The following is a 72,089-nucleotide window of genomic DNA, read 5'->3' as shown; positions in this document are numbered from 1 at the left end:
CCAAAAACAAAGATAAGGGGTCACATAGCGATGACGAGGAGGAGCCCCGGCAGCCGAACACCGGACGACAGAAGAGGTTCCCCCCACAAGTGCGGACGGTGAACATGATATACGCAACCCACATCCCCAAGAGGGAACGGGAGCGTGCGCTCAGGGACGTATATGCGTTGGAGCCAGTCGCCCCAAAGTTCAACCCATGGTCTTCCTGTCCGGTCACCTTCAATCACAGGGACCACCCCACTAGTATCTGTCATGGAGGATTCGCCGCATTGGTCCTTGACCCAATCATTGACAGATTTCACCTCACTCGAGTCCTAATGGACGGCGGCGGCGGCCTGAACCTGCTTTATCAAGACACGGTGTGCAAAATGGGTATAGACCCCTCAAGGATCAAACCCACCAAAACGACCTTTAAAGGCGTCATACCATGTGGAGAGGCCCATTGCACAGGCTCAGTAACACTGGAAGTGGTCTTTGGATCTCTGGATAACTTCCAAAGCGAAGAGTTGATCTTCGACATAGTCCCGTTCTGCAGTGGCTATCATGCACTGCTAGGGCGAACCGCATTTGCACGATTCAACGTGGTACCGCATTATGCATATCTCAAGCTCAAGATGCCAGGACCTCGGGGGGTCATCACAGTCAATGGAAACACAGATCGCTCTCTCCGCACGGAGGAGCACACTGCGGCCCTCGCAGCAGAAGCATAAAGCAGCCTCTTAAGGCAATCCACTAGTTCGGCGATTAAGGACCCGGACACCTTCAAGCGTGCCCGGAGTAATCGGCAACAGGACCGCCTGCCACGTTCTGAGCTCGCATAGCAATGCGGCCCCCACCCCGGTCCCAGCCAAACGGCGAAATCTGTGCCACGCATACATAATTACGCATTAAAAATACCATGGGCACAGGCAGGGAGGGGGCCCGACGGCGGCACGCCCCAAGCCACGGCTTAAACCACACTAGGGGCTTCCCGCTTTGTTATTTTTCCCTTTCAGGACTTCAATCTCTGGAAACCCTGTCCGGCAGCGTGACTGCCGAACACATGATGCAGCATACAAGGAGGCAGAAAGCTACGTCACACCACGGAAGTCCCAGGTGGATTACGATAACGAGTGAAATATTTGCTTTAATACTATTCCTCAGCTTGCCCTTGGAAGGGACATGTAAAACAGTCCTACTTTCTGCTTATCGCACTACTTATATCATTCTGCTTTAACGCACCTTTTTCAATAAAAATGCATAGCATTAAGACTATTGTTGCATTATTCTTTTATATATATATGTTCATTTATGATATCCAGCACCCGTACACTCTGGTACGGCCAATACGCTAGGGGCTTAAGCATACCCCATAATACGACGTGAGAAGTCCGAACACTTTCGACAGTGCGGCACCCCGAACTTATAGCATTATATGCATCAGCTCCGAAACATGTCTTGGGTCAATAGTTGGGTTTGCCCGGCTCCCATGTTTTGGTACCTTACGTTCCACTATATCGGCTAAGGTAGCACTGGGAGAACTACTGCGATTGTGCCCCGGTTCTGCTGGGCTAAGCACCTCAGTAGAGAAAGCTAAAAGTGACTGTCATGATAAGGCGAGAGACTGGTCGCTATTCGAGAGGTTTCGAGTCCCTAAAGGCTTATGCCGCTTAGAGCGAGGAGTCGGCCCTGTCCGGCTTAAGTCGTGTATCGCGCCCCGAATTCGACCTTCCGAATACTAGGGGCTTCGCCGAAATTTAAAATTATAGAATTATATGGCTAAGTGAGAGTGATAACGCATTATAGCCCGATTGCCTTGTTCGTTGTGCTGAGCACCTCCCTCGAAGGACCCAACAATGGGAACAAGAGTGCTCAGGTTTATCCCGAACACCCCAGCACTCGTGGCGTGGGGGCAGAAGCCGATGACTAGCCATCTCTCAGATTTGATAAACAACCGAACAGAAGGTAATATTTTAAATTGAAACAAGCGTTGCATAGCGCATATGAACAAGTTTTCATAACTACAGGATTACACAAGCGAGTTTACTCGAATATTATATCTTTCATACACTCGTCCGCTACGAGACGAGCACCCTTTAGGACACCCTCATAGTACATCTCGGGGTGGCGATGCTCCTTGCCCTCCGGCGGCCCTTCCTTAATCAGCTTCACGGCATCCAGCTTGGCCCATTGCACCTTCACACAGGCGAAAGCCCGGCGTGCACCTTTGATGCAGATGGACCACTTGATGACTTCCAGCCGTGGGCAGGCATCCACAAGCCGCCTCACCAGGCCGAAGTAGCTGCTGGGAAGGGTGTCGCCAGGCCACATCCGGACTATAAAGCCCTTCATGGCCTGTTCGGCCTCCTTGTGCAGCTCGACAAGCTGCTTCAGCTGGTCGCTCAGAGGCATCGGGTGTTCGGTCCCAGTATATTGAGACCAGAACAGCTTCTCTATTGAGCTTCCCTCCTCGGCTTGGTAAAACTGTGCGGCATCCGACACGCTCCGGGGCAAATCTGCGAATGCTCCTGGAGAGCTCCGGATTCGGGTAAGTAACAGGTAATTTACTTTCACATGCTTGCTTTGCATATAGGATGCCTTACCCGCCGCTATCTTCTTCATCACATCAATCTCCTGGAGGGCCTTTTGGGCTTCGGCCTTGGCACTCTTTGCGCTCTTGAGGGCCGCGGCAAGCTCAGACTCTCGCGTCTTCAAGTCAAGCTCCAGCGCCTCGTGCTTTGTCATGAGAGCGTGGAGCTCTTGCTGCACCTCGCCCACCCGAACCTCATGCCTTTCCCGCTCGGTGCGCTCCATGGCCGCTTTGTTTTCGGCCTTGGATAGCGCTTGCTTCAGGGTCGCCACCTCGGTCGTGGCCCCTGGCAAATTTACAATGATCCTGTCATTTTGCAATCGCATTCTTTTTATACATATCCATATACTAGGTACTACTTACCTTTGTTCTCCTCGAGCTGCCTCTTGGCAAGGCCGAGCTCGTCCTTGGACCCTTTAAGGTCCTGCTTCAGTGCGGCGACCTCCGCAGTCAGTGCGGCAGAGGCCAGCAGCGAAGCCTGCATACGCATATTGACATACTTATATTAGACTCATGCGATATTGTTTGATCCTTTGTTCGGCTTTTCTTTGTGAACACCGAACAGAGCACCAGGGGCTACTGTCTATGTGGTAATATTTTTACCCATATTCCAAAAACTTACCTCAAGGCATGTTAGAAGGCTAGCACAGGCTTCAGTCAGCCCGCTCTTGGCGGACTGAACCTTCTGGACCACGGCACTCATAATAGTGCGGTGCTCTTCGTCGATGGAAGCATTGTGAAGTGCTCCTAGCAGATTGTCCGGTGCCTCTGGATGGACAGAGGTCACCGGCACAAGCGTCTTGCCCTTTTTGGAAGGAGGCCGCCTGCCCGAGTCCGGAACCACTGGGGGTTCCAGCGCGGTGTTCGCCTGAGGGCCGAACTCGGAGCCCTCGGGAGCCTTGCTCCCTCTGCTCCTGGAGTCCGAAAGGTTGCCTTGAGGCGCCTCCGGGACTGTCCCCCCTCGACCTGGTGCCTCTTGAGACAATACCCCAGTGTTGTCTGTAGGGCAAGGGGAGGTGGCGGTCGGAAGTGGATCGCTATCCATATCCGACGAGCCCAGGGAGCTGTCCAACGATACGTTGATACGGGCTCGTGGCGGTCTGCATAGTCATAATTCGGCGTTAGGAGAGGCAATGCGACAAAGGTATGCTATGAGTTACTCTGGCATCCGAATACTTACGACTTCGCCAGGGGCTTGGCCCTGAGCAGCCACTCGTCTTCGCCTTCGGCGGCGGTGGTGGAGTAGTCCGGAAGGAGAGTCCTTCCCTTCTTGGACCCTTCGCCCCCCCCCCCCCCGGTTGGGGCGGCCTTCCTTTTCTTGTCTCCCCCGACTGGAGGGGGAGCATCTTCATCTTCCTCCTCGTCTTCGGGGGAGGAGTGCATCACGGAGTTATTGGACGATGAGTCCGATAACACCTGGCGTCGGGAACTCTTTCGGGTTCCCTTGGCCTTCTTGGTCTTCTCCGGCACCTTGTAAGGAGCCGGAGTCAGCATCTCCGTCAGGAGAGCATCCGCAGTGTCTTCGGGCAGAGGGGCTGGACAGTTAATCTGCCCCGATGTCTCCACCCAGTCCTATCAAAGGCATGGAGCTCAGACCCCGCACAAGGTTGAGCTAGGGGAAATAAATATCCTACCGGATGTATAGAACTCACCGAATGCGCTCGGTGCTTCATGCTTAGCCCGCGGTCCTCGATGAGGGAGGGAGGGACCTCGGCGCCCTTGAACAGAGCCTTCCAGACGCCCTTGTGCATCGTGTCGAAGAGCTCGCTCAGAGTCTGGTGCTGGGCCGGGTCGAGCTCCCACAAGTTGAAGTCCCGTTGTTGGCATGGGAGGATCCGGTGGATGAGCATGACCTGGACTATGTGGACAAGCTTGAGCTTCTTGCCGGCCATATTCCGGATACATTTCTAGAGTCCGTCCTTCTCTACCGATGAACCCCAAGACAGGCCCTTCTCTTTCCAGGAGGTGAGCCGCGTGGGGATTCCGGATCGAAACTTGGGGGCAGCCACCCATTTGGTGTCGCGCGGCTCGGTGATGTAGAACCACGCCGATTGCCACCCCTTTATGGTCTCCACGAAGGAGCCTTCGAGCCATATAACATTGGGCATCTTGCCCACCATGGCTCCGCCGCATTCTGCTTGTTGGCCGCCCACCACCTTCGGCTTGATATTGAAGGTCTTTAACCATAGGCCGAAGTGGGGCCAGATGCGGAGGGAAGCCTCACACACGACGATGAACGCCAAAATGTTGAGGACGAAGTTCTGGGCCAGATCATGGAAGTCCAGCCCGTAGTAGAACATGAGACCACGGACGAATGGATGGAGGGGAAACCCCAGTCCGCGGAGGAAGTGGTGGAGGAAGAGTACCCTCTCGTGAGGTTCGGGGGTAGGAACGATCTGCCCCGCAGCGGGCAGCCGATGCGCGATATTCACGGCCAAGTATCCGGCTCCGCGCAGCTTCTTGATGTGTCCCTCCATAACGGAGGAAGCCATCCATTTGCCTCCCGCTCCGGACATGATTGGAGAAGGTTGAGGGGAAGGATGAGGGCTTGGGCGTTGGAGCTCGAGTGCGCAAGAGTGGATGAGCAAGGAGGAAGAAGGCGTGGGTAGAAAAAGGTTAAACCTTGTCCCTTTATAAGGGCGGCCGAAACTATGCGCCCCCACTAGCCTGGTGAAACTCGCTTGTCCCCCAAGCCTCGTAATCGATGGCGCGGTTGGGTTACCCACGCACGTATTGATGAGAATCCCGTAATAAGGGGGACACGATCTCTGCTTTGAAAAGACATGTCAAAAAACTGCCTCGCGTTATGTGCGGGGCTAGTTAAAGGAAACGGTTCGAATAATCACCGGGCCATGGCATAATGTCATGTTGCCAAAACAAGTCAGTAGATTAGATTTGTGAAGATATTATTCTCTCTACGGTGGTATGTGGAACTTATTTTGCAGGGTCGGACACTATCCTAGTATTCAAATTCTTCCGTGGTGTATTCGGAGGAGGAACCCGCCTTGCAATGCTAAAGCCAATACTGTGCGCCGGACTCATCGTCATTGAAGCCTGGTTCAGGGGCTACTGAGAGAGTCCTGGATTAGGGGGTCTCCGGACAGCCGGACTATATCCTTTGGCCGGACTGTTAGACTATGAAGATACAAGATTGAAGACTTCGTCTTGTGTTCGGATGGGACTCTACTTGGCGTGGAAGGCAAGCTAGGCAATATGGATATGTATATCTCCTCCTTTGTAACCGACCTTGTGTAACCCTAGCCCCCTCCGGTGTCTATATAAACCAGAGGGTTTTAGTCCGTAGGACAACATACAATCATACCATAGGCTAGCTTCTAGGGTTTAGCCTCTCCGATCTCGTGGTAGATCAACTCTTGTAATACTCATATCATCAAGAATAAATCAAGCAGGACGTAGGGTTTTACCTCCATCAAGAGGGCCCGAACCTGGGTAAAACATCATGTCCCCTGCTTCATGTTACCATCCACCTTAGACGCACAGTTCAGGACCCCCTACCCGAGATCCGCCGGTTTTGACACTGACAGTCATAATGATTAAAGTCCCAAGAACTTTGCAAAGCAACACCACTTGGCACTTGGGGGCTAATGTCTGCCAAAAAAATTCTTAAATGCAGAAATGACTCTTCTAAAAAAGTCCCAAGTGTTTTACAGGTAACAATGCTTGGCACTTGGGGGCTAATGCATGGTATTCAGAAGGTTTTCCTTCTTGAGCCGGATAAAAATATTAGCAGTTTCGACTGGTTCATGAAAGTTATGAAGTTAAGTACCGGCTCATTCATGATGATTAAGCCGGCCCTTGGGGATTACAGTTACTAAATTATGCTATCAGTTAAATCCGGTTAAACAGTTTAAACCGGACTCGGGGAAAATCTAGGTCAGAACATCAAGCTATATCTCAAGTTTACAGATCATTCAGGTTTATCATAATCAGAAGACTTGGGGGCTGGCAGACCATATGAACTTATGAAAGCCGGAGAGCATACCTCATATTTTAGTTGCAGCCGTTTGACCATCTCAATTTTAGAGTCGCGGCTGGAATGCACGTGACTAAGATAGCCAGATAGCACGTCACTAATACTCAGATGAGCATAGTGAGAAACATCAAACCTCGCTTTCTGTTTATCCATAACTTCCTGCTTGGCGGAGTGTCTGGCCAGCACAGTTGGGTTCCCCGGTTCAACAAATCTGGAACCAATAATCAAAACATCATTGATATGGGTCTCTAGCGGCTTAACTGAGCTTGCCAGTTCAACAGTTGAGAAATCACGAGCGGTTTCATCAACAAATGGTTCAGGAAAAACCGGATGAATGTTGACAGCAGGATCCTCTGGTGCTTCAGACTGTTCTGGTACAAGAGGCGGTTGCTCAGATTCAACAGTTTTTGGATCTTTAGCTGGCTTTGACACCTTTGCTTTCTTGGGCTTTGCTTGACCACTAAGGAGAATTTAAAAAGTCAATATACCGATACAAGCATAAAGGTACGGAAGAAAGGATAATTATCTTTACCCGAGGGCGGTCTTAAAAGCCGGCAGCTGAGTTTGGGAGGAATCACCAAAGGAGGAGCGAGCAATCTCCTATAAAGAAAATTGGAATTATGGTTGAGTGATTTATAAAAGTGAGTCATTCATCAGATTTAACAGGTAAAAGAACCTCATTCTGGCATTTCCGAGGAGTTTTCGGTAAGCCGGAGGGCAACTCATTGTCTCCACTGATCTGTGTCTGACGGCGGCTCTCATGTTGCTGCTTTTTCAAAAGAAAATGAGGATCTAAATAAGCCAAGGGGTGTGAAAACCTTACTTTCCGGGTTACCCGCCGAGGTTTCTGCATTGGCAAAGGTTCTGAGTCAGAAGAAGTAATAGTTACCTCTTCTTCTACTGTTTGGATGGCCCTCGTGTCATCCTGGTAATAGTCAATGTCAATAAGGTTGTTAAAAAGCAGGCCAAGAGAGTCAAGGGCTACCTCCGACTCAGAGGTGTCATCCATCTTGAGTAACTCAGAGGCAGTTGGTTTCTTTTTAGATTTTCTGGCTGACTTCTTGGTGGCTATTGCGGTGGCTCTAGCTTTTTTGGCAGCCTCATGATCATATTTGGCCTTCCAAAAGTCAGATTTAGCCTGTAGGAAAATAACAAGTTGAAACTCATGCAAATACTTAACTACTGAAGAAAAAGGAGTCAAGGGGATTTACCTCTGGTGCCGGGTTAAGTTTGCAGAAAGGATTCAATCCTACTTTGTTGCAGTCTTCATATTTGTTGTTGACAAGGGTAGTTGACATTTCAACAATGGCTTCTTCGGTCAGACGAAGGGAGCTATGACGTAATGGATCGTATGTTCCTCCGGTGTAGTTGCACATCAAATAAGATCGGTGGCTCAGAGGGATGATCCGCCATGCGATCCAACAGCGAATCAAGTCAACTCCAGTTAAACCGTTTCCCAGCAAGGCTTGAACTCTTTTGATGGTTGGTTGAAGTTTCTTGCGTTCAGCGGCAGAGAGTTTATCGGGGAGCGAATATTTAGCGTCAAGACGCTCAACACGATAACCCGGCATTGGTTTTTCATCAGTCGGTGACGTATCTTTGCAATAGAACCATGTTTGGTTCCAATCCTTGGGATGGCTTGGCAAGACTACCAGAGGAAAGACAGCATCCCGTCTGCGCTGAATTGAAATCCCGCCAAGTTCTAAACTGGGGCCGTTGGTATACTCATTCTGGCGGTTCAAGTAAAAGTACTCTCTGAAGAGTTCAATAGTAGGTGCTTCTTGAAGATAAACCTAGTAGAAAACTTGGAAATTGCAGATGTTTGATATGGAATTGGGTCCAAGGCCTTGTGGATGAAGCTTGAAAAAATGCAGAACATCTCTAAAGAATTTTGAGCCGGGCGGTAAAAAGCCCCGGTTCATATGATTAGTAAAGACAATGATTTCACCATCTTTTGGCTGAGGCTTTTCTTCGGTCGGGTCAGGGGCGCGGGTAGGACATAATGCTCTTCTCTGGTAAATACCCAACGGTGACAAAATCCTTCAGAGTGTCCTTAGTGACTATGGAAGGGACCCAGTTGCAAATTGTCGACGTCTTTGGCGGCATGGCGAAAGGACAAGCTAAAAAGGAAGTAATTTGCCGGTTCAAGTTAATTGGTGGAATTACATGTTAATGATTGCAATACAGATGCGTAATGGCATCTTAAGTAAGGGCTAATGGTATATGAAGGAAAAATAAGCCAGCATGGTAAGCCGCCATGACTAAGGAGATTCAAAAATTGCCAGCGACAAAAAATTGGTTAAGTACTAAGTTAAACAAGTTTCACGAATGTAGGTATTACTTTGGATCAACGGCAGTTCAGAAAAGAAAAATAAATCTAGACCTAAAAGTCAGTACAGATGAGTTCATGAGCTTGCACAAGAGTTTTCTTCCAAGAAAAGGGGATCTACTGGTATTGAAAGCGGAAGTAAAACAACTACCGCATTGGTTTTACGCCATTTTCAGATCAAGAAGTTCACATCACAGCATGGAAGATGAATTGCGATGAACTACGACAAAATATGAAGAACACGGAGGAGCTCGCAAACCCTAGTGCGGATCTAAGGTATGGAAAGGCCAAAACTTACAGATGCAGCTCTACCGCGGAGGGTCGCCGCCGTTCTCCGGATCAACTCAGGTTGATGCAGCGGCCGAGGTTGAGGAAGATGAGGTGCTCTGCAACGGCAGCGGAGCTCGAGTGGCAGAAGGGTTGCGAGAGGAAGAAGATGCTGGAAAGGGGGAGAATGACGAAGACCTGTTGGGGATATAGCTACCAGGTATGACCTGCCCAGGAGGGGCCGGGTCAACCCCAATGGCGGGTTACGAAAAGAAGCCCAGTAATATTCAAGATGATAGTTTATTAAGATTTATAGAAAGCCTAAGACCGGAGGCGGCTTAAGGCCCAATATTGTGAACCGCCATATGTAGAGAAAGACTTGTAAGGAAAGACATGTAAAAGAAGTCACCGAGTCGGACACGTTTTATGAGCCGGCCAGGACTCTATATGCCGCCAGGCGTCAACCCGTGTATATAAGGGGATGACCCGGCGGCGACTTAGGAGAAGAATCAACAGATCGATAGCCAAGCTAGCGGCTTCGCTCCTTGGTCATCGAAACCTAGCAATACAACATCAACTGGACTAGGCCGTACCTTCACCGTAAGGGGCCAAACCAATATAAACCTCTCGTGTCCTTTGTCCCGATTAACCCCTTTAAGCTTCCTAGTTGCGATGGACCTACGACTAAGTCCTTTCGCTAGGACATCTGCCGTGGCAATTCCATGACAGTTGGCGCCCACCATGGGGCCAGCGCATGGTGGATTTGAGTTCTTGAAGGGTAACTTCGAAGGGCTCAAGGGATACGCTATGGGCCGGATGACCAAGAGTCGTCGCGGCAAGCTCTACATCGACGATGAAGGCTGGGGCCCCGAGGCCGGCTCAATTGAGTATGGGTACCGAGTCCCCTTTGGTGGAATCCATGTCTTCATCGGCCGGATCGGCGAGTCGGGCCCTGAGCCGGACGTCTGCACCGACCTTATCGAGACGGCTCAGCACGCGAGATCCGTACGGGCTTAACCTTCCGTGAAGCATGCCTTCGTGGGTTGCATCCATGGAGGTGAATTCTTTGAAGGATCAGTGGATGGCGGTGATACCGCCATCTGTTCTGATGGTGAGTCGTCCTCGGGCGAGACAGATTCTTTGTATTAGCTACAAGATGGCGTGCTTGGGGGTTGTTCCGATGGCAGCAGTATTCCGGACCTCTCCGAGCCGCCGAATCGAGCCGGAGTCTTCATGGCTGGCACTCAACCCGGGCAGAATTCTATGGCCGCGGCAGCAATAACCATCGGGTCAGTAGCAGCCGGGTCAGGAGACCCTATGCACCCTCCGGCTCAGATACTAATGGACCTCATGGATAAGTTGACGGCTTTGTTAACTACTGTAGTGGAGCCGGCGGATAAGGCTCAGCATGACACGGAGGTGGCACGACTGCGCGAAGAGATGGCACAGGCCAAGGAAAATCTCGCAGCAGAAGAAGTCAAGATGTCTGCGGAGCGGGCAACTTTGGATGCTCGTGCTCAGCAGCTTCAAGTGGAGACTTTCCGGCTCTCGGTGGATCTGAACGCGTCAAACGAGGTCATGAGGAGAAGACACCAGAAAACTCAGTCACGTCTGCCTCTGGCTTACGATCCCAAGAACCTTTTCCACACACCCGGGGCCGGTCCCAACAACCCGCCAGAGGCACACCAGATCACAACACCCGGGGCGGGGGCGCCGGTTCAGCCAAGGGCCATGGAACCACCCTGTGTGAATACAACTCCGCCTCGTTACACACCAGTACCACCAGGTCACTTCTCTAACCCGTTGGAGAATTTAATTGCTGCGTCGGCCCATCTGGCAGCTCTCCCAATGGAAGGCGACTCTCCAACGGCAATCGAAACACAAAGGGTTAGAGAACTTCTTCAGACAGCACTGGTGCAGCAAGATGCGTATTCTTATAGTCGAGACAGGATCCATTCAACCCCTCGCCCAAGCCGGAGCCCGAGCTATAGCAGGCATATGGATTCAGCGGCTATGTCAAGAAATGCCCAACGACGTAACCAACCGCGCATGCATGACCCGGCGCAGGACAGAGCTTTGAACTTAGCGGGTCAGGAGAGGATCCGTCAGGAAGCTAAGCAGGCGGTTCAACTGGCAGCTGAGCAGGCGGCTCATCAAGCTTTTCCAGTTTATCCAGCAACTTCTGTCGAGGCAGGAGTGGCCACAAGGACAGAGGTGTCCCTTGCCTGGTGCCGGCTCTACGTAATGAGCGTTTGCCAAAGGACTTTAAAGGGCCGCGTAAGGTGCCTAATTACACGGCCGACTTGCAGCCTGGGGCATGGATTAAAAATTATGAGATGGCGATGGAGCTGTTGGAGGTCAGCGATGCAGCAATGGCTAAGTATTTCACTATGATGTTGGATGGAACAACTCGCACTTGGTTGAAAGGGTTGCCACCCAACTCCATCGGCTCATGGGTGGAGTTAAAAGCCCGGTTCATTCAGAACTTCAAGGACACATGTAAACAACCTATGTCAATCGTGGACCTGACTAATTGTAAGCAAGAGGATGGTGAGTCCACGACCCATTGGGTGTGCCGGGTCAAAGAGATAATACATTCATCTAATAAGATGGATGTCGGCTCTACGGTCTTAATGTTGGAGAAAAATTGCCGTTTTGAACCTCTAAAACAGAAGCTGGGGCGGCTCAAGCGTGATTGTAATGACATGGGCCAATTGATGGCGGCCCTTGTCAAATATGCTGATTCTGACAGTACCAAGGATCCCGCGTCAGATAAAGAGAAGACAGGGAAGGGAAAGAAGAATGACAACGGCAAGGGTCACCAGCATAACCCGGCGAATCAAGGAGGTAATAAACGTAAGGCTGACGAGTTTGTGGCTAACACCAATACACAGGGCAACAACCAACGGCGCAAGGGTAGGCCACCTCCTCGGTCAGGCGGGTCAGGTCCCACCCTCGAGCAACTACTGAATGAACCTTGTCCAAGACACGGCACCTGGGAGAAGCCAGCTACCCATCTATGGAAGGACTGTATGATCATGAAGGCATTTAAAAATTCCAACATGTTTGATGGTAGCCACGGACCTGGCGGCGGTTTAGGCGGAGGCGGCTTTCATGGCCCGGGCGCCGGTTCAGGCAGAGGTGGTTTTCATAGCCAAGGCCATCCGGGTAACCAGGGTGGCTATAATCAGCAACATGGCCAAAGTAATCGGCAGCAACAGCAACAACAGTCCAAGTATTAGAGTAATCCAAAACAGTTGAATAGTGGGCAGTACCACGTATTTACCACTAGTTTATGCAAGAGGGACCAGAAACTTCATAAGAGGGCTGTAAATGCTGTTGAGCCGGTGATTCCACGTTATTTGAGATGGTCAGAACAGCCTATTGTGTGGAGTAGGGAAGATCGCCCTCCCCGGGTTGATAATCCAGGTCACTTGGCTTTGGTGGTGGCACCTCGGGTTGGTGAATATAAGTTTACTAAGGTGCTCATGGACGGAGGCAGTAGCATCAACATCCTCTATTATGAGATGTTTTGTCGCATGGGATTGACTGACAAGAGTCTTAAATGGTCCAACACTGTTTTTCATGGTGTTGTACCTGGTAAATCGGCATACCCAGTTGGAAAGATTGAGCTAGAAGTAGCCTTTGGGTATGAATACGATTCTAGGGCTGGGAAGTTAACTTTTGAAGTGGTTAAGATCAAAAGCCCATATCATGCCCTGTTTGGACGGCCGGGCTATGCCAAGTTCATGGCCCGGCCGTGTTATGTATATCTGCAGCTCAAGATGCCGGGTTATAAAGGCACCATCACAGTACATGGAAGCCGGAAAATAGCCCTGGAATGTGAAGAAGGTGATGTTGCGTATGTTGAGTCTGTTTGTGCAACAGAGGAATTAAAGTTTTATAAAGATAATGCTGACCCGGCACACATGACATCTTTGAAGAAGCCAACCACGGAACATGACCCGGTGTTGAAATTCAAGTCAGCTGATGACACTAAAACGGTTGATTTTGTGCCTGGCGACTCATCCAAACAGTTCATTATCAGTGCCAACTTGGATCCGAAATAGGAAAGCGCGCTCATCGAGTTCATCCGTGAGAACCGGGACATCTTTGAATGGAAGCCTTCTGACATGCCGGGTGTCCCGAGAGAACTCGCTAAGCACACTCTCAATATTGATCCGAGATTTAAGCCGGTCAGACAGTTTCTTCGACGGTTTAATGAGGAAAGGCGCAAGGCGATTGGAGAAGAGGTGGCCCGGCTCTTCGCGGCCGGGTTCATTGTTGAAGTTTTTCACCCGGAGTGGTTGGCTAACCTGGTGCCTGTGCTCAAAAAGAACGGCACCTGGAGTATGTGTGTGGATTACAACGATTTAAACAAAGCTTGTCCGGCTGACCCTTTTGCTCTCCCTCGTATTGATCAGATCATTGATGCTACGGCGGGTTGCGAGCGTTTGAGTTTTTTGGATGCATATTCGGGTTATCATCAGATCAAGATGGCAGTTAAGGACCAGGAGAAGACAGCTTTCATCACTCCATTTGGAGCCTTCTGCTATGTGTCTATGCCTTTTGGGCTGAAAAGTGCCCAGGCGACTTATCAACGATGTGTACAGAATTGTCTTCACAGTCAGATTGGGTGTAATGTTCATGCTTATGTCGATGACATAGTGGTGAAATCCAGAGAGAAGGAAACCTTGGTAACTGATCTGAAGGAGACCTTTGATAACCTCCGGGTCTACAAGATGATGCTTAACCCGGCCAAATGTGTTTTTGGAGTTCCAGCTAGCAAACTTTTCGGTTTTTTGGTGTCTAACAGAGGTATTGAGGCTAACCCGGAGAAAATTAAGGCAATTACATCTCTGGCTAAGCCGTCGTGCATCAATGACGTTCAGCAATTGGCGGGTCGCATCGCAGCCTTAAGCCGGCTCATAAGCCGGTTAGGGGAAAAGGCGATGCCTTTGTATCAAATGATGAGAAAGGCGGATGACTTTGTCTGGAGTGACACTGCTAACTCTGCTTTTGAGGATCTGAAGAAATAGCTTGCTGAGTCGCCGGTTCTTGCTGCTCTGGTTAAGGAGACATTGTTGTTGTATGTGGCTGCTAACACACGTGCTGTCAATGCGGCCATTATTGTGGAGCGTAAGGAGGCTGGCAAAGAACATCCGGTTCAACGACCGGTTTACTATGTCAGTGAGGTACTCATTGAGTCTAAACAGAGATATCCACATTGGCAGAAGCTTGTTTATGGGGTGTTCATGGCAAGTCAGAAGCTCAAGCATTACTTTCAGGGTCACCCAATTACTGTGGTTAGCTCTGCTCCTCTAGGAGACATTATTCAAAATAGAGAAGCCACAGGACGAGTCGCGAAGTGGGCCATTGAACTTGGATCTCATGGTTTAAAATATGTGCCACATACTGCGATCAAGTCTCAAGCACTGGTTGACTTCATTAATGACTGGACAGAGTTACAGATACCGGAGGAGAAGCCAGACAACACATATTGGACAATTCACTTTGACGGGTCCAGACAATTGGAAGGCTCGGGGGCTGGAGTTGTTTTAACCTCTCCTCGAGGTGACAAATTTTGTTATGTGTTACGATTGATGTTTTCGTGCACTAACAACGCAGCTAAGTACGAGGCCTTGCTTCATGGTCTTCGAATGGCTAAGGAAATGAGTTTGAGCCGGGTACGGTGTCTAGGTGACTCGGATCTAGTAGCTCAACAAGTATCAGGCAAGTGGGATTCTAAGGATCCTCTCATGGCGGCTTATCGCCGTGAGGTCGACGCTGTGGCTAGGTATTTCAAAGGTTATCAAGTGGAACACATTGACCGCAGAAACAACGAAGCGGCTGATGCCTTAAGACGGTTGGGATCTCAGCGTAAGCCGGTGCCACCTAACACCTTTTTAGATGTTTTACATAACCCGTCCGTTAAGTTGCCTACAGAGGAAGATTTGGCCATTCCTGACCCAGAGGCACAGTTGGTAGCGGCTCTTCATGTCATTCCGGATTGGACAGTACCGTTCCTGGCTTACATGACCCGGGGCGAGTTGCCAGAGGATGAGACCCTGGCCCGACAAATAACCCAGTGGTCCAAGTCAATGACAATTTCTGACGGTGAGTTGTATCATCGCAACGTCACTGGAGCACTTCAATGTTGTGTTTCTCCTGAAGAAGGTCAAGAAATTCTTCGTGAGATCCATGAAGGGGATTGTGGTCATCATGCCGGGTCAAAGTCTCTTGTGGCCAAAGCTTTTCGTCATGTTTTTTACTGGCTAACGGCTCACGCTGATGCGGAGGATCTGGTCAGTAGGTGTGATGGATGTCAAAAATTTGCACGACGAGTGCATGTGCCGGCTCAAGAGTTGCGGATGATTCCAATCACTTGGCCGTTTGCAGTTTGGGGGATTGACATGGTTGGACCTTTCAAAAGGTCCAAAGATAAAAAGACACATCTTTTTGTGGCAGTTGACAAATTCAAAAAATGGGTTGAGGCAGAGCCAGTGAGCAAGTGTGATGCGGGCACGGTGGTTCAGTTCATGAAAAAGGTGATCTTTCGCTTTGGTTTTCCGCACAGCATTATCACTGACAATGGCACTAATTTGTCCCAAGGTGCTATGGAGGAGTTTTGTCAACGTGAGCATACTTGGCTCGATGTTTCTTCAGTAGCTCACCCTCAATCCAATGGTCAAGCTGAGAGAGCAAATCAGGAAATCTTAAAAGGTCTCAAGCCCAGGCTTATGGTTCCCTTACAACGGACGCCGGGCTGTTGGGTAGAGGAATTACCCTCGGTGTTGTGGAGTATCAACACCACTCCTAACAGATCTACAGGTTACACCTTTCTTCATGGTTTATGGAGCGGAAGTAGTGCTGCCTAGAGACATCCGTCATGACTCGCCTCGCATGGCGGCTACGTTGAAGCTGATAATGAACACGCCCGACAGGATGCACTTGACTTGTTAGATGAAGAGAGAGACTTGGCGGCGGCTCGATCAGCAATTTATCAACAGGACCTGCACCGTTATCACAGCCGCCGGGTTAAGTCTAGGTGTAACACCCATGATGCGGCTATATCTCCCACGTGTCGGAGCAGGACTTAGAGGCATAACCGCATTGTAGGCAATGTCGCAAGAGGGGTAATCTTTACACATCCCATGTACTGAATAAGAAAGAGATACATAGTTGGCTTACAATCGCCACTTCACACAATAGCATAACTATATCATTACAATCATCCAGATACAATCAAGGTCCAACTACATAACCAAAATAAAGACAACCCCAAATGCATAATGTCCCCGATCGCCCCAACTGGGCTCCACTACTGATCGTCTGGAAAGGAAACGTAGTATCGTCCTGACTCCTCATGGAACTCCCACTTGAGCTCAGTTGTATCTCCTGGAACGGTATCATCGGTCCCTGCATCTGGTTTTGGAAGTAATCTGTGAGTCACGGGGACTCAGCAATCTCACACCCTCGCGATCAAGACTATTTAAGCTTATAGGTAGGGTAAAAGGTATGAGGTGGAGCTGCAGCAAGCACTAGCATATATGGTGGCTAACATACGCAAATGAGAGCGAGAAGAGAAGGCAAAGCGCGGTCGAGAATCTATGATCAAGAAGTGATCCTAGAACAACCTACATTCAAGCATAACCCGAGACCGTGTTCTCTTCCCGGACTCCGCCAAAAAGAGACCATCACGGCTACACGCGCTGTTGATCCATTTTAATTAAGTTTAAGTATTAGGTTTTCTACAACCGGACATTAACAAATTCCCATCTACCCATAACCGCGGGCACGGCTTTCGAAAGTTCAAATCCCTGCAGGGGTGTCCCAACTTAGCCCATCACAAGCTCTCACGGTCAATGAAGGATATACCTTCTCCCAGGACGGCCCGATCAGACTCGGAATCCCGGTTACAAGTGGTAAAACAAGTCCAGCAAGACCACCCGATGTGCCGGCAAATCCCGATAGGAGCTGCACATATCTCTTTCTCAAGGCACACCGGATAAGCTAAGCGTACGGGAGCCAACGTAACCCAAGTTGGCAAGGGAAGGTCCCGCACGGTGCTCTAGGTTGGACCAACACTCAGAGGAGCACTGGCCCGGGGGTTTAAAATAAAGATGACCCTTGAGTCCCCAGAACCCAAGGGAAAAGAGGCTAGGTGGCAAATGGTAAAACCAAGGTTAGGCCTAGCTGGAGGAGTTTTATTCAAGGCGAACTGTCAAGGGATTCCCATTATAACCCAACCGTGTAAGGAACGCAAAATCAAGGAACATAACACCGGTATGACGGAAACTAGGGCGGCAAGAGTGGAACAAAACACCAGGAATAAGGCCGAGCCTTCCACCCTTTACCAACTGTATAGATGCATTAAAGTAGACAAGATATAATAGTGATATCCCAATAATAAACTGGTTCCAACAAGGAACAAACTCCAATCTTCACCTGCAACTAGCAACGCTATAAGAGGGGCTGAGCAAAGCGGTAACATAGCCAAACAACAGTTTGCTAGGACAAGGTGGGTTAGAGGTTTAACATGGAATTTTGGGAGGCATGATAAGCAAGTGGTAGGTATCGCAGCATAGGCATAGCAATAGAGCGAGCAACTAGCAAGCAAAGATAGAAGTGATTTCGAGGGTATGGTCATCTTGCGTGCAAGGTTCTCCGAGTTGACGTTAGCTTGATCCTCGTAAGCGTACTCAACGGGTTCCTTGATCACGTACTCGTCTCCCGGCTCTACCCAAAGCAAGAACACAAGCAAAGGGAGACACAATCAACCACGGTGCAATGCGCAAGCAACATGATGCAAGACATGGCATGATATGCGGGATGTGATATGCAATGCATATGCATGTTTCGGAAAGGAAAGATTGAACCAGGCCTCAAATTGGAAAACCAAGAGTGCCGCTGGAAAGATGAGTTGATTTCTGTCGAAATCGATATAAAGATCACCGGAATCAGATGCACGGTTTGCAAATGACAAGCAAAACAAATATGGCACCGATCTACGATTAACAGCACGAGGCCTTCTAAATGCATCAAGAACAACAAGCTACTGCACTCTAACATAGCAACAGATCACATGGCAGTGATCCACTCATGATGCTTGACAAAATATGAACACTGAGCTATGGCTAGTTCACTCAATAGCAGGTTCAAAACAAGCATCGCAAAAGTGCAAAAGATATCAGGTTCACAGACTTAGTGAAATCAACAACATGGCAGGATTTAACATCAGGAAGCAATGTTTAGAGCAAGATAACAACATGTTGCAGGAACATATCATGGCAAAGCAAGGCATGGCATGAAGCTACACAAAGCATATAACAAAAGTCCCTTACTGACCATAAGCGAAAAGGGATCAGAAAATACAATGGCACCCATGTAAACATAGCAAGTTTCGTTAACAGATTCAGACTTAGTAGAAAACTGGAACATGGCAAAACAGATTTACATAGGCATATTTACGATCTCGATGCACTCACCACAAGGCATTGCATGACAAACTAAGCATACACCCAGCAAGTAGACATGATAAATAAGCTAACCATGGCAAGAAGAACTTCATAGCATGCACGGATCAACTACAACAACCTTGGCAAAATTGAATAACATGTAAACAATCTGCCAGGAACATTTCATAGCAAACGTAGAGCAAGATTGAGTCATGCTAGGGGGCTCCATAATTGCAAACAAAGACATGAATCGATAGAGCATAACAATATCTCCAAATCATCTTTACTGAACATGCTCAAAAGAGGCATGGATCACTCTATAGCAACAAGAATACATGGCATAAAAATATCAACAGGGAAATGACTTAGAAGAATTCAAAGTCCCTGAAATCAGCAACATCACGAGAGCTACTTTGCATGCTTGTGCTAGTCACCGCAAAGATCACAAAAATACATGGCATACACCCCTGTAAAGATGGCATGGCATATAACAAAACACATGTAGGGCTCAAGTTCATAGGAGGCACACATTAAACATGGCAAAAATGACAAATGTCCATAATCTGTTAAGAATCTGAAACTAACATCACATAGCACTCTTGCAACAGCATTTAGGGCATCAAGATGAACTCAAATGAACATGGTGCAATGGAATGAAATGAAGTACTCATCGAGATGAACAATTTGATATGCTACACGCCCAAAACGGAGCCATGGGTGCAAAGTTATGATGCGATGAATAGGGGCATATGATATGAGGGAAAAAGGACTTAGACGAAAATATACCCTTCGGATCTAGGGTTCTTCGTCGGCGCGCGAACCGAGGTCAACTTCGACAAGGGGAAGCTTGCTCCGGTGAGGGAGGAAGGCGAGGGGGAGGCCGGAGAAGGGCGGATCCGGTCCTTCCCCGTCCAGATCCGGTGGCGGGCAGCGGCTCCGGCCACCTCGGCGCGGATCTGGAGGCAAGGCGCCTCGCGGGGGGCGCGGGAGCTGCCGGCGACGAGCTCCGGCCGGCGAGCGGGGAGCGGGACGGTGGAGACGGCGATCTGGGTGGCAGAGGCGGCGACCCTCGGGCGCGAGGAGGCGGGCGAGCTGGGCGGCGGCGGCTTCGGGTCGGGAGGGCCCCGCCTGGGCCCCGGCGGGCCGGTGAGGCGATGTGGGCACGCGGGCAGCGGGCGAATCGGGCGACGACACGTGGCGGCGGACGGCGGGAGTTTCTGTCCCGCGGCGGGCGGACACGTCCAGCCGCGCGGAGGGGAGAGGGAGCTAGGGTTTGATCCGGAAAATTCGGGGGAGATGCCTATTTATACATAGAAGGAGCTAGGAGGCTCCAAATTGAGCACGGTTTTCGGCCACGCGATCGTGATAAAACGACTGAGATAATGCAGGGGGTTTTGGTCGGTTTTGGGCCACTTAGGAGAGGTGTTGGGCTGCAACACACACGAGTCCTTTACGGTTCCTCGGTTAACCGTTGGAGTATCAAACGAAGTCCAAATGGCACAAAACCTGACAGGCGGTCTACTGGTAGTAAACCAAGGCCGCTTGGCAAGTCTCGGTCCAATCTGAGAACGTTTAACACCCGCACACGAAAAGAGACAAAAGGGGACAGCGGAGGACATAGGAGCGCCGGAATGCAAAACGGACAACGGGAAAATGCTCGGATGCATGAGACGAACATGTATGCAAATGCGATGCACATGATGACATGATATGAGATGCAATCACAAGAACAAAAGCAACACGAAAACAAAACCCAACAACGAGGAATCTCATAACTTAGTGCCGGAAATGGCAAGAGAGGGAATACAAATATGGCAGGTTACATACGGGGCGTTACAACACTCCACCACTACGAAAGGATCTCGTCCCGAGATCTAGGACTGGAAAAACTCCGGGTATTCGGAACGGAGGTGGTCCTCGCGTTCCTAGGTGGCTTCACGGTCGGAATGAGGTGACCACTTCACTTTCAGGAATTTGATAGACTTGTTGCGAGTCTTGCGCTTAGTTTCTTCAAGAATAGCAACGGGATGCTCATGATAAGACAGGTCTTATTGGAGATCAATCTCTTTGAAGTTGATGGTGCGGTCAGGAGTCTTGAAACACTTGCGAAGCTGAGACACGTGAAACACGTCGTGCACATTTGCAAAGTTGGATGGAAGCTCAAGTTGATAGGCGAGATCGCCTCTTTTGCCAATGATCTTGAAAGGACCCACGTATCTAGGGGCGAGCTTCCCTTTGATACCGAAGCGACGAGTAACTTTCATTGGAGAGACGCGGAGGTAGACATGGTCTCCGATCTCGAAAGCCAAGTCACGATGCTTGATATCATAGTAACTCTTCTGGCGCGATTGCGTGGCTTTGAGATTTTCACGAATGACTTTGCACATTTCTTCAGCCTCTGTGATCAAGTCATTGCCAAGAAGTTGGCGTTCACCAGTCTCTGACCAGTTAAGAGGAGTACGGCACTTTCTGCCATAGAGAATCTCGAATGGGGCCTTGCCCGAACTCGCTTGGAAGCTGTTGTTGTAGGAGAACTCGGCATATTGAAGACAATCTTCCCATTTCATACCGAAAGAAATGACACATGCCCTGAGCATATCTTCAAGAATTTGATTGACTCGCTCGACTTGGCCACTAGTTTGAGGATGAAAACTTGTGCTAAAGCGAATGTTGGTGCCCATGGCCTTCTAAAAAGAATCCTAGAACTTAGAGGTGAAGATGCTTCCACGATCTGAAGATATCAACTGCGGAATGCCGTGCAGAGAGACAATCCTGGAGGTATATAGCTCTGCCAACTGAGCTGTTGTGACAGATTCTTTGATAGGAAGAAAATGAGCCACTTTACTGAGCTTGTCGATGACAACGAAGATAGCATCATTGCCACGCTTGGACTTTGGAAATCCAGTCACGAAGTCCATCTCAATATGGTCAAACTTCCATTCTGGAATGTCAAGAGGTTGGAGGAGACCAGCTGGTCGTTGGTGTTCTGCCTTCACTCTTCTGCAGACATCACATTCATTCACGAACTGAGCAATCTCGCGCTTCATTCGAGTCCACCAATACGACTACTTGAGGTCATGGTACATCTTTGTACTTCCAGGGTGAATAGAGAGGAGTGAATTGTGAGCCTCGTTCATAATGACTTTACGAAGGCCACCCTTAGGCACCACAATGCGATGCTCGAAGAATAGAGTATCCTTATCATCAAGGCGATAGCACTTGTACTTGGGTTGACTCTTGGCAATCCCAATCTTCACCTTCTTCACCATAGCATCAAGAAGTTGAGCCTCACGAATCTGATCTTCCAAAGTAGGAGAGACTTAGAGGTTGGCAAGGAATCCTTGAGGAACAACTTGGAGATTAAGTTTGCGAAAAGCTTCACAAAGCTCTGGTTGATAGGGCTTGAGAATCAAACTGTTGCAGTAAGCCTTCCTACTCAATGCGTCAGCAATGACACTGGCCTTGCCTGGAGTATATTCAATACTCGGATTATACTCTTGAATCATTTTGACCCAACGAGTCTACCTGAGGTTGAGGTTGGGCTGAGTGAAGATGTACTTGAGACTCTTATGATCAGTGAAGATGTCCACTTTTCTTCCCAACAAGAGATGTCTCCATGTTAAAAGAGCATGGACAACTGCCGCCAACTCAAGGTCATGAGTGGGGTAGTTCTTTTCGTTGGGCTTCAACTAGCGAGAGGTATAGGCCACAACTTTCTTCTCTTGCATCAACACTGCACCGAGACCTTGAAGGGAAGCATCACAGAAAACCTTGAACGGTTTGGATTCATCAGGAGGAGTCAGAACTGGAGCTGTGACTAACTTCTCTTTGAGGGTGTTGAAAGCGATGTCACATTCAGGCGACCAGACATACTTCACATGCTTCTGGAGGAGGTTGGAAAGAGGCTTCGCGATCTTCGAGAAATTCTCAATGAACCTTCGACAATAGCTTGCAAGCCCAAGGAAGCTGCGGAGTTGCTTCACGTTCTGAGGCGGCTCCCAATTCACAATTGCAGACACCTTCTCAGGATTAACAGCTATACCCTTGGCGGAGATGATATGTCCAAGGTAGAGAACCTCATCAAGCCAAAACTCGCACTTTGAAAACTTCGCGTAGAACTGATGTTCTCTGAGTTTATCCAGCACCAATCTCAAGTGCTTGGCATGATCCTCCTTGTTCTTGGAAAAGACCAAAATGTCATCGAGATAGACCAAGACGAAGTCATTTGTGTAGGGGTTGAAGATGAAGTTCATCATGCGAGAGAATGTTGGAGGAGCATTGACAAGGCCGAAAGACATGACAGTGTATTCATATGAACCGTAGCTTATTCGGAATGCTGTCTTGGGGATATCTTCTTCACGAATGCGAATCTGATGATATCCCATACGGAGGTCAAGCTTGGAGAATACTTGAGCACCTTTGAGTTGTTCGAAAAGCTCATTGATGTTGGGAAGTGGGTACTTGTTCTTTATGGTCTTCTTGTTCAATGGACGGTAGTCGACACAAAGTCGGTCCGTTCCATCCTTCTTCTTGACAAAAAGAACACCACAACCCCATGGAGAAGAACTTGGTCGGATGAGACCCATACGCTCTTGAATATCGAGTTATTTCTTCAGCTCCTTCAACTCTTCAGGTCCAAGCTTGTAAGGACGTTTGCAAACAGGATCCGTGCCAGGTTCAAGATCGATGACGAATTCAACTGGCCGGTGAGGAGGCATTCCTGGAAGCTCTTCTGGAAAGATGTCTTGATATTCACAGACGACTAGAATCTGAGATATGGAATCCAACTCGCCCTTCTCATTGAGAGAAAACAGTCGAATGGTATCATCACGAGCGGCAAAGACGATCACATCCTCAGACGAGTGTGTCAATTGAATTTTCCTGGCAGCACAATCAAGATGGGCCTTGTGCTTAGAAAGCCAGTCCATTCCGAGAATAAGATCAATATCCAAGTCACCAAGGACCATTGGAGAAGACAGAAACTTATAGTCGCCCATCGTGATAGTAACATCCGGGACCATCGTGGTAGCCCTCATAGACTTGGCCGGAGAAACCACTCCCATAGGTTTACACAACATTTCCAAAACGAAGTCATGCTTTGAAACAAATGATCTTGACATGAAACAATGCGATGCACCAGTATCAAAAAGGACTTTTGCAGGAGTAGAGTTAACTGGAAAGTTACCCATGACAACTTCTGACGAGTCCTCTGCCTGAGCTGCGTTCACCATGTTGACCTTTGCGAACTTGGATTATGCTTGACCACTGCGGTGCTGGCAGATCTCATAGGAGGAGGAGGAGGAAGATGCCTCTGGTTGAAGCATTTGTTGGCATAGTGACCCTTCTGCTGACACTTGTTGCACGTAACCTCCGAGAGCGGACGGTGATACAGAGCACTTGATCTTGGAGCATGAGACGAAGTCTTGTTCTGAAAGCCTGGGTTGGGTCGGTGGGAAGATCCATTGCCACCTTTGCTCTTCTGCTAAAAAGGCTGACGGAACGGAGGAGGAGGAGGCAACCAATACTTTTGCTGCTTAGTTGCCACTTGAGTTGAGGAAGAAGGAGTTGCATCCCTGACTCGTTTCTTGGAAGCATCACACTTGAGCTGAGCAGTCTCTTGCTTCAGTGCCATATTGTAGAACTCATCGTACTTCTTCGGCTCAAAAAGCACAAGGGCTAGTTGCAGATCTTCTCTGAGGCCACCTCTGAACTGATAAATCATGCTCTTCTCGTCAGGGACGTCTTGCTTAGCGAAACGAGCGAGCTTCTGGAACATGATGTTATACTGGTAAACAGTCAAGCTGCCTTGCTTCAGATTGCGGAACTCCTCATGCTTGCTCTCAACAACACTCTGAGGAATGTGGTGAGCTTTGAAGTCTTGGCAGAATTCATCCCAGGTAATCACACGACCTCCTCTGGAATCTTTGTATTGCTGATACCACTCTGCAGCTTGGTCTTTGAGTTGGAACAAAGCAAACTTGACAAAGTCCTGCTACGTCTTGAGCTTGCGTTGGTTTTCCCCGAAGAGGAAGGGATGATGCAGCAGAGTAGCATAAGTATTTCCCTCAGTTTTTGAGAACCAAGGTATCAATCTAGTAGGAGGCCATGCTCAAGTCCCTTGTACCTGCACAAAACGATAGCTACTCGCAACCAACGTGATTAGGGGTTGTCAATCCCTTCACGGTCACTTACGAGAGTGAGATCTGATAGATATAATATTTTTGGTATTTTTGGTATAGAGATGCAAAGTGAAAAGTAAAAGCAAAGCAAGATTAAATTGATGGAGATTGATATGATGAGAATAGACCCGGAGGCCATAGGTTTCACTAGTGGCTTCTCTCAAGAGCATAAGTATTCTACGGTGGGTGAACAAATTACTGTTGAGCAATTGACAGAATTGAGCATAGTTATGAGAATATCTATGCATGATCATGTATATAGGCATCACGTCTGTGACAAGTAGACCGAAACGATTCTGCATCTACTACTATTACTCCACTCATCGACTGCTATCCAGCATGAATCTAGAGTATTAAGTTAAAAACAGAGTAACGCCTTAAGCAAGATGACATGATGTAGAGAGATAAATTCATGCAATATGAAATAAACCCCATCTTTTTATCCTCGATGGCAACAATACAATATGTGCCTTGCTGCCCCTTCTGTCACTGGGAAAGGACACCGCAAGATCGAACCCAAAGCTAAGCACTTCTCCCATGGCAAGAACTACCAATCTAGTTGGCCAAACCAAATGGATAATTCGAAGAGACTTGCAAAGATAACCAATCATACATAAAAGAATTCAGAGAAGATTCAAATATTATTCATAGATAGACTTGATCATAAACCCACAATTCATCGATCTCAACAAACACACCACAAAAAGAAGATTACATCGAATAGATCTCCACAAGAGAGGGGGAGAACTTTGTATTGAGATCCAAAAAGAGAGAAGAAGCCATCTAGCTACTAACTATGGACCCGAAGGTCTGAGGTAAACTACTCACACTTCATCGGAGAGGCTATGATGATGTAGAAGCCCTCCGTGATGACGGCCCTCTCCGACGGAGCTCTGGAACAGGCTCCAAGATGGGATCTCGTGGATATAGAAAGTTGCGGCGGTGGAATTAGGTTTTTGGCTCCGTATCTGTTCGTTTGGGGGTACATAGGTATATATAGGAGGAAGAAGTACGTCGGTGGAGCTCTGAGGGGCCCACGAGGCAGGGGGCGCGCCCTAGGGGGGGCGCGCCCCCCACCCTCGTGACCGCCTCTCTGATGCCTTGGCGTAGGGTCCAAGTCTCCTGGATCACGTTCAGTGAGAAAATCACGTTCCCGAAGGTTTCATTCCATTTGGACTCCGTTTGATATTCCGTTTCTTCGAAACACTGAAATAGGCAAAAAAAATAGCAATTCTGGGCTGGGCCTCCGGTTAATAGGTTAGTCCCAAAAATAATATAAAAGTGGAAAATAAAGCCCAATATAGTCCAAAACAGTAGATGATATAGCATGGAGCAATCAAAAATTATAGATACGTTGGAGACGTATCGGGCATCCCCAAGCTTAATTCCTGCTCGTCCTCGAGTAGGTAAATGATAAAAAGAGAATTTTTGATGTGGGGTGCTACTTGGCATAATTTCAATGCAAATCTTCTTAATTGTGATGTGAATATTCAGATTCGAAAGATTCAAGACAAAAGTTTATATTGACATAAAAATAATAATACTTCAAGCATACTAACAAAGCAATTATGTCTTCTCAAAATAACATGGCCAAAGAAAGTTATCCCTACAAAATCATATAGTCTGGCTATGCTCTATCTTCACCACACAAAGTATTTAAATCATGCACAACCCCGATGACAAGCCAAGCAATTGTTTCATACTCTAACTTTTTCAAAACTTTTTTCAATCTTCATGCAATACATGAGCGTGAGCCATGGATATAGCACTATAGGTGGAATAGAATGGTGGTTGTGGAGAAGACAAAAAGGAGAAGATAGTCTCACATCAACTAGGCGTATCAACGGGCTATGGAGATGCCCATCAATAGATATCAATGTGAGTGAGTAGGGATTGCCATGCAACGGATGCACTAGAGCTATAAGTATATGAAAGCTCAAAAAGAAACTAAGTGGGTGTGCATCCAACTTGCTTGCTCATGAAGACCTAGGGCAATTTGAGGAAGCCCATCATTGGATTATACAAGCCAAGTTCTATAATGTAAAATTCCCACTAGTATATGAAAGTGATAACATGAGAGACTCTCTACTATGAAGATCATGGTGCTACTTTGAAGCACAAGTGTGGTAAAAGGATAGTAACATTGTCCCTTCTCTATTTTTCTCTCATTTTTTTATTTGGGCATTTTCTCTTTTTTTTATGGCCTCTTTTTATTTAGGCTTCTTTGGCCTCTCTTTTTTCGTCCGGAGTCTCATCCCGACTTGTGGGGGAATCATAGTATCCATCATCCTTTCCCCACTGGGACAATGCTCTAAAAATGATGATCGTCACACTTTTATTTTTCTTACAACTCAACAACTCGATACTTAGAACAAAATATGACTCTATATGAATGCCTCCGGCGGTGTACCGGGATATGCAATATGACAATAATGGAGTGTGTCATAATAAACGGAGCGGTGGAAAGTTGCATGGCAATATATCTCGGAATGGCTATGGAAAGGCCATAATAGGTAGGTATGGTGGCTGTCTTGAGGAAGGTATATGGTGGGTGTATGATACCGGCGAAAAGTGTGCGGTATTAGAGAGGCTAGCAAAGGTGGAAGGGTGAGAGTGCGTATAATCCATGGACTCAACATTAGTCAGAAAGAACTCATATACTTATTGCAAAAATCTAGAAGTTATCAAAGCAAAGTATTACGTGCATGCTCCTAGGGGGTAGATTGGTAGGAAAAGACCATCGCTCGCCCCCGACCGCCACTCATAAGGAAGACAATCAATAAATAAATCATGCTCCGACTTCATCACATAACGGTTCACCATACGTGCATGCTATGGGAATCACAAACTTTAACACAAGTATTCTTTAAATTCACAACTACTCAACTAGCATGACTTTAATATTATCACCTCCATATCTCAAAACAATTATCATGCTTCAATCTTTTCTTAGTATTCAACACACTCAAAGGAAAGTTTCACAAATCTTGAATACCAAGCATATCATTATTAAGCAAATTACCATGCTATTAAGACTCTCAAAATAATTTAAGTGAAGCATGAGAGATCAATAGTTTCTTTAAAACAAATCCACCACCGTGCTCTAAAATATCTAAGTGAAGCACATAGAGCAAAATTATAACGCTCAAAAGATATAAGTGAAGCACATAGAGCAAAACTACATAGCTCAAAAGATATAAGTGAAGCACATAGAGTATTCTATCAAATTTTAATCCATGTATGGCTCTCTCAAAAGGTGTGTACAGCAAGGATGATTGTGGCATACTAAGACACAAAGACACAAATAATACAATACGCTCCAAGCAAAACACATATCATGTTGGTGAATAAAAATATAGCTCCAAGTAAATTACCGATGGAAGTGGACGAAAGAGGGGATGCCTTCCGGGGCATCCCCAAGCTTTGACTTTTTGGTGTCCTTGTATTATATTGGGGGTGCCATGGGAATCCCCAAGCTTTGTCTCTTTCCACTCCTTGTTCCATAATCCATCACAAGAATTCACCCAAAACTTGAAAACTTCACAACACAAAACTTAAAGTAGAAAACTCGTGAGCTCCGTTAGCGAAAGAAAACAAAAGACCACTTCCAGGTACTGTAATGAACTCATTATTTATTTATATTGGTGTTAAACCTACTGTATTCCAACTTCTCTATGGATTATAAACTATTTTACTAACCATAGATTCATCAAAATAAGCAAACAACACACGAAAAACAGAATCTGTCAAAAACAGAACAGTCTGTAGTAATCTGTAGCTAGCGCAAGATCTGGAACCCCAAAAATTCTAAAATAAATTTCTGGACGTGAGGAATTTATCTATTAATCATCTGCAAAAATAATTAACTAAATATCACTCTTCAAATAAAAATTACAGCAGTTCTCGTGAGCGCTAAAGTTTCTGTTTTTTACAGCAAGTTCAACAAGACTTTCCCCAAGTCTTCCCAACGGTTCTACTTGGCACAAACACTAATTAAACACAAAAAAACACAACCAAAACAGAGGCTAAATAATTTATTTATAACTAAACAGGAGCAAAAATCAAGGAATAAAAATAAAATTGGGTTGCCTCCCAACAAGCGCTATCGTTTAACGCCCCTAGCTAGGCATAAAAGCGAGGATAGATCTAGGTATTGCCATCTTTGGTAGGCAATCCATAAGTGGCTCTCATGATAGTTTCATATGGCAATTTTATTTTCTTTCTTGTAAAGTGTTCCATGCCCTTTTTTAATGGAAATTGAAATCTAATATTCCCTTCCTTCATATCAATAATCGCACCAACCGTTCTAAGGAAAGGTCTACCAAGAATAATAGGGCAAGAAGGATTGCAATCTATATCAAGAACAATGAAATCTACAGGCACATAATTTCTATTTGCAACAATAAGAACATCATTAATCCTTCCCATAGGTTTCTTAATAGTGGAATCCGCAAGATGCAAGTTTAGAGAGCAATCATCAAAATTACGGAAATCTAGCAAATCACACAAAGTCTTGGGAATAGTAGAGACACTAGCACCCAAATCACACAAAGAATAAAACTCATGATATTTAATTTTAATTTTAATAGTTGGTTCCCACTCATCATAGAGTTTTCTAGGGATATAAACTTTCAACTCAAGTTTTTCTTCATAAGATTGCATCAAGGCATCAACAATATGTTCGGCGAAGGCTTTATGTTGACTATAAGCATGTGGAGAATTTAGCACGGATTGCAACAAGGAAATACAATAAATTAAAGAACAACTTTCATAATTAAATTCCTTGAAACCCAATATAGTGGGTTTAGCAACATCTAGATTTTTATTTCTTTCAATCCCACTTTCATCAATTTCATCATAAAGATCTAAATACTCCGAATATTTAGAACGCCTTCTAGGTAAAGGAAGATCATATTCAGTTTCATCAAGATTAATATTGCAAAACAAAGATTTAATATGTGACACATCAATAACTTTTAGATCTTCATCTTGATTTTCATAGGAATTGGAAGAACACGCTTTAATAAAGGCATCTTTGGAAGCACGCATCCTAGCGGTTCTTTCCTTGCACTCATCAATGGAAATTCTCATGGCTTTGAGAGACTCATTGATATCATGCTTAGGAGGAATAGATCTAATATTTAAAGAATCAATCTCAAGAGAAATTCTATCAACGTTCCTAGCCAAATCATCAACTTTAAGCAATTTCTCTTCAAGCAAAGCATTAAAATTCTTTTGTGAATTCATAAACTCTTTAACACTATTCTCAAATTCAGAGGGCATCTTATTATAATTTCCATAAGAGTTGTTGTAGGAATTCCCATAATTATTAGAAGGATTACTAGGATATGGCCTAGGATTAAAATTCCCTCTATAAGCGTTGTTACCAAAATTATTCCTACCAACAAAATTCACATCCATAGATTCATTGTTATTCTCAATCAAAGTAGACAAAGGCATATCATTAGGATCAGAAGAAACACTCTTAGTAGCAAATAATTTCATAAGCTCATCCATATTTCCACTCAAAACATTGATTTCTCCTATCGCATGCACTTTTTTATTAGAAGATCTTTCAATATGCCATTGAGAATAATTAACCATAATATTATCTAGGAGTTTAGTAGCATCTCCTAAAGTGATTTCCATAAAAGTGCCTCCCGCGGCCGAATCTAAAAAAATTCTAGAAGCAAAATTCAATCCGGCATAAAATTTTTGTATAATCATCCACAAATTCAAACCATGAGTAGGGCAATTACGTATCATTAATTTCATTCTCTCCCAAGCTTGTGCAACATGTTCATGATCAAGTTGCTTAAAGTTCATAATATCATTTCTAAGAGAGATGATCTTAGCGGGAGGGAAATGCTTAGAGATAAAAGCATCTTTGCACTTGTTCCAAGAATCAATACTATTTTTAGGCAAAGACGGAAACCAAGCTTTAGCATGATCTCTAAGCGAAAAAGGAAATAGCTTCAATTTAATGACATTATTATCAACATCTTTTTTCTTTTGCATATCACATAAAAGCTATTCAGATGAGTAGCGGCATCTTCACTAGGAAGGCCGGCGAATTGATCTTTCATAACAAGATTCAACAAAGCAGTATTAATTTCACAAGATTCAATATTGGCAAGAGGAGCAATTGGAGTGCTAAAGAAATCATTATTATTGGTATTGGTGAAGTCACACAATTTGGTAGTATCTTGAGCCATCGCGACAAACAAGCAATCTAACACACGAGCAAACAAAAAGGCAAGCGGGAAAAAGAGGCAAATAGAGAGGGAGGAAAGAGAGAGAGGGCGAATAAAACGGCAAGGGTGAAGTGGGGGAGAGGAAAACGAGAGGCAAATGGCAAATAATGTAATGCGAGAGATAGGGATTGTGATGGGTACTTGGTATGTTGACTTTTTGCGTAGACTCCCCGGCAACGGCGCCAGAAATGGCTCGTTGTCGGGAGTCAAATTTTGACTTGCGCGAACCTCCCCGTCAATGGCGCCAGAAATCCTTCTTGTTATGTCTTGAGCTTGCGTTGGTTTTCCCCGAAGAGGAAGGGATGATGCAGCAGAGTAGCGTAAGTATTTCCCTCAGTTTTTGAGAACCAAGGTATCAATCCAGTAGGAGGCCACGCTCAAGTCCCTCGTACCTGCACAAGACAATAGCTACTCGCAACCAACGCCGATTAGGGGTTGTCAATCCCTTCACGGTCACTTACGAGAGTGAGATCTGATAGATATAATATTTTTGGTATTTTTGGTATAGAGATGCAAAGTGAAAAGTAAAAGCAAAGCAAGATTAAAGTGATGGAGATTGATATGATGAGAATAGACCCGGGGGCAATAGGTTTCACTAGTGGCTTCTCTCAAGAGCATAAGTATTCTACGGTGGGTGAACAAATTACTGTTGAGCAATTGACAGAATTGAGCATAGTTATGAGAATATCTAGGCATGATCATGTATATAGGCATCACGTCCGTGACAAGTAGACCGAAACGATTTTGGATCTACTACTATTACTCCACTCATCGACCGCTATCCAGCATGCATCTAGAGTATTAAGTTAAAAACAGAGTAATGCCTTAAGCAAGATGACATGGTGTAGAGAGATAAATTCATGCAATATGAAATAAACCCCATCTTGTTATCCTCGATGGCAATGATACAATATGTGCCTTGCTGCCCCTTCTGTCACTGGAAAGGACACCGCAAGATCGAACCCAAATCTAAGCACTTCTCCCATGGCAAGAACTACCAATCTAGTTGGCCAAACCAAACGGATAATTCGAAGAGACTTGCAAAGATAACCAATCATACATAAAAGAATTCAGAGAAGATTCAAATATTATTCATAGATAGACTTGATCATAAACCCACAATTCATCGATCTCAACAAACACACCGCAAAAAGAAGATTACATCGAATAGATCTCCACAAGAGAGGGGGAGAACTTTGTATTGAGATCCAAAAAGAGAGAAGAAGCCATCTAGCTACTAACTATGGACCCGAAGGTCTGAGGTAACCTACTCACACTTCATCGGAGAGGCTATGATGATGTAGAAGCCCTCCGTGATGACGGCCCTCTCCGGTGGAGCACCGGAACAGGCCCCAAGATGGGATCTCATGGATATAGAAAGTTGCGGCGGTGGAATTAGGTTTTTGGCTCCGTATCTGTTCGTTTGGGGGTACGTAGGTATATATAGGAGGAAGAAGTATGTCGGTGGAGCTCCGAGGGGCCCACGAGGCAGGGGACGTGCCCTAGGGGGGGGCCCCCACCCTCGTGACTGCCTCTCTGATGCCTTGGCATAGGGTCCAAGTCTCCGGGATCACGTCCGGTGAGAAAATCACGTTCCCGAAGGTTTCATTCCGTTTGGACTCCGTTTGATATTCCGTTTCTTCGAAACATTGAAATAGGCAAAAAAACAGCAATTCTGGGCTGGGCCTCCGGTTAATAGGTTAGTCCCAAAAATAATATAAAAGTGGAAAATAAAGCCCAATATAGTCCAAAACAGTAGATAATATAGCATGGAGCAATCAAAAATTATAGATACGTTGGAGACGTATCAAGTCCTCAGGCCTGATGTTGCTGCACTCGAAATGCTTGCAGATATCCATGAGCCAATCATCAGCGTCTGTGGCCTCGACACAGTTATTGAAGGTCTTTGGCTGGTTTGCGAGGAACTGGTTGAGTGTAGCAAACTGATTCTGATTGTTGCCATGGCCTTGATTTCCTTGGTTGCGCTCTTGCGAGAGTTGCATAAGCATCTGCGTGTTGGCATTGGTAGCGGCCATCACAGCTTGCCATGCCTCCGGAGGTGGAGGTGGTGGCGGTGGTTCCGAGTTCTGATGCGTTGGAGGAGCCATCCTGAAGAGGGTGACATCCGTTAGCATCTTGAAAGACATATATTCAAGCTGAATCAAATGGATCGAAATTGCAACATATAGTCTTAACATCCGAACAAGAATGAATGAATGCATTCCAAATTAAATGGTCACACTTCCATAAATTGAGAAGCCACTTAGATAGATGTAGATGAATAAAACAACAAGGTACGGACAAGAACAAATACTTGGTAAGGATTACCCAATCACAAACCAAAAGAGCTACATGAATTCCCACCTATGAAACTCCCGAAATTTTTACGTTTATGCAATCAGGTGTTGGGGATACAGGGGAAGCATAATATCTCACCCAAAACTAGCAAATCCTACATCCAGTTGTATCCATCCTTCAACACATAACCAAGAAACCTTCGGAAATCATTTACCTCAACCTTCGAAAAGCATCTGTTATACGAGTTATGGCAATACTCCCGAACTCCCGCCCCACTACTGGGTGGCGTCGAGGTTATCTCACCAACAACTGCATAAAAGAGATTTTTGATGTCGGCGAAACTCAGGTATTCCAGAACTGCAACGATAATATTGTGACGACAACACCTCAGAGCTCAACTCCTCGGGACACTGCCACAACCCCTAAGTGTCGGGAGGCACCAAGAACAGTGTTCTCATCACAAAACCATCGGAACGATTCCAAGATACCCGTGTGATCCTAAAAATTATAGTGAAATTTAAAAAGAGAAGAGTCAAAACTCTATGTCAGGATGCCTCACTAGAGCGACGAAGGGACTGAGGAGTAAAAAGAATCCTACTCTCCGATATATATATATAAATCCTAAAAGACTCAAAAAAAAATTTAGACTCAACAACGCCAACGATTCGATCAAGCAGGGGGCTCCTAAGTCGGGGAAGGCTCTGATACCAACTTGTAACACCCACGATGCGGCTATATCTCCCACGTGTCGGAGCATGACTTAGAGGCATAACCGCATTGTAGGCAATGTCGCAAGAGGGGTAATCTTTACACATCCCATGTACTGAATAAGAAAGAGATACATAGTTGGCTTACAATCGCCACTTCACACAATAGCATAAATATATCATTACAATCATCCAGATACAATCAAGGTCCGACTACTGAACCAAAATAAAGACAACCCCAAATGCATAATGTCCCCGATCGCCCCAACTGGGCTCCACTACTGATCGTCTGGAAAGGAAACGTAGTATCGTCCTGAGTCCTTATCGAACTCCCACTTGAGCTCAGTCGTATCTCCTAGAACGGTATCATCGGTCCCTGCATCTGGTTTTGGAAGTAATCTGTGAGTCATGCGGACTCAGCAATCTCACACCCTCGCGATCAAGACTATTTAAGCTTATAGGTAGGGTAAAAGGTATGAGGTGGAGCTGCAGCAAGCACTAGCATATATGGTGGCTAACATACGCAAATGAGAGCGAGAAGAGAAGGCAAAGCGCGGTCGAGAATCTATGATCAAGAAGTGATCCTAGAACAACCTACATTCAAGCATAACCCGACACCGTGTTCTCTTCCCGGACTCCGCCGAAAATAGACCATCACGGCTACACACGCTGTTGATCCATTTTAATTAAGTTTAAGTATCAGGCTTTCTACAACCGGACATTAACAAATTCCCATCTGCCCATAACCGCGGGCACGGCTTTCGAAAGTTCAAATCCCTGCAGGGGTGTCCCAACTTAGCCCATCACAAGCTCTCACGGTCAACGAAGGATATATCTTCTCCCAGGACGGCCCGATCAGACTCGGAATCCCGGTTACAAGACATCTCGACAATGGTAAAACAAGTCCAGCAAGGCCACCCGCTGTGCCGACAAATCCCGATAGGAGCTGCACATATCTCGTTCTCAGGGCACACCGGATAAGCTAAGCGTACGGGAGCCAATGTAACCCAAGTTGCCAAGGGACGGCCCCGCACGGTGCTCTAGGTTGGACCAACACTCAAAGGAGCACTGGCCCGGGGGTTTAAAATAAAGATGACCCTTGAGTCCGCGGAACCCAAGGGAAAAGAGGCTAGGTGGCAAATGATAAAACCAAGGTTGGGCCTTGCTGGAGGAGTTTTATTCAAGGCGAACTGTCAAGGGGTTCCCATTATAACCCAACCGTGTAAGGAACGCAAAATCAAGGAACATAACACTGGTATGACGGAAACTAGGGCGGCAAGAGTGGAACAAAACACCAAGCATAAGGCCGAGCCTTCCACCCTTTACCAAGTGTATGGATGCATTAAAGTAGACAAGATATAATAGTGATATCCCAACAATAAACTGGTTCCAACAAGGAACAAACTCCAATCTTCACCTGCAACTAGCAACGCTATAAGAGGGGCTGAGCAAAGCGGTAACATAGCCAAACAACGGTTTGCTAGGACAAGGTGGGTTAGAGGTTTAACATGGAATTTTGGGAGGCATGATAAGCAAGTGGTAGGTATCGTAGCTTAGGCATAGCAATAGAGTGAGCAACTAGCAAGCAAAGATAGAAGTGATTTCGAGGGTATGGTCATCTTGCCTGCAAGGTTCTCCTACTTGACTTTAGCTTGATCCTCATAAGCGTACTCAACGGGTTCCTCGATCACGTACTCGTCTCCCGGCTCTACCCAAAGCAAGAACACAAGCAAAGGGAGACACAATCAACCACGGTGCAATGCGCAAGCAACATGATGCAAGACATGGCATGATATGCGGGATGTGATATGCAATGCATATGCATGTTTCGGAAAGGAAAGATTGAACCAGGCCTCAACATGGAAAACCAAGAGTACCCCTGGAAAGATGAGTTGATTTCTGTCAAAATCGATATAAAGATCACCGGAATCGGATGCACGGTTTGTAAATGACAAGCAAAACAAATATGGCACCGATCTGCGATTAACAGCACGAGGCCTTCTAAATGCATCAAGAACAAAAAGCTACTGCACTCTAACATAGAAACAAAGCACATGGCAGTGATCCACTCAAGATGCTTGACAAAAGATGAACACTTAGATACGGCTAGTTCACTCAATAGCAGGTTCAAAACAAGCATGGCAAAAGTGCAAAAGATATCAGGTTCACAGACTTAGTGAAATCAACAACATGGCAGGATTTAACATCAGGAAGCAATGTTTAGAGCAAGATAACAACATGCTACAGGAACATATCATGGCAAAGCAAGGCATGGCATGAAGCTACACAAAGCATATAACAAAAGTCCCTTACTGATCATAAGCTAAAAGGGATCAGAAAATACAATGGCACCCATGTAAACATAGCAAGTTTTGTTAACAGATTCAGACTTAGCAGAAAACTGGAACATGGCAAAACAGATTTACATAGGCATGTTTACGAGCTCGATGCACTCACCACAAGGCATTGCATGACAAACTAAGCATACACCCAGCAAGTAGACATGATAAATAAGCTAACCATGGCAAGAACAACTTCATAGCATGCACGGATCAACCGCAACAACCTTGGCAAAATTGAATAACATGTAAACAATCTGCCAGGAACATTTTATAGCAAAAGTAGAGCAAGATTGAGTCATGCTAGGGTGCTCCATAATTGCAAACAAAGACAAGGATGGAGAGAGCATAACAATATCTCAAAATCATCCTTACTGAACATGCTCAAAAGAGGCATGGATCACTCTGTAGCAACTAGAATACATTGCATAAAAATAACAACAGGGAAATGACTTGGAAGAATTCTAAGTCCCTGAAATCAGCAACATCACGAGAGCTACTTTGCATGCTTGTGCTAGTCACCACAAAGATCACAAAAATACATGGCATACACCCCTGTAAGATGGCATGGCATATAACAAAACACATGTAGGGTTCAAGTTCATAAGAGGCACACATTAAACATGGCAAAATGACAAATGTCCATAATCTGTTAAGAATCTGAAACTAACATCACATAGCACTCTTGCAACAGCATTTAGGGCATCAATATGAACTCAAATGAACATGGTGCGGTGGAATGAAATGAAGTACTCATCGAGACGAACAATTTGATATGCTACACGCCCAAAACGGGGCCACGGGTGCAAAGTTATGATGCGATGAACAGGGGCATATGATATGAGGGAAAAGGACTTAGACGAAAATATACCCTCCGGATTTAGGGTTCTTCGTCGGCGCGCGAACCGAGGTCAACTCCGGCGAGGGAGGAAGGCGAGGGGGAGGCCGGAGAAGGGCGGATCCGGTCCTTCCCCGTCCGGATCCGGCGGCGGGCGGCGGCTCAGGCCACCTCGGCGCGGATCTGGAGGCAAGGCGCCTCGCGGGGGGTGCGGTAGCTGCCGGCGACGAGCTCCAGCCAGCGAGCGGGGAGCGGGGCGGCGGAGACGGCGATCTGGGCGGCGGAGGCGGCGACCCTCGGGCGCGAGGAGGCGGGCGAGCCGGGCGGCGGCGGCTTCGGGCCGGGAGGGCCCTGCCTGGGCCCCGGCAGGCCAGCGCGGCGCTGGGGGCGCACGGGCGGCAGGCGAATCGGGCGATGACACGTGGCGGCGGACAGCGGGAGTTTCTGTCCGGTGACGGGCGGACACGTCCAGCCGCGCGGAGGGAAGAGGGAGCTAGGGTTTGATCCGTAAAATTCAGGGGAGATGCCTATTTATACATAGAAGGAGCTAGGAGGATCCAAATTGAGCACGATTTTCGGCCACGCGATCGTGATCAAACGACCGAGATGATGGAGGGGGTTTAGGTGGGTTTTGGGCCACTTAGGAGAGGTGTTGGGCTACAACACACACGAGGCCTTTACGGTTCCTCGGTTAACCGTTGGAGTATCAAACGAAGTCCAAATGGCACGAAACTTGACAGGCGGTCTACCGGTAGTAAACCAAGGCCGCTTGGTAAGTCTCGGTCCAATCCGAGAACGTTTAACACCCGCACACGAAAAGAGACAAAAGGGGACACCGGAGGACATAGCAGCGTCGGAATGCAAAACGGACAACGGGGAAAATGCTCGGATGCATGAGACGAACATGTATGCAAATGCGATGCACATGATGACATGATATGAGATGCATGACAAGGACAAAAGCAACACGAAGACAAAACCCAACAACAAGGAATCTCATAACTTAGTGCCGAAAATGGCAAGAGAGGGAATACAAATATGGCAGGTCACATACGGGGCGTTACACCAGGACCTTTCAAGAAGGTGAACTGGTGCTCCGGCTCATCCTGGATCTGTCTGATGCACACAAACTATCCCCGCCTTGGGAAGGACCCTTTGTGGTCAGCAAGAATTTAAACAGCGGGTCATATTACCTCATTGACGTTCGAGAGCACAAAGACTCACGTAAGTCGGAGAAGGAGACCCGCCGGCCGTGGAACATTGCTCAGCTTCGGCCATACTACACCTGAGCTACCGGCTCTTGGCATGTACATACTTTGACATTGTATATATTATGATACATAATAAAGCATGACCTCTATCCTTTTCCTCTTGAAAGATCATATATCTTTACTATTTTCAGTATTTAAATGACTATTAAGGAGCTGATCGTATCTGAATTTAGCTTAACCTTTTTGGTCCAGCTTATGATCATATTCGAATCTAGCTGTAAACCTCATGGTCACTTGGGGGCTTCCTGTTCAAACATAGGTCATATTCGAATCAAAGAGAACATAGCTGTCGTAACCCTCTTGATCGGCTCAAAGCCAAACTCGCTAGGGGGCTTCTTGATCGTATCCGAATCATAGCTTAACCCCTTTTGGGTCCGACTTGGATCGTATTCGAATCAGGGTCGTTAAAAACCTCTCAAGGTCATTTGGGGGCTTCCTGTTCAAACATAGGTCGTATTTGAACCGAAGAGAACATAGTTGTCGGTACCCTCTTAATCGGCGCAACGCCAAAGCCACTGGGGGCTATGTGATCATATTCGAATCTTAGCTTAACCCCTTTGGTCCAGTTTACTGATCGTATTCGAATCAGAAACCCCCAAATTTATGTTGTTTAAAATCTGCTATTTTGTCTTACTGGTTTTTATTGTTTCAAATCTAAACTATCAGTATGGTTTTTATTTAAAATCGGCTTGACTATTTGACAATACGCCGCCAAGGCATGATAGTCATCAGGTATATGGAAGCATTGACTTCTAAAAAAGATTGGGTCATCAACCTCATCATCCGGGTCATGAAAACCGGCAGTCCAGAACACAGGTATGACAGTGTTGTTCACGAATAGGTTTTTCAGCCTTGTTTATCTTTTCCAACATGACAATTTCATAAAGACATATACCGGATGTTTTTGACCCGTCCGGTGCTAAACCGCCAAGCCAGTTCTTTCACTTTTTGTAGGAGCAAAGTTAAAACATTGCAGATGTAATCAAAGATGTGCTGGCAAAGAGTAGTATGCAACATTTTGTGTGCGATGGCATAAGCAACACATGCAGTTTTCAAGCTAAATCTATTACAAGGCTTTGAGAGCCCACAAGATGGTTATGACTCTCCCCTCGCCGGTTCACCTCCTTCTACTGATTGGAAGCTGGGATTGGACCAGTCAAAGCCGTTCAGAGCAATGAACTCCGCTTCATCATCAATCAGGCCGGCCGGGTCAACTTCCAGAGTAAAAGTGTGTTGACGAACCGGCGGGATAAGATCTGTCACCTTATAAGAGGGAGTCGCCATCTTCTTATTCTCCAAATCAAAACCCGGCTGATATTTATCAATGTTGGTCTCCTCTCCAAGAATGGTAGCTTGAGGTTGAACTTCCCTCACACAGGCAATGAAGTCATCTTACTCAAAAGGAGTCATGTCTTCCTTCATGGTAGGGTACCCCTTAGCCACATCCACCGGGTCTAGATCTGGCACCCAGGCTTTGGAGCGGCTCAAGGCAGTCAGGGCTCCGGCTCTGGCACAGGATCGTTTGACCTCTTGAAACCTGACCGGTAAGATTGATAACTTTTTCAAGACATCGCTCAACCGACTGGGTCCTTGGTTGGCAGGGGAGATGGTGGCAAGTGCTCGTTGAGCGCCAGTATACAATTGCTCCACCAAGGTATAAACCGCCTTCAACTTCGTCACACTATCTTGGTTCAGATTCCTACTTCGTGGACCTACGAGTGTTTTTAACAAAGGTTCAGCAAGCGGCTTATATTCCTGGCCAAAATAAAGTATAAATGATTAATACAGATGACTTACCAAAGATGGCGGAGACCATTTGAGACACCCGATTCTTTAAACCGGTGAGCTCCGTCGTAACCTCCTCAAGAGCCGCCTCAGCTGTTTCAGCATGTTGTATCAGCAGCGTCTTTTCTTCGGCCCAGGATTTCTTCTTTCCAGTCAAGCTGGTCTTCAATTTTTCTGTCTCAGAAAGACTCAATTGGAGTTTAGAGTCAGCAGTCTTGATTTCTGCCTCTTGATCCGCCAGCCGGGTCTTTGCATCAGTCAATTGGGAGCCCAATTCAGATAGGGCGTTCTACAAAGCATACACAGGTGTGTCAAGGCTTAAACTAAAAGTTATAAGGGTTCAAGTCTCAAGTACTTTGCACCGCAATACCATTTGACACTTGGGGGCTAATGTCTGCCAAAGCATTTTTTATGACTCTTATATGTTTCAAGTCCCAAGTGTTTTACAAAGTAACAGCACTTGGCACTTGGGGGCTAATGCATTCAGAAAGTTTCTCAAGGTTAAGCCGGATTGCAATACTTATTGGGACTCGTAAAAGACAGCTATGAAGTTAAGTACCGGTTCATTTATGATAAATTGAGCCGGCCCTTGGGGACTACAGGTGAAGTTTATGTTACTCTATTGGACTTCAACTTATATCATAAAGTCTACAGATCATTCAAGTTAATCATCTGAAGACTTGGGGGCTGGCAAAGTATAAGTAAACTGGAGAACATATCTCATATTTTAGCTGCAATTGTTTGACCATCTCGATTTCCGAATCACGGCTGGAGTGCACATGACTGAGATAGCCGGGCAGCACAACATTGACATTGAGGTGAGTGTAATGGGAGATATCAAAACACACTTTCTGCTTCTCCAAGGCTTCTTGCTTAGTAGTGTGCCGGGCTAATACAGTGGGGATCCCTGGTTCAACAAATCGGCTACCAGTAATCAACACGTCAGTATTAGAAGTTGTTGGCGGGTTAGCTGAACTAGATGGTTCAGTGATAGTCGGATTAAGGGTGATCTCATCGGCTGACAACTCAGGAGGATCCAATTGAGTATGAACAGCCGGGTCTTTAGGTGCTTCAGTTTGAGAGGGAGGAGTTGGCATGGCCGGCTCAGGTGCAGGAACCTTCGGGTCTTCTGACGGTTTAATCACCTTGGCCTTCTTGGATTTGGCTTGGCCGGTAAGAAAGGTTTTATGAGACAGTTAGTATAAGGATGCAGTTTTTAAAGATACAGAGGAAATATAATTTTTCCTTACCCAGGGGCAGTCTTGAAAGCCGGAAATTGAGTCTGAGATGAGTCGCCAGAAGAGCGATAAACCTCCTGCAAAGGCAAAATAAAGTTAGTAATGCAAGGGAGTAGATCCATTAATGAAAGCAAAAGACAAGGAGGAAAGAAACCTCATTCTGGCGTTTTCGAGGAGTTTGCTGTAAATCGGAAGGCGGTTCATCGACATCATTAGTCCGGGCCTGACGGCGGCTCTCATGTTGCTGCTTTTTCAAAAGAAAATGAGGGTCTAGATAAGCCAAAGGGTGTGAAAACCTTACTTTCTGGGTTACCAGTCGAAGTTTCTGTCTTGGCAAAGGGGCTGAGTCAGAGGAAATAGTTACCTCTTCTTCTACGGCCTGGCTGGCCCCCGTGTCATCCTGGCAATAATCAGTGTCAATAAGGTTATTAAAAAACTGGCCAAGGGAGTCAAGGGCTACCTCCGACTCAGAAACATCGTCAAGCTTTAATAGGTCTGAAGCAGTGCTCCTTTTCTTCTTGGACCTCCGGGTCGTCTTCCTGGCGGCTATGGAAGCGGCTCTAGTCTTCTTGGCAGCTTCATGATCATACTTGGCCTTCCAGGAGTCAGATTTGGCCTGTAAACAAATAAACAGGGTAAAAGGTCATGCAAGTATTTAAAACTACTGAGGAAAACACAAAAAGAGAAAGAGGTCAGGGTTTTTCACCTCTAGTGTCGGGTTAAGTTTGCAGAAGGGGTTTAACCCAACCTTATTGCAGTCCTCATATTTGCCGTTCACAAGGATGGTTGACATTGCAACAATGTCTTCTTCAGTTAGTTGTACAGAGCTGTGACGCAGAGAGTCATCTGGGCCTCCGCCATATTCATACATCAATTTGGATCGGCGGCTTAGAGGGATGACCCGCCATGAGATCCAGCAACGGGTCAGATCCACTCCGGTTAAGCCATTCCCCAATAAAGCTTGAATCCTTTTAATAGATGGAATAAGCTTCTTGCGTTCAGCAGCAGTAAGCTTATCAGGGAGCACAAACTTGGAATCCAAACGATCTGTGCGATAACCCGGCAGTGCTTTTTCATTGGCTGGTGACGTATCTTTGCAATAGAACCAGGTCTGATTCCAATCTTTGGGATGACTCGGTAAGACTATTAAGGGAAAGACGGCGCCCTGTCAGCGCTGAATTGAGATTCCACCGAGTTCCAAGCTAGGGTCGTTGGTACACTCATTCTGACGGTTCAAATAAAAGTACTCTCTGAAGAGTTCCACAGTCGGCTCTTCTTGAAGATACACCTCACAAAGAACTTGAAAATTGCAGATGTTGGATATGGAATTGGGTCCAAGATCTTGAGGGTGAAGTTTGAAAAAATGAAGAACATCTCTGAAGAACTTTGAGCCGGGTGGTGAAAAACCCCGACTCATGTGGTCAGTAAAGAAAATAACTTCACCGTCTTTGGGATTAGGCCGTTCCTCATCCGGGTCAGGAGCACGATAAGACATAATGTTTTTCTCTGGCAAAAATCCAATGGTGACAAACTCTTTTAAGTTATCCTCAGTTACTGTGGAGGGGACCCAGTTGCAGACTGTTGGTGCTTTTGACGGCATGATGAAAAAGGGGAAGCTGAAAAGAAAGTAATTTGCCGGTTCAATTTATTTGATGAAGTTACAGGTTCATGATCATGATACAGATGAATCATGGCAGCTTAAATAAGGGCTAATGACATATAAAGGAAAGCCAGAGTCATAAGCCGCCATGACTAAAGATATTCAAAGGATACCAGAAACAGAATTGGCTAAGGCCCTGTTTGGTTCAGCTTTTATCGACAGATTCCGCTACCGTGCAGCAGAATCTGAACCAAAGGGCGAACCCAGCAGAATCTGATTCCAGAAATCCGCTGCCAAAATCTGAACCAAAAGCGGAAGCAGCCCAGGACGTGCTTGTCAAAATCTGATTCCGCTGCGGGCCAAAATCTGAAAAAGCTGTATCAACTCGTTTGCTAAATGACCTACATATTTTTCACATCAGATTTTTCACACCTATTTTTCCACAACAGATTTTTCACAACTGCTTTTAGAAATCCACAGCTGAACCAAACAGGGCCTAAGTGTTGGCACAAACAAGTTTACCAAGCTGTCATTATTATTTTGGATCAAATGGCCGTTCCGAAAAGAAAATATTCTAGACCTAAAAATCTAGTACAGATGAGTTCGTGAGTTATAATGAGGCCTCTGTACAGGAAAAAGGGATCTATTAGTATTAAAAATGGACGCAAAACAACTACCGCACGAGTTATGTGTTCCTTTTTGGATCAGAAGAGGCTGCGGAGGAAGAACTACAAGAAGGTCCGTGATGAACAGCGAAGAACACCGATGAACTCGCAACCCTAATACAAATCTAAGTGCGCGAAAAATAAGGAACTTACGAATGCAGATCCACTGCGAAGAGTCGCTGCAGTTCTCTGGACGAGCTCAGGGTGATGCAGCGGCCGACGTTGAGGGCAACGGTGAGCGCTACGGAAGCGGCAGAGCTCGAGAAGCAGAGAGGTGGAGAGAAGATGGAAGGAAGAAGAAGAAAGAGGAAGGACCGGCCAAGCCTATTTATAAGGGGATAAGTGAACAGGCAGGCGCGAAAATTGAGGAAGACCAAAATAATGATTATCTAGCTAAACGGACGCCTCGATTCTCGGAAGACATTAAAAGATAAAGATCCGTTGAAGATGATGTCATAGCAGGCTTTTGTGTTTTCAGAAGATGACGTCATGGAGGGTTACAGAGTTTTTACAGAGAGAGGAAGATGGATTTCATCTAAGTTTTGAAGATTGACAAAGAACAAAGTTCAAGTCAACTTGGGGCCTAATATTGGGGATATAGCTACCAGGTATGACCCGCCCAGGAGGGGCCGGGTCAACCCCAATGGCGGGTTACGAAAAGAAGCCCAGTAATATTCAAGATGATAGTTTATTAAGACTTATAGAAATCCTAAACCCAGAGGCGGCTTAAGGCCTAATATTGTGAACCGCCATATGTAGAGAAAGACTTGTAAGGAAAGGCATGTAAAAGAAGTCACCGAGCCGGACACGTTTTATGAGACAGCCGGGACTCTGTAGGCCGCCAGGCGTCAACCCGTGTATATAAGGGGACGACCCAGTAGCGGCTTAGGAGAATAATCAACAGATCGATAGCCAAGCTAGCGGATTTGCTCCTTGGTCATCGAAACCTAGCGATACAACATCAACTGGACTAGGCCTTACCTTCACCGTAAGGGGCCGAACCAGTATAAACCTCTCGTGTCCTTTGTCCCGATTAACCCCTTTAAGCTTCCTAATTGTGATGGCCCTATGATTAAGTCCTTTCGCTAGGACATCTGCCGTGACAATTCCACGACAAGACCGGTCGTATCTATTTATAAGGAGATAGGCGTACAGGCAGGTGCAAAAAAACGAGGAGGGCAAGTGAAGGTTGTCCAGCTAGATGGACGCCTTGATTTTCGGAAAGACATTAAGGCAAAGATCCGTTGAAGATGACGTCATTGCAGTTTCCGAAAATATTGGGAGGTGACATCATGGCGGGTTATGAGGTTTACATAGATAAGAGGAGGAAGGATTTTTTTCTAAGTCTTGAAGATTGACATGAACAAGTTCAAATCAACCTGGGGCCTAATGTTGGGGATATAACTATTAGGCATGACCCGCCCAGGAAGGGTCGGGTCATCCCGATGAAGATTTATCATTATGAAGCCCAAGATCGCACGACGGTTCATAGATAGGCTTAGTAGCGGGCCCAGACCTGAAGGCGACTTAAGGCCCATAAGCATAAACCGCCATGTATGTAAAACTTGTAATGTAAGGCATGTAAGATATTTCACCGAGCCGGACACGTTGTATGAGCCGGCCGGGACTCTGTAGGCCGCAGGGCATCAACCCGTGTATATAAGGGGACGACCTGGTGGCGGCTTAGGATAAGAAACAACAGATTCGAGAGCTGGACAAGCGTATTCACTCCCCGCTCATCGAAACCCTAGCAGTTCCACATACAACTGGACTAGGCTTTTACCTTCACCGCAAGGGGCCGAACCAGTATAAACTCCTCGTGTCATTTGTCCTGATTAACCCCTTTAAGCTAACCTCAACGCGATGGCTCCACAACTAAGTCCTCTCTCTAGGACATCTGACGTGATATTTCCACAACACATACCTCCTACATACAAATATCTATGTCAACTTGATGGGTATAATTTTTCATAAACACGAAATGCAACAAATAGTTTTAAAAGAGAATATACCACATCTGAATCATAACAAGGACGAGGGCCGACGGAGACGGATATCAAAATCATGGCACTATGTATAACAAACAACGTATGGGTAAGATAATTATACGAGTAATTATATATCCAAATCACACAAACATCAATTTTTTATATAAAACATTCATGAACATGAGGCTCACCACAAGGTGGTGTCGGCGACGGGACGGTGCGGGCGATCGACGGTGGTTACGACGGAGATTTAGAAGGCACTAAGTAAACCACACCTACATATGCAAACTAAGTGTTATTTTTGACCTCAAATTGCATATAAATCAAATACTAACACATATAATTCCTCTCAAATTACTAAACTCACAAATTAATCACTATATAAAGCATTGCAAGAGCTAATCTAGCAATGAGAGATGAAAGGACAGAGTTGCTAACCTTTGTGATCATTTGAATGGATGGGGGCCTTCAAATCTTGACAAATTTTGGGTAAAATGTGTGATGGACTCGAGAGGAAGAGGGAAAGAACAGAGAGGAGAGGGAAAGGGGAAGAACAGAGCGAGCTCGGGTGGACAAAGGGTTTATGTAGGACGGCCTTTAGTACCGGTTCGTGACACGAACCGGTACTAAAAGTGCTGGAGGGGCTCCAGACTGACAACATTCTGCCACCACTTTTTTTAGTACCGGTTCGTGGCACGAACCGGTGCTAAAAAATTTTCATGAACCGATACTAATGGTAGCGGCCCAGCTAGCTATTGGAACCGGCACTAATGGTCACATTAGTGCCGGCTCGATTACACACCTATACTAATATACTTCACATTAGACCGGTTTTCTACTAGTGGTTCCTAGGGCGACAGGTGTACGCACATACGCGTCCATGTCGACGGTCTGAGCAACAACAATTCAGTGGCAAAGCTCCTCACGCGGTTGAGGTTCCCATCGCAACTTCTGATCCCCATTCTAGTCCCATCTCGAATGTTGGAAGGACATCCCCCAGTCTTTGCATCTAGAGGTACACACAACCAATCATTACAAAGCTGATTGGTTTATTTAAACGAATGTTGATTCGTTTATTTAAACAGGTTTAGAAAGCTTAAGCTTTAATTGTCTCCATAGTTTGGGTTCGAAGTAAGACCAAGCACATGTTCAAAAAAAAATAACCAAGCACAATAATTTTGTGTTCAGAATAGACTTCTCTCTATATATTTAACGTGTTAAATACTCTCATATTCCATCCTCGCACAAGAGAAAGACGTAAACAAAATTGAAAAGCAACACACACAAACAACTCAAGCTTGATTATTCTACAGATCTCAAGTAGTTATATTTTTTGCTTAAAAATATAATTCATCCCACAATATTCATATACACGTGTCTTGCAAGATAATGTATTGAATACATATGAGATTGTACAAAATTCTTGTGAAACTTTATGTACTGGTCTTTTTTCTTATTTACATTTTAAGTTCATCTATGATCGAGTAGGCAAGAAATCGCACTTCCACACAAGATCATAGATGAATTAATTTCTAACTAGCTACATCTAGCTTGCTAGAGATATAATTTCAAAGGGCCTATCTACACTAAACAGGAAAGCATCCACGAATCAGGATTTGTTGATTGAGACGGATGCAACTTTTTTCTCCTTTTTTCCTGGCCTAAGAATGTGGTCCCAAAGTCCAAAATTCATTTCCCATACGTAGAGAATGCTTCATTTTCTTTGACGCTGACATCATGAACTTTGCTACGTGTAGTAATGTCGATAGGTAATCACAAACTGCTACCTTGACTTGATGGCATTTTATCCTGCAAGGTTCCAACAATAGCCACATATATAAATTGTTGATCGATAAGTCCCATGAGAAGAAGAGAATTTTATAGCATAGTCGATCTGATCCTTCAAACTATTCAGAGACGTAAGAGCATCTCTAGAAGACCCCTTATAAAGCGAGCTCTTATAAAGGGTTTACAGTTTGTGTTTTCTCTCATATAAGGGTCGTATTTGTCTGCGGCAGAACAGAAACCGCAATTGAAACTGTAAACTTTGAAAAGAAGTTTGGCACAAAGATGAACAAGCAACAGTAGTAGATAGAAGTTCATCATGCATACATATACGAGGTCATCGATTTACATAGTGTTGATTCGTCGCAGCGTCGGCCTAACCCTAACGTACTACCCAAAATGGGGCTCACCGGTGAGCCCTACGGGTGCGGCGGCGGCGGCGATCACTCGTCGTCAGTGTCGGAGGTGAGGTCGACGTACATGGCGTCCTGCGCTTCGGCTTCGCGGCGCCACGCCTCCTCCTTCTCCTCGAACTCACGCGCCCTTGTGAGGCCCTGCTCGAGTACGACGTCGTTGACCTCCTCCTCCTAAAGGCGACACTGCGCCACCTCCTCCTCCCGCGCACTGCGCGAGGATGGCGGCTTCCATCGCATCCGCCTCCGCCAGGGGGAGGGGGAGGAAATCCTCCGGCTCGACGACGCCATCGCCCTGCCACTCCGGCTCCGCATCGAGCTCCCTCTTCACTGCGCAGAGCAGCGGGAGCTCCTCCAGCTCCCTTTACACCGGGGTGAGCGGCGTACGGGAGCTCGAGGCACCGGCGGAGGAGCTGCCCGCGGCAGAGGAGCACCTGCCTACGGTCGTACTCTTCCGTCTCGTGACGGCGGTGGCGAGGGCCCCTGGTTTGTGTACCTACGGGCAACCCTTTTCCTCACGTTGTCGGTGGCGACTCACCGCCTCCGCTTGGGGTCGTTGCCACCGCCGGCGCTGCGGCCGCCAACCACATTCCGCGCCACATCGAGGGGGATTGAAGTCACCACCGGCGAGAAATCGAGAGGGGGATTTGGGAATTGCAGCGGCGCGCGGATAGGGTTCCGACCCGTATTCCAGCTGCAAACCCTTACATAAACTGTGGGGGGGGGGGGGCGATTTGTGGGCCACTGTAAAAACATTTACGGGCCGGACAACTATACGGGCTCTGGTCTGGCCCAGTAAAGGGGCCAAACCAGTATAGTCGCCTGATTTTTACAGGCCGCCCCGTTTTACGGGTCTGCTAAAGATGCTTCAATTATGTGAATTTGCCAAGTCATATATGCTCCCCTCCTACACATACATATTAAGGCTTTCATATATACACATTATATATTTTAAAAAGTTCATATATGTCTAGCTAGCCATCACTTTCTCCAATCAATACAAGGCAACCAATAGAGTTGGCAACTTGAACTCTCTATATACTTCTTCAAAATGAATTTTCCAAACGAATCTAGCCATTTCCACATGCTTTCACACGCGCTTTTCGCATGGAAGTGTAAGATTCCATCAAGGCCATATACGGAATTCACTACGTGCCTTCGGTTCCCATTTCCTTGTTGAAATCCTAGCACTTCATGCAGAGGGTTGAATTGACTCTAATCATTTCGGCTATAACTTGGTGTATCAGCTCTCTGATACTCTGACTGAATTAAGTCTATGTACGCAGTCTGCTCAACATACTCATGTATCAACAAACATAGGTCGTACGTATACATTGCTATTAATGCTATATAATATAGTTTTCTTGAGTAAGTTTGTCAAACCTAGCGACACGGACAGCGACGGATCATCAATGCCGCGATGTTGAACAAGCTAGAATTTCGCATAGGAAATGGACAACGTCTTTGTTTTTTTTGTCAAACAGATGACTGTTCATATGTATGCCTGTCACTGTGCGGGGAAGAGACCCAGACAAATCAGTTAATAGCGTGACCTCAACGGGTCGACCCACATATATGTGATAAATCTATCCCTAATAATAAAGCACGAATTAACTTCATAGGTTCACCGTCACAATGCGCTTTCTTTCTGTGAATTTACGCTTTTAGTTTGAATTTAAAACATATACGCGAGGTGGTACTATTTCGGAGAACCATGTCGTGGCCCCTGTCTTGGCTGCACTGGCTTGCGCACTGATGGGCCACATTGGGCTGCAGCGTCGGCCTGCCCGAAACTGCCACAAACACAAATTGACAACTAGGTCGCGCACGGTGGAAACAGAAAACTAGGGTAACCCCATGGTGCTTCCTCTCCTCGTCTCTCTTTCTCTCCCGATCTCTCTTTCTCCTTCTAGCACCGTCACTTCCGTCGTTGCCATGCGCCTCCAGGGATTGACTCCGTGGGTTCACCGTCACAATGCGCTTTCTTTCTGTGAATTTATGCTTTTAGTTTGAATTTAAAACATATACGCGAGGTGGTACTATTTCGAAGAACCACGTCGTGGCCCCTGTCTTGGCTGCACTGGCTTGCTCACTGATGGGCCACATTGGGCTGCAGCGTCGGCCTGCCCGAAACTGCCACAAACACAAATTGACAACTAGGTCGCGCACGATGGAAACAGAAAACTAGGGTAACCCCACGGTGCTTCCTCTCCTCGTCTCTCTTTCTCTCCCGATCTCTCTTTCTCCTTCTAGCGCCGTCACTTCCGTCGTTGCCATGCGCCTCCGGGGCCGCTGCCATGTCAATCACGTGACCGAGCTCTTAGATCGTTGAAGTCCCGCGCCACTCAGCTTATCCCCATCTCGCGTCAATCGCCCTCGTTAATTTTGCCGCCTAGCTCCGCCATCCACAGGATGCCACCAATGCTCGGTGATGTAGGTTGGTCGGAGGGTCCTCCAGTTCGAGCGCCTTCGACTGCTCCTCCGCCAACGATTCGGTCAGGCTCACATGGTGCCCTGAGAGGGAAATAATGGGTCGTCTTCCGTTACAGAGAATTTCTAGAGGACTCAGATATTATACCGCAACTTCAATCTTCTGCAGTGGCCAAGGTTGGAACCAAGGAACACGGCACCAGGTTGTGCAGGTTGTGTTTCGTTGTTTGTTGCAGGGAGCAGCAAATATGAATGATCCACAATGGGCTGCAAAGAGACGGTCCTTCGACACGTACTTTTAGGTTCCTATTTCTTGCCCATGGACTTCCTCATCCGGACTATCTCATTTGTGATGTTTTCTTGCACAAGGACTGTCTCATCGCACACGTGGAATTCGTCATGTTTCATAGTCCTCCACCGGGTATGATTCCTTTCTTCAAACCTTCAATCTATATGTATGTTGTGGGCCAGCGGCTGCTGGAGGCCATGATTGAGGCAGACGATGAGGACGACGAGGAGCTCGGGGAAGAGAGGATGGAAGGATGGACACGGGAGCCGCCACAGACGATGAGTCAATGGCATGTGTGGGACGCACGCCGGCGCAGTTGGCCACCGGCAACGGAGGCACGGCTAGCAGCTACACCGTGTGCCGACGGCCAGCAGCACCCGTGCGCTCAGTGTGACGGTGTCAGGTAGATTGGTCTGGAGTCAGATAAGTTCGGGAAAGAGTGCTGCTTCCCGACAAATGCAACGCCTGGTTCTCCAGCAACGTGATCGGGTTGCAGGACAGTCATCTTCTCCAGTGTCGTCATGGCTGATGGCTGCCGCGGCGGCTGCCATCAGTAATGCCCGGCGCGTACGTAACTTTTCAGATCGGAGGCGGAGACTGCTGATAGGACACTGCGCCTTGCTCTCCAATGGCCGGGTACATAGATATAAGGATGTCCGACCGATCGATCTAGAAGTGGTTCTGATCAACGATGATGCCACGATGACACGAGCTGATTTTCCAGGAAAACCTTAGAACATGCATGCATGCATATACGTGAGATCATTCACAACACTTACTAGATCTGTATGCTTGTATTTGTGGAATTCTAGAAGGAAAAAAGCTAGGTTGTAACAAGATCTATATCTACTATTAAAGAGAATAGGTATTCTTGGTTTGGTTCAGTCATTTTCGTTGATTTCGTTTTGTTTTAGCCCACGCTAATCACAAGCTAAGCCATCTGGGCTACAGGTACTTGTACGTTGATGGGCCTTCTATGGGCTTGCGTAGAGACCGCGAAAAATATCTGGGCCAGGTACTTGTACGTTGATGGGCCTTCTATGGGCTTTCATAAAGACCGCGAAAATTTATTTTGTCAAAATAAATTAACATTGTGGGTTTTAAACAGAGGACCTCTTGTCTGGATCTATGGTGTAACAACCAACGATGAACGACCTATGCATCTTTCATGTTTTCTAATCCAACCTCGCTCTTTTACAATGATTTCCACCTCTTGTCTGGATATATGAGCGGCCCCAGGAATCAACCGACAAATGGTTAAAACAAAGGAGAGCGGTCCTCGTGTTTAGGGCGAGCTAATTAAGCGAATGAGCTAATTAAAAGATGGATCGTGGGCTTAAATAAAATATTTAAACGAATGTGGCTAATTAAAGAAAGGATTATGGGTAAAACCCGTGGAATAATTAAAAGAAAGAGTATGGGCTTAATAAATAGAATATTCAAATAGATGGTGCTAATTAAAGGAAGAATTTGAGGTAAAAAGGTATGATAATTAAAAGGAAGGATCTGTAGGCTTCAATGTGGTGGGGCTACTACATTAAAAAATGAAGGATTTGATTCCGACTAAAATGGGTGAGCACGTCATGGTAATGAATGGAAGGATTGTACTTCAATGGAATTAGTAGAAGATTATGTCCGGCAAAGAAAATATGGACGCAGCTAAATTGCATCTTATTTTTTATGTTCATTTTGTAGAAGGATGTTGAGATGCAACATGTTCTTCATAGCGGATCCGGTGTCATGGAACATTATGCTTGCACAAAACATCAAATTTTCTCGTTGCAACGCACGGGCATATGTGCTAGTCTCTCCCTAATCTCTCCCTATTTATTTTTTTAATAATAAAGTACGGATTGACTCCGTGGGTTCATCGTCACAATACGCTTTCTTCATATGAATTTACACTTTCAGTTTGAATTAAAAACATATAAGCGAGGTGGTACTAAAGCGTTGATACCGTCACGCACTTTTTGTAAAAGAAACCTGACATCCTTTAAAACCAACCGGCAATACATGTGGCCTAGGCCTCCCGTGACGCGCTAAAGAGAATAAAAAAACCTGGGTAGCTGGACTTCGAACCGAAGACTCCTCGTCCCAACTCCCAAGAGCTAGATGTAAACCATCAGGAAGAACACGACATAATCTAGAGCATGCCTGTGTAGGAATCTTTACCTAATAATCCATATGGATACTGACCAGGTCTCTTTTACCTGGAGTCAAACTCTGAATCCCCTCTTGCCTTGCCTAGCCTCTCCATAAATACGCTGTGGAGAAGCACGAGACGAAGCCGTCGGATGAGGAGGCATAAGACGACGACGATCTCACGGAAGTCATCTGGGTACATGACCTCGCCGAGGCCGACGGCAGCAACGGCCGAAGCCAAGCCAACTTGGCCCATGTCGTCGGGATACCTTTTCCTCCATTGCGCCTGTATCACAGGTACCATCACCGGCGTCCACGCGCGCGTGATGTTGCTCTATTGTCGATCGTCTGTAGGAGATAATTTCAGATCCGGCGGCGGCACGGTCTGAGTCCACCAAATGTCGCCAAAGCATAGCTGGTGGCGAACAGCGCTCGCATAGCTTCTTCCCCATTTTTTCCTTGATCACCACGCCTTGTCGCACCACCACAGGCGTCGACCATCCCCACCGGCCACGCAAGTCACGCTCGAGTATGTTGCTTCAGCCAGGCCCCAACATCTGAAACCGACCCCTGTTGTCTCATGAAACACGAATGCCTAACGATTCCTCCTCCGTGCGTACAGGCCAACAACACGCCGTCGAAGGGTAGCGCTATATGTGTTGATCTTGGGGAGGAGCGAGCTCTCCTCAAATTTCTCTGGATCACAACTTGGATTTCTCTGAAGAGGGCATTGTGCCGTCACTGGGCCGCACTCTGCAGCGCCAGGACCTTGACAACTCGGCGGCGCCTACTGGATCTACGGGAACAGGTTCCTCTCTCTCTCTCTCTCTCTCACTCCCCCACACTCTGCCTCGATTCCAATCTGACAGCCCTACCTCCTTGTCGTGCCATCCACTGCACCAAGACCGGCTGGGTATGGTGGTGAGTGCCAAGTGTAGCGTGTAGCCCACCATTGGTCACAAGGGCGTCGTCAGCCGCTTCCTCGGCCTCCTCCTCCCTGTTCTGCAACAAGGGTGCAGAGTAGCGGCATGACGTTCTCCTCCCGTCCTCCGTTCTACCATGCCCCGCCTCTGCGCTTGAAACACCGCCGCATCAAGTCTTTGTGTGCTCTGATGATTAATTAGATCGTAATTGCCATTGCCGGCTATGGCCGATGTAGTGGAAACAACCTCTGCTTATATGCATACTCCATGGTAAGCTCAAGTATTATTTCTCTTACGTATTACTATGTACTGTATATTGCTAATCTCCCTCTTCCTTTCCGTGAGTTCATCACTTCATCTCATAGAAAACGTTCTTTATTAGAACATCAGGTCACAATGGTTTATTATTTGATGGTGGCCATTTTCATGTGGGGAATAAAGTGACATCAAAGTTGCAGGTTTGTTCAGTACACTTGCCACTTTCGAAAAATATTAAAATAATTTGTATTTTGAACTCTCAGTCAATAGAAGTCCCAGCGGGAAGTTCAAGTTAACATATGCACATGCTTAATCTGTCCATCTCATACAGAAGGCTTACATACCTGCATTCCCTGTAGCTTTACTGTTTAAGACAAGCAGGTCAATTCACACTAAATGTTGAGTTGTCCATATGATCATTTAGTCCACTATCGAGATCACACATGCCATCATTTTTTATTCTTAATGATATTTCGACAGTATGATTTCAAGAGGCCTAATCTGAAAGCAATAAGCTATTTTTTGGGGGGAACAATGAGCCATTTCTTAGTAAACAACAACCCCTTGCTACTACTTGCACAGTAAGTGGAAAAGCAACAACTAAATATTGGTGGAGTCAGACGCGACTAGGGCCTGCATTAAAGCACAACATATGCCATTAACTAAAGCAGTTATTTTCTTGTACGTGCTACGGACTTATCACATTTCGTTAACATTTAGCTGTAGTTTCCCCATCTCTAGATAAAGTTGGTGCATATAATTTTTTCCAAAACATAGGTGAGTGCATTTTATCTACTCTGTTTGAAGGTCCAACGGTTTAGTTGTATTTTGTCACATGTCGTGTTTCATTTGTGTCAACTATCTTGGAACCATCATAGGGTAATGGTCTGTGGGCACCGTCAAGCCCTCAACTATTTAGTACATCGGTTTTTCGTTCAAATGGTTTAGATAATTCTTTAAATTCCATCACTGGACGGCAAGGTGTTGTCAATAACTTATTTGTCCTTGCAGACTATTCCTTCTTAGTTTGGCTGAACTTTCACATGTTTATATTTGGTTTGGGTGGCGTACCTTTAAAGTGAGAGATAGAGGGCTGTAGAGGAGCAGTCACACACATGAATTTAACCTTCATGTGATATCAAGCTTTCAATCCTCCTCCTTATCAAGAAAAATTCATAAATTAAACATTCTCTTTGGAAGTTCTTGTGAATTGAATTCCCTTTGTTGTGCTTCGCTCTATTAGACAACCTATTTATGCCTGTTGAGTGCTTCATCATGTTTATAGATGACAGAGAAGGTTTCTAGAATGATACAATTGTTGTTTTTTTGTTGACTCACTCTGCTTGATCATGTTACTGATTATTATTGTTCTTCCGTTGCAACGCACGGGCTCTTTTGCTATATATATATATATATATATATATAATATATAGATAGATAAAGCACGGATTGAGTTTTCGGGTTTACCGTCGCGGCGTTTTTACAAATAGGCCTTCCTATTTTATAGAAATTGCACCCGCAGTCCCCTCATAAGTCAGACCCGAACCGGTACCGAAGAGAGAAAAGAAAAAAAACAACGACCGCCCCGCACGACCCTGCCTCGTCGATCTCATCTCCACCTCCATCCCCAAACGGCGGCGATGATCGAGGGCGCCGCCCCAGCTCCTGGCTGACGGATTCGCCGGCTCCCCGCTCCTTGGGGCCAGCCCCTCCCACAGCGATGATGGAGGGCGCCGCCCCAGTTCCCGGCCGATGGATACGCCGGCTCCCCTCTTCTCGGGGCCAGCCCCTTCCCCGTGCCGGGTCGAGCCTCGGCTTGGAGGCCCTTGGGGCTGCCGTCGGTGCGGGAGTCCCGCGCGGCCATGCGGGCTGGGGACCGAGCGGCGGGCCGGCCACCTGTGCCCTGTCCGCCCTGCTGCTGAGCCATCCTTGTACCGTTGCACGCATCTTCGCACCACGCGGCCAGCCTCTAGTGCGCACCTCTGCTTTTACTAGCCGCGAACCACGAGCATCACCTGTTTGGTGTTGCGCCTACGAGCGTGTTGGAGAAATCTGTGTCCAGAGGCTGGCGAAGATTGATGCGGAGAGGAAGACGATGGCGACAGAGAGCGTGTGTACTCCAGCCTGTTGGATTTATCACAGATGCCCCACTAATTTGGCTTGATGTACAATGTCAGATTCAAGAAAAAATGTGTTTTCTATGTTCTACTATAGATCACCAGACTGCGTTGTATGGAGCGGAACAGAACCAACTGGTCTGCATCTCCTTCAATGGCACCCTGCATCTCTATCAATAGCACTCTGCAGCAAGCTTGCTTTCTCTACATCTACCATCAACTACCATGCAGCAAGTTCAGTTTGATGTTAAGAGGAGGCGTTACAGGTATTTTTTAGGGCACCCCATGTTAGTCAATGGATTTTGTTTATGTTTCTGGTGGAGATGATTCGGGTGAAGTAATGTTTGTTTCTTATGAATAAACTAAGCGATGAATTTAAGATTACTTGCCTGGTATATCTAATTGTAATGTGTATCATGCTCAAGCAAAGGTATGATGACTGACTACTGATATTTCCTAATACACTTGTATTTTTTGTTTTACTAACTTTCAGATTTTTCAAAATCATGATTATTACATAGTGTGTATAATCTTTTCTTGCTAGCTCTGTACTACGATTTTGAGGAATCCACCAATGCAAAAATAAGATAGTTGTATGTAGTACTCCATCCGTCCGGAAATACTTGTCATCAAAATGGATAAAAGGAGATGTATTAGACGTATTTTAATTCTAGATACATTCCTTTTTGTCCATTTTGATGACAAGTATTTCCGGACGGAGGGAGTAGTTATGTTATACAGGTTCTGTTTGATGTGTTTCGGAAGGGAGAGATCGATGATTTTGGAATATAAAGCTTCATATGATTTTTTTCCTCCAAGGTAACCATGGGATCCATATTTTTTTAGGTTTGTCTCTAATATTATGTATGCTCTTCCCATTGAAGTTTCAATACTTGGGTTTTAGAGCTGCACTTATAGACTTCAATTGGTTTGTACTATATATAATTATAAATCATGTAATTATTTTATTTGCTTCCCGTTCGTTTCATGTATTTTCCCTTTTGTTTTTACTATGACAAGCTCACAAAGAGTGTGTATTGAAAGGGAAAGTAATTTGGTATGTGAGGCCGTTTGAATGCACCTATTTCTTGCTGTTGTATGTTGTATTGTACCTGTTTCTTAGATGAAAATAAGATTGGCGATATATATATATATATATATATATATATATATTCTGCTGAACATGCATCCCTCTGGCAGCATTTTAGAAATATAAATATGTTCAGTTGTTATCTTATCAAGTTAACCCCTTGTAAGTATAAATTGTGGAGGATAGCTCATTGTTCAACGTCGAAAGATAGGTCCTATAGTTAGGCTCAACCTGAACAATAATATATCTAGCATTAGTAAAAAAAAAACTAAAAAAGTGATACAAATTTATTTCAATTCATATTTTCTACATTTCTTTCGGATGTTTGATGATATATCTGAACTTATTCATAAACCTACCTTTGATGTTAGGCTCAATTATTCCTAAATTTGGTGTTGACTATCCCACGATTTCAAGCTGACTATCCCACGAGACAATTTCTCGACCCAGCCAACAATGGTTCATAGAATTTGGGTGTATTCTCCCGTTGCAACGCACGGGCACCTTTACTATATGTCGAGTTATGGTTTCATGATAAACGGAGCACGCACCAAATTTTGATGAATTGCTTGAAGAAAATGCATCGGGTCTTTTCTTGCGTCCTTCAAGTCTTCAACCAGGTAAAATAAATCCTGGTATTGTTTTTCTTCTTGCATAACTTATCTAATCTCCCAACAGATTTTTTGGGTTAGTGTGGTTGTTAGTCTTACTTTTAGCCGTGGCTATGAAATTTTGTTGAGAAGTAGGCAAACATAAAAGTTGTTGTTTGTTGAATGAATTTGCGTTGTATCTCTTTTATTCCTAAAACAGTTAGTCAGAAAGATCTTTCACACTGGTGTGATACTATTATTTCTACCCAAGCTCTAATATTTTTAGTGCCAAGCAAATTTGATGCATCCGAACTATGACACATCTCTCTATACTGAAACTGTGGTTGTATTGTTTGTCATCTGAAAACCACACTCAAGTATACATTATGGGACATAATGCCCAGAAAATAATCACCAGGCATGGATATCACTCTTGACCTACAGAGTACAACATTGCATAATTTTTTGGTTTTCTGAAGGTACAACTCAGTATTATTTTTATCATATATAGATAGAACAAAGGCCACAAGAGCTGATTTTGTGCACCTTGCTGCATGGGCACCCACTTGATTAAGATATTCGAAGTGTGAGCTTTTAGAATTTCAAATAACAAGTCAGATTCTCATTATTAACCTGTGTTCACATTCTAATGTTTTTTGACTCTGACAGATTGTCTTTGTTTCATAAATTGTTGTTGTTATGTATGCAGGATACATTTCTAGAGCTAAAATTCCAGGGCATCAAGAAGTAATTAACTATGCTTCAAGTAAGGAAGTTATTTGGTATAACTATTTTGAGGACTAAATTACTAGCTTAATGTTTAGAAGTTACGAAAAGGTGCTATAGCACCCGGGAGTCCCGGCACCCCCTTGTCTTAGTCCGTTCAGCAATTTTAATATTCGTGACGTGGCCTAGCCAGCAGCTGGCCTTGTGTGGTGTTAGGTTGATTAACTAGGCAATTTGCCGAGACAAGAGGGCCCGTCCTAGTGTGTAGCAGGCAGAGTAGGCCTGCAGGAGAGATTCCGACCCGTGAGGGGAACAGTGGTCGGTAACTTTTTTTTCAATGGAGTAGCACAGCTTTTACTTTTGAGGGAGAGGAGGCTGCATGTGACTTCAGATGTTAAGAGAGACAAAAATAAAAGAGTTTACCGATGTGTGACTGTGAGAAATGAGAGTGATATTTTTTTTAGTATAGGTGACAAAGAGAAGGTGTGAAAGAACTTGTTCAGCGTAATTGCTTATGTCTGACATAAGTTGGAGAGAGTGGGTGAGCAGGAAAAACTTTGTGAGAGCGACACTGTGCATGCATGCATGTGATGTGACTATGTGAAAGAAACTTTATATCAGGCTAAAATAATGTGAGAGTATGACAGGAAGGATAGAGATGTGCAGGGCAGGCAACAGGTTCACGTGTGAGCTCTGTAAAAGGTGTCACCTCGGACGTCTCTCTGCGCTTAATGAGGCATCTGAACTGCTAATAGATTTCTTGGCTACAATGAAGCGCACAAATCTGAATGCACCATATTCTGAATGTATGGTAGGGATAAGGGGGTGTCTAGGCACCCGGGATCTAAAATCCCACTCTCTTAGAAGTTATTGAGCTGCAGATATGGCATGTGCGTACACGAAGACCTGATGCATCAAAGCTCGGTGTGGACACACCTCTTCTTACAGGACAGGTTTGTCTACAAATTATACGAGCTTCAATTTCCACAATAAAACACATGTTTTTATTTATCATGGTTTCTTCTCTTACATAACTAAACATTTTGCAGATGTTGATTTTTCATTTCCTTCCAACGCCATTAAATCCCAGTCTTATCTAATTTGAAATGTCTCCAGCCTGTGTGATGTATCCCTCCCCTCAGCTTTTGGAGGAACATGGTGCTATTTGGTGCTTTTGTTTGTGGAAAAAATGTCATTAGTCAGGCACTTTCTAAGATGGTCACCTGACTGCTCTGTTGTCATGGATGTGGGAAAACCTTTGTCTATAGTATTTTCTTGGTACCATCTCTATACCGTCTATTCAGTTTGAAAATATACGTGGTACTCTAATTCTGAAGCTCTGCTTTATGTGGGATGTAGGGAAAGAGGAAATGAGATGTCTGATGTTCAATGGGCAAAGCCCAAAAAATAGTGCAAAATAAATTACAAATGAAATATAATATTCCAACAAAATGTTCATCACCATCAAAATGATTCCATTTAAAAAATTTATTGAAATTAAAAAAACACCTAAAAAAGAAATATTCATGTTTTTCTGCACAACAACAAAAAATTGATTGAAAGACTTTCATACACTACTACTTTTTCATCGGATGAAATGAAAGTGTGGAGCTGAAATAGGTCATGACAAACATTATTAGGGTATATGTCTGGATTTTATGGTCCAAAAAGAAATATTCGGTGTAACCTTATTTCTGACGTTTCCAAAAATTGGATCAAAATGTGTTTCATAATTGCACGTGGAGCAAGTTATATTTAATATTTCGCCCAGTGCAATGCACGGGCATTTATACTAGTATAGCTTATATGTGAAAGAATTTGCAATTTGGATGTCTCTCGTGGATGCGGACAGGCCAACGTTTTCTCGAATTTGGGCTTGTTCCTCTTGATTCTTCCCTGCCTCTGTTCTCTAGTATCTACCTTTCTGAGAGCAAGTTATGTGAGCATGGATGTTTGACTGGACTAGGTCACGAAAGTCAGCCTTCTCTCTCTCTCTCTCCGATTTACACATTCCATCGGCCCTATATAGTACGGTTGTACTTCAAAAATAGTACTCCAGCTTAGAGTTCATCATAGTTTGGCCAAACCAAAACTCTCTCTCCACATATATATACTGGAACTCGATTCTGTTGATCCTTGCATCATCGGCTGTGTGTTTACCAGAAGCTTGTGATCAAGTTGAAGGGATATAGCTCTAGCAGCAGGGAGAGATCGATCGATAAAGCATGAGAGGGTTCGAGAGGAGAGGCGTCCGGCAGTACAACCGGTCGGACGAGCCGCGGATGCGGTGGACGGAGGAGCTTCACCGGCAGTTCATCGAGGCCGTGGACTGCCTCGGCGGCCAGGACGGTCAGTTCATGCTTCTTGCTGCTCAGATATATATCATGTAGATCTCTCTCATCTCGGCCACATACATGGCGTTCGGCTAATTGCACATTTTATAGCATGAAAAGTTGGTGATTCCATTGATTTTCACTGCCGGGCGATCGATCTATTCAAAATTTCGTGTGTGTTTTTAGTGTGGATCGATTAAGGGTAGTCTTCTCTCATTTAGTACTTGCTTTAGTCTTGTGGTTGGTTAATTAGGCCAGAATTGGTTCAAGTTCATCATGGAAGTATAAGGAAAGACAGAAAACCCCACGTGATATGCATGCATGATGAACAAGATGAGATTCCCCCTCCTTTATTTGCTGCCAATGAATTATTTGCTGCTCAAGTACGTCACTAATTAATTGTGCAAATGATGTTTAACACCTTCGTCGTCGTAATCTATACGATGTTACTTTAGCAATAAATGGCAGCTCTCCTGTCATTTCGTCCAAAGAAAAATCTTTGGGTTAACCTTTCCTCACCTATAGCACACCATAATATAATTCGAAAGCGTGTGTATCCTTAATCCGGCATCGATCATGTTAGCTCTCTCGATCCGAATTTTAACCAAGAGTAGCATTTATTTCTTAACGTACGTACGGCTGGTCTGGTGTTGACACTCTTCACATATCTGAATCGTCTGCAGAGGCAACGCCAAAGCGAATTCTTCAGCTGATGGGCGCCAAGGGAGTCAGCATATCTCACGTCAAGAGCCATCTCCAGATGTACAGATCAAGCTCTAGCAACACCAACAGCAACGGTGGTCCACCCAATGCGTCCGTGGATTGTCACCGTGCCATCGACACGTCGTGGAATGGCCATGGGAACGACATGGCGGCGGCTTCGGGCAGAATCGACGCTTCTTCTTGCACCGTGCCTCCCCACGGCCACCGCTCGTCGCCGCCGTACCAAATGTGAGCACCAAAAATAGTTGCTAATTCAGTTCTTTAACTGTAGTTAGTGTTTGTATGTGTAACCGAGTTGTTAATCAAACGTACTGGTTGTGCAGTCCGTCGATCGAAGAGGTTCTCAAGAGCTGGGAGCAGAGTAGAGGGCGGCTGCCATGGAACTCCATCATGCCATCAGAGAAGGTATAAGTACTAGCAATGAAGTGTTTCTTTTTGTCTTGTTAGCTAGAGAAAAGCATGAGTAAACGTATACGTATAAAAACCTATGAACAAATCCAGAGGAAGCAGAGATTACGCAAATAAACTACTACATTTTTATAAAAACCTAGGATTACTCATCGTCTAGCCAGGATCAAAACGTTCATACATGCATGTGCTATACGTTGCCTAGCTAGAACCTAGAAGCTTCATTTCGTTAGTAGTAGTTCGTTAGGTGGCAGGCACCAGACCTCTGCCTAACTACTACCATGGCATAACACACACGGTGCCGTGTATTGACCACCCAGTCTCCAGTTCTGTTGTAATATCAGCACTGGAAAAATATTAATCCGCCTGACATGGATAATGTTATTGCAGGCGACCAGCTGGACACGTCACGCTGACAGCAGAACACGTCAGAAGAGTCAGCAGCCGACGGCAGGATGTGACCTGACGCTGTCGATCGGCCGGTGCAAGGAGGAGGCCATGGTCGTGAGCAGCGACGCCGACGTCTCGAGCACGACCACCGAAGAGTCTGCGGCCGTGCCGGCGAGGGATCGAGGAGCCGACGACCGCCACTCAGACACCGCTGGTCTGAACCTTGACCTGAACCTCGACCTCACTGTCTCAACTTCTTGGCTCTGATGTGATCGATGGCCCCCTGTGTAAATATATAGAGATGCATCTTTGTATGTAGAGTTACTCACATTTGTAATAGCTATCACTGTACCATAGATCACGTAGAGTAGTGTAGTTGTAGTAAAATTGTGAGGTTTCTTGCTAGCCATATGAGTTTCCTTTGACAGTACGGTTTCTACTGTTTTAGCGGCCTATGCATGCATGGTTTGAGCCTTTGTATGTACGTACATCACATAGTATATGTATATATGGTTCATTTTTCTATATGCACATTACATTACATACATAACATGTTTTAAAGTTAGGGGGCACTGTACGCTATATGCTAGGCTGTTTTCTTTCTTCCACCCGAAGAAAGAAGGTGATCTCACGAGCAGCCGCCGCTAGGAGAGTTCTTCCGCCGCTGTCCTCCGGCGGCTCCCCTTCGCCGACGACCTCGGTCGTCAATGGTGAGGGGGGTCGCCGGATTCACGTGTGTGGACCGTTTTTAGGCCTTTGTAGTCTAGGGTTTTAGGTTGTTCGTCGTCCTGGCTTCGGCGGCAGCAATGACAACGCTAAAAAAAGATTTTTCAGATCCTTCTCCGATAAAGCGATCGGCCCTATGATTGGGGATGGATTTAGAAACCGGTATGTTCAAGTAAGGATGGCGTGACGGCGGCGGCATCCTCGTGATGGACCTGTGTCCTCGGGCTCCGCCGTTGTGACGACATTTGCTCCAGCGTCGACGCAGAGTTTGGGTGCTAGTTCAGGAGCGGACGACGACATCTGGAAGATGGTGGATCATGTGCTGGGTTTGTGGTTCATGAATGGCAGGTATGGTTTCCTCCTCCAACGCCTTAGTCATTGATACGTCTCCGTCGTATCTACTTTTTCAAACACTTTTACCCTTATTTTGGACTTTAACTTGTATGATTTGAATGGAACTAACCCGGACTGACGCTGTTTTCAGCAGAATTGCCATGATGTTGTTTTATGTGCAGAAAACAAATATTCTCGGAATGACCTGAAACTCCACGTAACATCTTAGAAAAAACAATAAAAAATCCTCGCCAAAGATGAAGACCAGGGGGCCCACACCCTTCTCACGAGGGTGGGGGGCGCCCCCCCCTAGGGCGTGCCCCCCTACCTCGTGGGCCCTCTGGAAACCCTCCGACGCCAACTCCAACTCTATATATTTGCTTTCGGAGAGAAAAAATCAAAGAGAAGAAATCATCGCGTTTTACAATACGGAGCCGCCGTCAAGCCCTAAAACCTCTCGGGAGGGCTGATCTGGAGTCCGTTCGGGGCTCCGGAGAGGGGGATTCGTCGCCGTCGTCATCATCAACCATCCTCCATCACCAATTTCATGATGCTCACCGCCGTGCGTGAGTAATTCCATCGTAGGCTTGCTGGACGGTGATGGGTTGGATGAGATTTATCATGTAATCGAGTTAGTTTTGTTAGGGTTTGATCCCTAGTATCCACTGTGTTCTGAGATTGATGTTGCTATGACTTTGCTATGCTTAATGCTTGTCACTAGGGCTCGAGTGCCATGATTTAAGATCTGAACCTATTATGTTTTCATGAATATATGTGAGTTTTTGATCCTATCTTGCAAGTCTATAGTCACCTACTATGTGTTATGATCCGGCAATCCCGAAGTGACAATAATCGGGACCACTCCCGGTGATGACCATAGTTTGAGGAGTTCATGTATTCACTATGTGCTAATGCTTTGTTCCGGTTCTCTATTAAAAGGAGGTCTTAATATCCCTTAGTTTCCAATAGGACCCCGCTGTCACGGGAGGGTAGGACAAAATATGTCATGCAAGTTCTTTTCCATAAGCACGTATGACTATATACAGAATACATGCCTACATTACATTGATGAATTGGAGCTAGTTCTGTATCACCCTATGTTATGACTGTTACATGATGAACCGCATCCGGCATAATTATCCATCACTGATCCGGTGCCTACGAGTTTTCCATATACTGCTTTTCGCTTATTTACTTTCCCGCTGCTACTGTTACAATCACTACAAAATACCAAAATATTACTTTTCCTGTTTTTACTTTTGTTGCTGCTACCACCACTATCATATTACTTTGCTACTAAACACCTTGCTGCAGATACTAAGTTTCTAGGTGTGGTTGAATTGACAACTCAGCTGCTAATACTTGAGAATATTCTTTGGCTCCCCTTGTGTCGAATCAATAAATTTGGGTTGAATACTCCACCCTCGAAAGCTGTTGCGATCCCCTATACTTGTGGGTTATCAAGACTAATTTCTGGCGCCGTTGCCGAGGAGCATAGCTCTATTCTTTGAGTCACTTGGGATTTATATCTGCCGGACATTATGAAGAACTTGAGAGATCCAAAATCCAAGATCTATCCCTCAACTACGAGGGAAGGTAAGGAACTGCCATCTAGCTCTGCACTTGATTCACCTTCTGTTATGAGTAAGCTAGCGACACCTACACCTACTTCTGCTATTCGTTCTGATATGTCGCATGTTATTGATGATGCCACTTCTGGTATGCATGATACTTATGATGAAACTGCTTCTATGCCTGATACTACTATGCCCCTTAGTGAATTTCTTGATGAACAAATTGCTAGGGCTAGAGAAAAAGAAATTATTGAATCTGAATACGATGATGATAGTAATGATGAAAATATGCCTATTATTCCCGAGGGCTATATTTTTTATATGGAATCTTCTACCGCTATTTTAGCTTGCAAAGATAGATATGAGCTTAAGAGGTTATTAATTAAATGGAACAAAGAATCACTTAGAGATAAAATGAGGCCCGGCCCTGCTTTTGCTACTTCACCTATATGTGTTCCTGATAAGGATTATGAATTCTCTGTTGATCCTGATATAATTACTTTGGTTGAATCTGATCCGTTTTATGGCTATGAATCTGAAACTATTGTGGCACATCTTACTAAGTTAAATGATATAGCTGCCGTGTTCACTAATGATGAGAGATCACGTTACTTTTATATACTCAAAATATTTTTGTTCTCATTAAAGGGTTATGCTAAGATATGGTTTAATTCTCTTGATCCTGGTTGTGTGCGTAGTCCCCAGGATATGATTTATTACTTCTCTGCTAAATATTTCCCTGCTCATAAGAAACAAGCTGCTTTGAGGGAAATATACAACTTCGTGCAAATTAAAGAAGAGAGTCCCCCACATGCTTGGGGGAGGCTTCTCAAGTTACTTATGCTTTGCCTGATCATCCTCTTAAGAAACCTGAAATATTTGATATCTTTTATAATGGACTAACCAATACTTTCAGAGATTACCTGGATAGTTGTGCTGGTTCTCTTTTCAGGGAAAGAACACCAGATGAAACTGAAATCCTATTGAATAATATGTTGACAAATGAAAATAATTGGGCACCTCCTGAGCCAGCTCCTGAGCCATCTCCTGCTCCAATTACTGAGTCTATTCCTAAACCAACTCCGAAGAAGAGAGGTGTTTTATTTCTCAATCCCGAAGATATGCAAGAAGCAAAGAAATCTATGAAAGAAAAAGGTATTAAAGCTGAAGACGTTAAGAATTTACCTCCTATTGAAGAAATACATGGTCTTAATTCACCGCCTGTTGAAGAAACATATGATCTTAATTATTTATTTACTGAAGAACCTCCTGATCCCGATATCCCGACACAGGTAGTAAAGGTAAATTCTCTCTATAGATATGATAAAGCTGAAGTCCCTCCTACTAAAATTGCTAGTCAGTGCTTGGATGAGTTTGATAACTTTATGTTTAAGCAAGACGACTTCAATGCTTATTTTGGTAGACAATTAAAAGAAAATGCTTATATGATTAGACGCTTGGGTGATTATATGGCTAATATTAAAGGTGAACTTAAACTTGTTAGCAAACATGCTTCTATGGTTACCACTCAAGTAGAACAAGTACTTAAGGCGCAAAAAGAAGTGCTTGATGAAATGAATAGTAAGAAAAATGATTATGCTGTTAGAGTGGCTACTAGAACTGGTAGAATGACTCAGGAACCTTTGTATCCTGAAGGCCACCCTAAGAGAATCGAGCAAGATTCTCAAAGAAATAATATTGATGTTTCTAGTTCTTCTAAAAAGAAGAAGAAGAAAAATGATAGAATTGTGCAAACTTCTAGTGAACCTATTGCTGAACCACCTGATAATCCAAATGATATATCTATGTCTGATGCTGAAACACAATCTGGTAATGAACATGAACCTAGTAAAAATATTAATGATGATGCTCAACCTAGTAATGATAATGATGTAGAAATTGAACCTGCTATTGATCTTGATAACCCACAATCAAAGAATCAACGTTATGATAAAAGAGACTTTGTTGCTAGGAAACATGGTAAAGAAAGGGAACCTTGGGTTCAGAAACTCATGCCTTTTCCTCCGAAACCATTCAAGAAAAAGGATGATAAGGATTTTGAGCGTTTTGCTGAAATGATTAGGCCTATCTTTTTGCGTATGAGATTAACTGATGTGCTCAAAACAAATCCTTATGCTAAATATATGAAGGATATCATTACTAATAAAAGAAAGATACCGGAAGCTGAGATTTTCACCATGCTTGCTAATTATACTTTTAAGGATGGAATACCAAAGAAACTTGGAGACCCCGGAGTATCTACTATACCTTGCTCCATTAAAAGAAATTATATTAAAACTGCTTTATGTGATCTTGGAGCCGGTGTTAGTGTTATGTCTCTCTCTTTATATCGTAGACTTGACTTGAATAAGTTGACACCTACTGAAATATCTTTGCAAATGGCTGATAAATCAACTGCTATACCCGTCGGTATTTGTGAGGATGTGCCTGTTGTGGTTGCAAACGTTACTATTTTAACGGACTTTGTTATTCTTGATATTCCCGAGGATGATAGTATGTCTATTATTCTTGGAATACCTTTTCTTAACACTGCAGGGGCTGTTATTGTTTGCAACAAAGGCAATGTCACTTTTCATGTTAATGGTAATGAGCATACGGTACACTTTCCGAGTAAACAACCTCAAGTTCATAGTATCAATTCTATTGGGAAAATTCCATCGATTATATTTGGAGGTTTTGAATTTCCTCTTCCTACTGTCAAGAAGAAATATGATATTCTTATTATTGGGGATGTGCATATCCCCGTTGAGGTAACTTAGTGTTATTCGAAATTTCTCTGGTTTCATGATTATCGGAATGAGTTTGTTAACAAGACTTGATCAACCTTGTTAGTGGATTCTTTTTTATGAGCATGAGATGGATGAAACTAGAAGCACAAACTTCTGTACCCCACTTTTACTTTCTATTATTTATATTAAATAAAGTAAAAATAGTATTTTCTGTCTGTTTCCTGACTTATCCGTGCAATATAAAAATATCCTGAAAATAAAAGTCCTCAGAATGCCATGCCAATTTAATATGATTTTTTCGGGAATATTTGAGAATTTACCGTGCAAAAATTACCGCGGGAGGAGCTGCCACCTGGCCACGAGGGTGGTGGGCGCCCCCCCCCAGGGCGCGCCCCCTGCCTCGTGGGCCCACGGTGGCCCTCCTCCACTTATCCCAGCACCCATCTTCTTCCTCTGTCTCACACAAACCCGAAAAACCAACTCAAGCACGAGTTAGAGCCACTTTTGCTATGATTTTCGATCTCCTTGCTCAAAGCACCTCTCACAAAACTACTTGGGGAGATTGTTCCTTGGTATGTGACTCCTCCATTGGTCCAATTAGTTTTTGTTCTAGTGCTTTATTCTTTGCAAATTTGTGCTGCATAGGTGACCATGTTCTTAAGCTTGCATGTCAAATTTATATGGTTCCAAATAGTTCTAATGCTTGATATAGGCTCTAGGCACTTGTAGAAGTAGTTGCTATCAGTTTTATTGAAGTTGGTTCACTTTTGTTTGAAGTTACTAAAAATTTCAGAATTTTTCAGAGAAAAATAATATGCTTAGGAAGATGTTCCAAGGTGGTTCCTCTAAGAAGCAAGGACCTAGGATTGCTATGCGCGATGCTGACGAGGATCCACCAAGAGACGCTCCAATACGGCCTTGCGAATGGCCGTCAGAAAATTTTATGGACCGTATGGGAATTAAAAAAGAATTCAAAGCATATTTGCGCAATGCCGATCTTGAGGATTTTGAGGCTAACAAATGCCCCCAGTATCATGATCTCACAAGTTCATTTATGAGGAGGTTTGAGTATTCATCTTCGCGTAATTCTCCTTCAGTCATGTTTGATCTCTATAATAAATCTTATACCATGGACTTAGAGGATTTCACTTCTGCTTGCGAACTTCCATCATGGGGTAGTGTTAGGGATCCCCCTAAATTTGAATTTAAAAACTTTCTTGCTAGTATAACTGTGGGGGAATATAGAGATATAACGCAGGCTACCATAGGGAGCATTCACTTTCCTGCTATACATTATTTTGCTCTCTTCATCGGTAGATGCATAAATGCTAAGGATGAAGCATGTCACATGTGTGTCCCTGATCTTAGCATTCTTAGGAGTGCTGTGTTAGGAGACCAATCTTATCATATGGGAGCCATTGTAGCTCGTAGGATGCATCATAATAGGCATAATGGAGATTTTTTTGGAGAAATTTATGCAACCCGCTTAGCTCATTTTCTTGAGATAGACATTCGTGAGGGTGATATGGAGTTGCCTCCTGCATATTTAGATTATGACTCTATGGCTTCGCACCAGTTTGTCGAGAGGCCTGAATCACCTCTCTTATATCGCTTAATTTTTGATAAACGACGTGTTTTCCGTATTACTCTCTCCGCTCATGCCTTCTTTGATTCACAGACAAAAGGAAGATATGTTATTACCAGAGAGGAGGCAGAAGAGTATGAGAGGAGAGTAAAGGCAGCTCGACTCCACGCTGCAGCACAGCAGGCGATAACCGCTGCACAACCGTATGATCCCAACTATTCTTCCTCATCACAGTACGACCCCAACAACTATTATTATGGATATCCGCCAGGCCAGCCGTGGCCATAGACCAACTTAGGCCAAAAGCCTAAGCTTGGGGGAGTATGTATTTCTTACCGACATTACATTTATGCTCACACACACTCATTGCTAGATGTCGGTGCTCATACTTTTTCACTGTAATATCCATGCTAGTTTATTTTCTTTTTCCTGCTTTCTTCTTGTGTGTTTGTTAAACCTTAAGAAAAACCAAAAAAATTAGTAGTAGTTTATTTTTCTACTGTAGTAGTAATAATTAAAAAGAAAACCCAAAAATATCTCCCGTTCTTCTTTTGCTTGTTGGGAGCTTTCCCGTGTAAATAGTTTTATTTCTTTTCTTTTATTTGGGGGTCGGTAGGAGAGGCCATAATTAAATTATTGAAGTGGCTCTTATATGCATTATTGATTGATTTAACCCAGAGCCCATATTGCCTTGTCTTCTCCTATTTATTGAATGCTCGCAGATTCCAGCTTAGTCCAATGCATGTACACTCTTATCATTATTCACACCGTTCGGTCGTGCAAGTGAAAGGCAATTATAATGATATATGATGAACTGACTGAGATGAGAAAAGCTGATATGAACTCGACCTCTTTTGTTTCTGTAAATATGATGAGTCCCTCGTTCTTGATTTAGCTTATTATGAATAAACATGTTTGCAATGACAATTAGAGATCATAGTTGTTTGTGCCATGCTTGATTAGCTATGAGTTATAATGATTTACCTTGTATGCCAACATGCTATTGAGATGATTATGATGTGGTATGATGGGGTGGTATCCTCCTTTGAATGATTTAAGTGACTTGACTTGGCACATGTTCACGCATGTAGTTGAAACAAAATCAACATAGCCTTCACGATATTTATGTTCATGGTGGGTTATATCCTACTCATGCTTGCATCCAATGTTTATTAATTTTAATGCATGTACATGGCTGTTGTCGCTCTCTAGTTGGTCGCTTCCCAGTCTTTTACTATCCTTCACTTGTACTAAGCGAGAATACTGCTTGTGCATCCAATCCCTTAAACCCCAAAGTTATTCCAGATGAGTCCACCATACCTTCCTATATGTGGTATCTACCTGCCGTTCCAAGTAAATTTGTATGTGCCAAACTCTAAACCTTCAAATAAACATTCTGTTTTGTATGCTCGAATAGCTCATGTATCAACAAAGGTTGTCCTTATCTTCCGTGTTAGGCGGGTTATTCTCAAGAGGAGTGGACTCCACTCCTCACTCACGAGAAAATGGCTGGTCACCGGGATGCCCAGTCCCATGCTTTATGCAAACTAAATCAAAATTAATTGCAAACAAAACTCCCCTGGGACCTGATGTATGTTGGAGGCACTCGTTGTTTCGAGCAAGCCATGGATTGATGCTTGTTGGTGGAGGGGGAGTATAAACTTTACCATTCTGTTTGGGAACCGCCTATAATGTGTTTAGCATGGAAGATATCGCCATCTCTTAGTTGTTACGTTGACAATGAAAGTATACCGCTCAAAATACAATTTATCTCTATTTCAAAACCGAGCTCTAGCACCTCTACATATCCCTGCTTCCCTCTGCGAAGGGCCTATCCATTTACTTTTATGTTGATCATCACCCTCTTATCAAAAAGCACTAGATGGAGAGCACAACCGTCATTTGCATTCATCACTGTTAATTTATATTGGGTATGACTATGATTGGATCTCTTTTACCATGAATTACAATGTCTAGTTAGTCCTTGATCTTTAAAGGTGCTCTGCATTTATGTTTTGCGGTCTCAGAAAGGGCTAGCGAGATACCATCTTGTTATATCATATTATGATTGTTTTGAGAAAGTGTTGTCATCCGAGATTTATTATTATGACTTGCTAGTTGATTATGCTATTGATATGAGTAATCATGAGACCTGAGAATTATTGCAAATGTGGTTAGTTATGATCTATGCTGAAAACTAGAATGCTGGCTTGACATAGTTACAACAACAAGAGCAAACAGAGTTTGTAAAAGTTTTTCTTTCTTTCTTTCTTTCAGTTTGTCAACTGAATTGCTTGAGGACAAGCAAGGGTTTAAACTTGGGGGAGTTGATACTTCTCCGTCGTATCTACTTTTCCAAACACTTTTGCCCTTGTTTTGGACTCTAACTTGTATGATTTGAATGGAACTAACCCGGATTGATGCTGTTTTCAGCAGAATTGCCATGATGTTGTTTTATGTGCAGAAAAAATATATTCTCGGAATGACCTGAAACTCCACGGAACATCTTAGAAAAAACAATAAAAAATCCTCGCCAAAGATGAAGACCGGGGGGGCCCACACCCTTCTCACGAGGGTGGCGGCGCCCCCCCCCTAGGGCGCCCCCCTACCTCGTGGGCCCCCTGGAAACCCTCCGACGCCAACTCCAACTCTATATATTTGCTTTCTGAGAGAAAAAAAATCAGAGAGAAGAAATCATCGCGTTTTACGATACGGAGCCGCCGCC

At 45.1% G+C, this 72,089-nt stretch overlaps 1 protein-coding gene across 1 annotated transcript; it reads left to right on the top strand.

Moving 5' to 3' along the window:
* Positions 1 to 60,554: 60,554 nt before the first annotated feature.
* On the top strand, positions 60,555 to 62,886 carry LOC125523831 (myb family transcription factor MPH1-like). The gene is made up of 4 exons (XM_048688899.2): positions 60,555 to 60,891; positions 61,559 to 61,826; positions 61,922 to 62,003; positions 62,397 to 62,886. Exons 1-4 carry the CDS (start codon positions 60,768 to 60,770, stop codon positions 62,661 to 62,663), a joined length of 741 nt encoding a protein of 246 aa, XP_048544856.2. The 5' UTR covers positions 60,555 to 60,767; the 3' UTR covers positions 62,664 to 62,886.
* Positions 62,887 to 72,089: the final 9,203 nt, after the last annotated feature.

The sequence above is a fragment of the Triticum urartu genome, chromosome 7A, assembly GCF_056163025.1.
Source record: "Triticum urartu cultivar PI428250 chromosome 7A, HENAU_Tu73, whole genome shotgun sequence".
In the NCBI taxonomy this organism is placed as follows: Eukaryota; Viridiplantae; Streptophyta; class Magnoliopsida; order Poales; family Poaceae; genus Triticum; species Triticum urartu.
Note: the sequence above shows the minus strand (reverse complement) of the source record. Positions and strands in the feature narration are given on the sequence as shown.

What these genes read in the sequence shown, in the direction of transcription:
- LOC125523831 (XM_048688899.2), top strand. Translation starts at nt 60,768, where the DNA reads ATGAGAGGGTTCGAGAGGAGAGGCGTCCGGCAGTACAACCGGTCGGAC. An exon ending in TCGTCGCCGCCGTACCAAAT is followed by an intron (nt 61,827 to 61,921) that starts GTGAGCACCAAA and finishes CTGGTTGTGCAG; the next exon opens with TCCGTCGATCGAAGAGGTTC. An exon ending in CCATCATGCCATCAGAGAAG is followed by an intron (nt 62,004 to 62,396) that starts GTATAAGTACTA and finishes ATGTTATTGCAG; the next exon opens with GCGACCAGCTGGACACGTCA.